Here is a 72,089-nt window from a genome sequence, read left to right as displayed (position 1 = left end):
TGAGCGACTGACTCCATAACCGGCCAATGAACAAACAGTGCACATTTCTGAGGACATTTTATTATCCAAATTAATTATATTCATTATCATTAGGAATAAAGTTGTGTGTTTTATGCAAGTCGTTTCAATCATGCGAAAAGACAGGCGCGACTCTCGTTTAGGTGTCACATTACGCCTCTGTATGTTGTTTTGCATTAAATAAAATAATTTAAAGCACAATAATGATTTTATAGATAAAATAAAATATTCACAAACCTGAATTTCACAGAGGAAATGCACCAATTCTGCAACGCTGAGAAGAGAAGCACTGTTCTGGAGGGACTGGAGAGAGTTCAAACAACCCGCGCTCACTCAACCGTTGAGTTGTCGTCGCGTCAGAGGGCGGGGAAGGAGGGACTGGAGAGAGTTCAAACAACCCGCGCTCACTCAACCGTTGAGTTGTCGTCGCGTCAGAGGGCGGGGAAGGAGGGACTGGAGAGAGTTCAAACAACCCGTGCTCACTCACCCGTTGAGTTGTCGTCGCGTCAGAGGGCGGGGAAGGAGGGACTGGAGAGAGTTCAAACAACCCGTGCTCACTCACCCGTTGAGTTGTCGTCGCGTCAGAGGGCGGGGAAGGAGGGACTGGAGAGAGTTCAAACAACCCCTGCTCACTCAACCGTTGAGTTGTCGTCGCGTCAGAGGGCGGGGAAGGAGGGACTGGAGAGAGTTCAAACAACCCGTGCTCACTCACCCGTTGAGTTGTCGTCGCGTCAGAGGGCGGGGAAGGAGGGACTGGAGAGAGTTCAAACAACCCGTGCTCACTCACCCGTTGAGTTGTCGTCGCGTCAGAGGGCGGGGAAGGAGGGACTGGAGAGAGTTCAAACAACCCCTGCTCACTCAACCGTTGGGTTGTCGTCGCGTCAGAGGGCGGGGAAGGGGTGCATTATTTTAATTGAGTGTTGAGTGTTAAATATATTAATAATATTGATTTGAATTAAGTAATATTTTTGTTTCTTGAAACAGATGTTTAATTCTCCATTCTCAAATATTTTGATAGAAATTTCACAAATATATTAAGTGTGTTATATAGACATAATTTATTTCAAATAAATTATTTTAGTGAAAATTGTTTTAATATAACTGTAAATTTTAGATAAAATTAACTGTTGGATTTTTAGTCAATTATTTTGGTATGTTTAACTCAATCAAGTAAACGATATTCAGAGATTTTATTAAGTTAATAAAGTTAAATATTACTGTAATATTTACTAAGCCACAGAATTATTTTTTAGGGTGTACAAAACAGAAGCCAAACCCCACTCCAGACCTTACATGGTTTCTCTTCAGAAGAACAGGGAACATATCTGCGGTGGTTTCCTCATTTCTGATGAGTTTGTCTTGACTGCTGCACATTGCTGGGATGGGTAAAAACTTGTTTAGAAATCACTTTTGAATGACACAACAACTGCAGTGCAACCATACAGTGTGCTGAATGACATACATTACTATCATGACTTTCTCTTTCAACAGATTAGAGATTATGACGGTTGTTGTTGGTGCTCATGACTTAAGGAAGATCAAGAGTTCTGATCGCTTCAACGTGAAGTCTTACATCCCGCATCCATACTTTGGAGACAATCGTAATGACATCATGCTTTTGAGGGTAACAAACTGTAATACTTTTAGTTGTTCAAATTGAATCTGATCAAGAAACAGTGGCACAAAACTAACACACACTGTGTTTGAATTTCTTTTGCAATCAGGGCTTTTGTACTAACCACACAAACAGCAGAATAAACAACTGCAGTCCAGTCTTAATAACGATGACTAAATCTTATTAATAATGGTTGTGTTTTTGAATTACAGCTACAGGAAAAAGTTAAAGCAAACAACAATGTTAAAAGGATCTCATTACCAATAAAAAAGGCGAAGACGTGGGAACAAATTCTCTCTGTAGTGTTGCCGGCTGGGGAATAATGAAGACTGGTGGCCCAAAGAGTGATCGTCTAATGGAAGCAAATGTGTATTTAATGAATAACACAGAATGTAGCTATAGATGGGGAGAGTTATACTCACTCTCAAATATGATGTGCACACAAGGCCGTGGTGGTGGATCCTGCATTGTACGTACAAAAAAAAAAAAGATTCACATACTTTGATTATGTTATGTCAATTAATGAATTTAAACTGACACGGTATATTTAATTTTTAGTGACGTGTTGATCTGTTTCTTCACAGTTTGATTCAGGAGGTCCTTTGGTTTATGGAAACACTGCAGTTGGTGTCACATCGTTTGGATATAAAGAGCATTGCAATTCACCTCAATATCCTAATGTGTATACTAAGATTTCACCATATCTCGATTGGATCGGCAACATAATTTGAAATGTGAAGTGAGTTAAGTTACTGAATGCTTCCGTAACTTCTTTCAATAAAGTATCACATGACAAGCATCAATCATTCCAAGTGTCTTCATTGTCACCACCATATAAAGTTACAATATTACATGGGGGGCACAAAAGACCTTTTACATTAGTTCACTTGGTGGCCATCTTGGTTACACCCCAAAATTCCAGTCATGCAAGTATGGCTCATATCTATTTGAATGGGGAAAGTCTGAAAACTTCAAAACTGTTGGTCAGGGAAAAAATCAGGCAAATATGGTATAATAAATTCAGCTTCTTAAGCTCAAAGACTACAAAATAATACAATAAATTATATATTATATATATATATATATATATATATAATTATATATTAATATATTCAATTATATTATAAGCCTATATATATATATATATATATATATATATATATGAAGCGTTCAGATGCAAAAAAAACTAAGTGCCATCTGAAATTTTTTTCTAGAATTATCATTTTTATGAAGCTTGTATATTTAAGTTCAGTAATTTCACTTAACCCCTTAAGCCCTGAAGGCTTTTTTAGAGTTGTTTTGTCTGAGTGACACACACAAAACTAAAGACTCATAACTCCAAAACTATAACAAGGAGAGTCAAAAGATAGGTATCATTTGATTTTTGAAAATATAAATTACATTACATTTGGACATTCTTCTGCCGAGAAACTGCTGATAAATACAAAAATATATATATAATTTTTATTATGATTTTGCATATCTCTCTTATTTGACATGCAATAACTCGGGAAGGAAATACGGTAGGGGAAAAATTATTTTTTGGAGAAGTTCCCCTAAATGTGAGCTGCATCTGGATCAAATTTTGTGGTGATCGCATAAAGAAAGTTACAGCATTTGGAACAAAGGTAGTCTTTTTGTTTAGTCCTCACACATTTGGAAGGCAATAAAAAAAAATTGTTTTCTGAGTGACATACACAAAACTAAAGACTCATAACTTCAAAAACACAAAAAATATATATAATTTTTATTATGATAATGCATATCTTTCTTACTTGACATGGAATAACTCAGGAAGGAAATAAGGTAGGAGGAAAATTTTGGGGAATTCCCTCTACATATGAGCTGCATCTGGATAAAATTGTGTGGTGATTGGATAAAGCAATCAAAAATTACAGCATTTGGAACAAAGGTAGTCTTTTTGTTGAGTGCTTGACGCCCTCTCATGGGCATTTTTTAAATTGTTTCACCATGAAGAATATCTTGTCATAAAAGCAACAGATTAAGTTAATTTTGGGCTCATTTTAATTGTAATAATATTGTGTAAAAAATAAAGTGCCATTTTCAACTATTTTTGAATGTTTCATGAGATGTATGATGTTTCTGATACATTGCAGTACATAGTACAAAAGACTATTTATCAGCAAATAACTCAGCAATACTTGAGTTTTTCAAATTGGCTACATTCACTGTAAAGATCAGACTCTAATCTTTCAAATGACACCATTTTTGTTTTGTTAATCAAGGCAATATTTTTGAAAAATATGATAATGAATATTTTCGCAGCTAGGTGGCGCCCGCGGGCGGTACACTCCGGTTTACAGAGACTAGTCAGCACTCGTTCTGAGTTGATTGAAGTGGTTGGATGCTTTAAAAAGCTGAGATTCTAAGCTTTATGATACATATTTTGTGTTATTCCACATTTGAAAACGAGCACGGATGGTTCCGGGAAAATTGGAAAACACTTTGCACCCCGGAAAGAGAGAAGTATGCATACTTGGTTTTCAACAGAGGCAAATGATGTACTGAGAGGTGTGCCAACATAATTAGAAATGTGAAGTGAGTTAAGTTACTGAATGCTTCCGTAACTTCTTTCAATAAAGTATCACATGACAAGCATCAATCATTCCAAGTGTCTTCACTGTCACAACCATATAAAGTTACAATATTACATGGGGGGCACAAAAGACCTTTTACATTAGTTCACTTGGTGGCCAACTTGGTTACACCCCAAAATTCCAGTCATGCAAGTATGGCTCATATCTATTTGAATGGGGAAAGTCTGAAAACATATATATATATAGGATTATAATATAATTGAATATATTAATATATAATTATATATATATATATATATTTAATATAATTTTAATATATATTTAATATATATTGTAGTCTTTGAGCTTAAGAAGCTTAATTTATTATACCATATTTGCCTAATTTTATCCCTGACCAACAGTTTTGAAGTTTTCAGACATTCCCCATTCAAATAGATATGAGCCATACTTGCATGACTGGAATTTTGGGGTGTAACCAAGATGGCCACCAAGTGAACTAATGTAAAAGGTCTTTTGTGCCCCCCATGTAATATTGTAACTTTATATGGTTGTGACAGTGAAGACACTTGGAATGATTGATGCTTGTCATGTGATACTTTATTGAAAGAAGTTACGGAAGCATATATATATATGAAGCGTTCAGATGCAAAAAAAACTGTAAGTGCCATCTGAAATTTTCTTCTAGAATGAACATTTTTATGAAGCTTGTATATTTAAGTTCAGTAATTTCACTTAACCCCTTAAGCCCTGAAGGCTTTTTTAGAGTTGTTTTGTCTGAGTGACACACACAAAACTAAAGACTCATAACTCCAAAACTATAACAAGGAGAGTCAAAAGATAGGTATCAACTCTCAGCCCAGAGCGTAGAATTTAGTAGGGACGCTAGGGACGTGTCCCTACCAATATCCAGTGACACTGATATGTCCCTAGCAATAATTTCGATCAAAACCTAAAATATATTTATATATAACCACTGTTGTCCGGTTGTGTCTTGTGGTTTTAATGTATTGGGCTTATTTTATTTAATCAGGAAACATCTTATTTAGATTAAAATCTCTTACAAGAGCGTTCTGTGAAAAATGCGCAATTCACGGTACACAAACGGTTATGAGTCCCGCCTGCTTAACACACATCGCTAAACTGATTGGCTTTGTTTTTTCTAACTTGTGAGAGGCTCTGGTTGTGAAGCGGCAATGCTCCTCCGAAGGAAACCTAGATGCGGTAAGCTAGGGAGAAATCAACAGTTCTGTGCACAAAAATGCGGGACAAATCAGTTTTTACTACTGTATTACAATCGCGGGATAAGTGGCGAACAATCGTTAGTTTGACAATCGCTAGAGAGAGAGAGAGAGAGAGAGAGAGAGAGAGAGATTGTGTATGCTTACGTGTGTGTGTAACACTACATTATAGGGACAAAATGTCACCACAAAGATGGATACTTGTCCTTGTGGGGATTTATTTATTTATTTCTGGAAAACAGCTGAAAATGTAAAAATGCAGAAAGTTTTCTGTGATAGGCAGGGTTAGTGTAGGGGGATATAATATACCGTTTGTACAGTATAAAATCATTATGTCTGTAAAAAGTCCACTCCCCATAAAACATAAAACACAACATTGCTTGGTCTTGTTGAAATGAGAGGAATGTTTGATGAAGTTGAAACCCTTGTCATCCCAGTCTCATCAACTGAGGCTGAAAGAAGTGTCAGTGCTTGACTGAAAACACGGCTCAGAACAATGGCACAAGTGACACTTAACAGTATTGCTGTGTGTCATGTCCAACAGGACAAACTGGACATTATTGATATGAAACAAATATGCCAACAGTTAATTTCTGTAAGTTCACTTTTTAAATGAAAATTATGTCATCATTCACTCTCCCTCAAGTTGTTTCAAACCTGTATGCATTTCTTTCTTCTGCTGAACACAAAAGAAGATATTTTGAAGAATGTCGGTAACCAGTATTGAGGGTTTTTTAGTCAATGGAATCCATCAACTGTCTGGTTACCGACATTCTTCAAAATATCTTCTTTTGTGTTCAGAAGAAGAAAGAAATGCATACAGGTTTAAAACAACTTGAGGGAGAGTAAATGATGACATAATTTTCATTTTTGGGTGAACTATCCCTTTAATGACAGTTAATAAACTTAAATATTACTGTAATATTTACTAAGCCACAGAATTATTTTTTAGAGGGCACTCCACAGAAGCCAAACCCCACTCCAGACCTTACATGGTTTCTCTTCAGAAGAACTCTCGACATATCTGTGGTGGATTCCTCATTTCTGATGAGTTTGTCTTGACTGCTGCACATTGCCGAAAGTAGTAAGACTGTAATTTTTTTCTAAGCTAAAATCATGCATTTTGTATTCAATTCACATTTATTTGTATTGCGCTTTTCACAACACATTATCGTTTCAAAGCAGCTTTACAGAAAAATACATGTTTGTTTCTACATTACTATTTAGAGTAATCTGTTATCAGAGGTGACTGTGAAAGTAATGTCCATATGACAAAAATATACAGTGCTAAAATAATACAAATTATGCAGTTAGCTGATATCTTGTATTAATTTAGGCAGATACAAGGATCTCATAAAAGCAATTATTACATTGTAAAAAATTATGACAAATTAGTCATGACATCATGTTTTTACATTGCTTTAACTCATCAAAATGAGTTAAGCAATTTAAAAAAAAAAAAAAAAATTCAGCATTTTTTTTTTACGTCAGTTTAATGTAATTTAAGTTGAAATTACATAAACATCCAAGTTGATTGTACTTAAAAAATTTAAGGCAGCAACGTTTTTTTTTTTTTTTTTTTACAGTTTACAAGTTGTGATCATAATGATTACTATATATAGAAAATTTGGGAGTGGTGCATGTTGATTCAGAGTTGGCATTATCTGAAGTCTTCGTAGGGGTTGGCGTAATCTCTTCACAGGTTTTGGGTCATCTGAAATCTTCATAAGAATATTCAAACTAAACTAAATTAAAAGTCAAATCAATCATGGTTTCATCATACCTTCACAATCTTCTCTGAAAGAATAAAGAAACCTAAAAACTGAAGTTAAAATCAATTAGCAGTTCACTTGGTGGCCATCATGGCAACACCCTCAATTTTCAGTCATGCAAGTACGGCTCATATCTACTTGAAGGGGGGAAAACTGAAATTAAAAAAAGAAAAGAAAAGAAAAGAAAATATTTTATAAGTAAAACATTTAGTTTAGTCTAAATTAAATTAAGTTGAATTAAAACAGTCTTGGAAAGGCCTCCAGGATTTGAGTAAAAATAAAAAAATAAAAAAATGTACCCAGCAAACTGGGTTGTTTATATAACGGAGCATAATCTGACAATCTGACAAGACGCTGACAATTACCTCCATCCTCCCCACCTCCACCAGGATGGTCCCTTCCCCTCCATCCCCCCCACCACCACCAGGATGGTCCCTTCCCATACCTCCCAGGGGTCGGTTGCGCCCCTGCCTTCATCTTCAGGCAGGAAATGCAGTTTCCGCTACCCTCGGATTGCGCGCTACGGACGGGGCCTATGCCAAAGAACTTTATAAATAATTGCTTGCTGGGCTGTTAATAAATATATGCTTCGTTATATCATTTTATCTCCCGAGTCTCTCTGCTAGAACTAAAAATAACATTACCTTCCAAAGGATCCCAATGCTAGGAATGTGGATATTTATTTTCAACAATGTGAATGTGTCAACGATCAAAGAACGCTCCGTTTACAATAGCTGTTTAAATTATTCTCAAATATTTAATGAACGATTTGTTTGACAGCAGTGGTTCTTGAGGCAAAGTCGTTCAAAATGAGCAGATATAACAAATGATATGAATATTATCATATGATCATAGATGGAAAAGACCATTTACAGCCAATACATTCAATTTACCATAGGAAATATATGTTTTTTAAAGCTTTTTAACAGTTATAACGCCACCTATGGTCCGATCTTTATAAAAGCACCTAGTTTTGAGTTTTCCTATAGGATTTATAGGCTTTTGAGAATATTTTGCCTGGCCCATTATTATTTATGACCCTGTTATAGCTCCCCAAAGGTTAAAATTAAACATTTTTTGATAATTATTGATCTAGAGTGTCCAGATTATTTCACTGCGTTGGTTTTATTGAGGTTGGGCAAAAAACCTAGACTAGTTAGCAAATGTAAGTTTTTAACAAAATTGTGAATATTTAATGAGAAAATTGATTGACAGCAATATTTTAATGAGGAAAAGTTGTTCAATATGAGGAGATCTATCAAATGATATAAATATTGTGAGGATATGTGAAACACCACGTGATTACAGAGGCGTAAAAGAGGCGTTTGCACCAGCTAGTGGTGATTTCTTTCAAAATTCTTACAGGCCTCTAGGGCCATGAGTCGAACATGCCCACCAAGTTTCGTTCTGATCGGCCAACATTAACCTCATCTAATAGGTGTTCAAACTTCATTGGCCGATGGCGGCCATGTTTTTCGAGATACGCGAATGTCCTCATAAACAACCATGGCACCTTGGATCAAGATACTGCATGACACTTTTGGTTTGTGGTTTTTGAATTTTTTTCTGTTTATAGCACTACCAAGCATCCGATCGCCACGATTATTTTCACTTGACCAAAGATTGAGCCCATACACATGTGCTTTCAATATCTCATTCCGTTCACGAGTTATCCGTTTTAGAGACCATTAAAGGTAGGGTATGGGATTTGCAAAACGGCCGGCAGATTTTGAAGATACACAACTCAAATGGTCCTACCTTCTTTCCTCCAACGCTGGCCCTGACTCCACCCATTCGAAGAACATGGACATGATGGGGGGAGGGGGGTATGGTACGACCGTTTGATTGACAAACTTACTGTCCAGTGATTCTAGATGGTCTTGGAAATGATTGGCTGGAGTTTTTCGAGTCCTGCCCGTTCCACAGATGATTAAATTGCTTAATTTTCATTTCAGTGCTTCTAACTCAGTGGCTGTAAGTGGGTTAGGAATAGGATTTCAAGTGATTTTGAAAAAATGGACAAAAAAGAGAATCACATACCCCACCTTTAATCGAAATTTTAACTTTTTGATATAATTATTGACAATCTGACTCCAGAGAATCTTGCTGCAGGATCTGGCCAAAAAAACCTAGGACTAGTTTACAAAAACTCCAAAATACCCAAAATTTTCGCCGTGCGGCAGTCGAATATGTAGCGCTCCCATCAGGCCGATCAGGGTGGGCCCTGGTGACGTTGTAGATGGTGTGAGTACTACCAGCCCTCAAAGTTTCAAGTCTCTATGACTTGGTTTGGTCTGCCCAATCAGTTTTAGGTGAGAATGCTCATCCTTGGAAATTTTAACAATTACAATAGGGTTTCAGTGCTATGTGCTTGAACCCCTAATAAAAAAGACATATAAAACAAAAAACTATAGGGTCTCAGCACTTGATGCTTGAGCTGCTGATTACAAAATCGTTATCAAGCCTGTAAACACTTACATCAGAGAGGGAAAAAAAACACTTTTTGCACTTTCAGGCCATTTATCACTGAAATGTGTTTTTTGTTGTCCCCCCTCCCCCTTTTAAAGTGTAATAGCTCTACTTATGGCCCGATCTCTGTAAAAGTTTGCATGCTTCTTTAGAATCATATGGCGCAAATGCTTCATCATGTTCATATATGGTTCCCATTAATGAACAATAAAGTCTTTCCACTTGCCCGTAGCAATGTGAGTTAATGTTGATGTTGAATCTAATGTTGATTCATTATATTTTACCATTATGTTATAATATATAGATACACGTCCCTTCCATTCTAAATTTTCCTGCGTTATTTCCTTTAATTTTGATAAATGTATCTATTAAAGTTGAACCCTAACCCTAAATGAATATTATTTGGAACAAGTTTGTCATCCATCCAACATAACCTGCAATTACTTCAACTCAACACCAGAGGTCAACATCCCCAGCTGTCTAAATAAGACTTCTAACATTTCTATTGTTCTCAGTAGAAGTCCTCATAGTTGGGTAAACTTCTATAGCAGTGAAATGGAGATGAGATAAAATATTTTTTTTGTATTCCCATTTGCTATAATAACAAAAGAAAAGAGCCATGATAGAATTGCCATGACTTTCCAGAAGAAGGGAAAAATATCAAGACAATTACAGTTGTCATAAGAGAGAATCACAATCTGTGAAAAGGATCCATTCTCTCTCTCTCTCTCTCTCTCTCTCTCTCTCTCTCTCTCTCTCTCTCTCTCTCTCTTTTGATATTCCATCTTAAAGGGATAGTTGACCTAAAAATTAAAATTAGCCCATTATTTACTCACCCTGAAGTCATCCTAGGTGTATATGACATTCTTCTTTCAGACGAATACAATCGGAATTATATTAAAAAATGTCCTGGCTCTTCCAAGCTTTATAATTGCAGTGAATGGCTGTATGTCTTTGGAAGTCCATCAAATAGCATCTATTCATGATTAAAGGGACATTGTGTAGGAATTTCTCCCATCTAGCGGTGAAATAGTATTTTGCATTCAAACAAATAGTGCTCTCCAGCGCCTCGCATTTTCAAATGCGTGTTGCATCTACGGTAGCCGTTATGTACCAAAAAGCTATGATACGATGTCTTATAATAGCACTTCATCGAGTTTTCCTTCGGGTGAACTGGTTTGTTATTTCAAACAAACTGCAACTTGACACAACGAACAAACGAATGTTACAGTTTTGAACAAACAAAACTTACAACCTTGTTTTTAGGGCCTTCTCTACTTTACTCAATAGCTGCTATTCATCAAAGAGCCTGTTTAACTTTTAACTATAAATGTTCTACTGTCTATATAATAAAGTTCACAACCAAGCAATGAAAAAAAGCTTGTAATTAACACTAGAAGTGCCATGGCGGTCATTTTGACCGTTTTGAATTTTATATCTGCAATAACTTTGTTGAAAAAATAAATAAAATCCAGCCGGTACCTGACTTTTCCTAAAAGTGTCTGTATTTTAATTTAAAATGTTTTTCATATAAATTACACATAAGGCAAAAAAACAAATGAACATTTACCTATATTTCGGCCAGCCCTGTTTGGTTCAAACAAACAGGGCTGGGCAACCGCATTCATCATTACGTTGTGCGTCAAGTTCAAGGGTTACTCTTTTAATGTAACGTCTGCCGGAAGCTAGTTATTTTAGTCGATAAAGTTTTAAATATGGATATTTTCCTTACACAAACTAATCGCTTCACTTCAGAAGGACTTTATTAACCCCCGGAGATGCATTGAGCACTTTGCGCTTTGATGGTTCCAAAGTCAAACAGCCATTCGCTGCCATTATAAAGCTTGGAAGAGCCAGGACATTTTTTAATATAACTCCAAATGTATTCGTCTGAAAGAAGAATGTCATATACAGATATTATACGACAGGCAGATAAAGAGTAACTAAAAAAAGACTAAAAAAACCCAATATTAATAAATAATATATAAGAATAATATTAATATTAATAATATAAATATAATAATATTAATGAAAATAAAATATTATTTAAAAGGTTATTTATAACATAATTAAGGCCCTATAACACTTTAAAAGCATGGTTCTTTATGGAAACATATAAAAAGGGTTATATTTAGCACCAAAAAGGGTTCTGCTATTGTTACAAGCCAAAGAACCCTAATTTGGTGTTTAGAACTGTTGATAAAACGATGCATTGAGCATACCCTAAATGACAAATTATCTTGCATACATTACGTACTTCTAGTGGAGAAACAAATGAGGGGTACTGTATACTGTATATATACACACACATAGATATATACATATATACAGCACCTGGGTTATTATGTTGGTTTTCCATCAATTTATACTGACATTTAAGGTTATGAATTGTAAAATATTCAAGTAACAAAATGTATGCTGACCTGCTTAGTACTTCTAGATCTCGGCCAAACCCTCTATGACCTGAAATGAGACCACAAGGATTAACAAGAAAAATATTTACTCATCCACAAACTGAAAAAAAAAGCTCATTGTCTCCACCCACCCTTATATTTATACAGTGTTTTATCATGAGAGCTCACTGATTGTCTTCTTCATCATGACCATCATCATCATCTCTGTGCTCCTGCTGGCCTCTCTGCTGCCACACCTGACCTTCACTGGTGAGACTAACTGAACTGAACTGCATATTGATTCATTACTAAGGGTACATTTACACCACAACAGCTAAAAACTGATATTTTTTCTTTTGCATTTTTTTGTGTACAGATGATAACATTGTCAAAACGATCCCCATTCACAGGGATCTACGAAAAAAGTGACTAAAAATGCTTTATTATTTAGACCAGGCCAGTAGTTGGCGATGTCACTTTGTAAAGAAACTATGCGCCTTTAGACTGAACATGTAATACGCATGCGCATGACACAAATTCACATTTTTGTAGTTTACACGGAGAAGATAACCATATCGTTTTCAAGAACTTGCACTTCGAAACCCAAGTTTGTGTTTTCAGGCCCTCAAAGCGGCATTGTCATGTAAATGAACGATAAAAAATGTGTTCAGTTTTTAGTTGAAAACAGTGTAGTGTAAACGGCCTCATAAAGATGTTTCTTGTGTGGTGACAGCTCTCACTCTCTCACTCTCTCTCTCTCTCACTCACTCACTCTCTCTCTCTCTCTCTCTCTCTCTCAGCTCATGTGAATGTGGGTATAGTGAACGGCACAGAAGCCGAACCCCACTCCAGGCCTTACATGGTTTCTATCCAGAAGAACAGGGAACATGAATGCGGTGGATTCCTCATTTCTGATCAGTTTGTCTTGACTGCTGCACATTGCCGAAAGAAGTAAGACTTTTGTCTGAACTGCAATAAAGATTGATTATTTATGGAGAAATGACAGTAGTATATAGTTTACATACTTTTGTTATCAAATCAGTATGCTCAATATAGTTTTATAAAAGAATGCATAAAACTGAGAGAAATAATACTACTTTCTTTCAAAAGAAATGAAATCCTGACAGCTGTGGTTGGCGCACATAACCTAAAAAATGAGAGTGAGGGTTCAGTCCGCATCGGAGTAAAGTCCTACATCAAGCATCCGGACATTAAGAATGACATTATGCTTTTGCAGGTAAATATATACACTTGTTCCAGTTGCAGAAAAAAAAAAAAAAAAAAAAAAAATCAAAACAATAAAATAAAATAACTAAAAATTCACTTTCAGGGCTCCTGCACTATAACCTCATATAAAAATGAGAAAATTATAAACTGTGGTTTAATCTAATGGAAGATAAATCTATTCGTTAATAATGAATGCTTTTAAATTACAGCTAGAGAAAAAAATCAAACCAAGCAAACGTGTAGATTGGATATCATTACCAAAGAAAGAATCCATCGACAAAAAAGATCCTGATTGTAGTGTTGCGGGCTGGGGACGTCTGGCAATGAAGTGTCCAAGGGAGTGATCGTCTAATGGAGGCCAAAGTGAAGATAATGGATAACGCAACATGTAAAAAAAAATGGAAATACTCAGAGTCACAGATGATGTGTGCATATGGCGACGGTGGATCCTGCAAAGTATGTAATCATTTTATGAAGTGAGTTTTAATTGTGATATGGCATTTTAGTGACGTGTTGATCTGTGTTTCTTAACAGGGGGATTCAGGAGGTCCTTTGGTTTGTGAAAAAGCTGCAGTTGGTGTCACATCTTTCGGTGACCCTAAACACTGTAATTCACCTAAGTATCCTAATGTGTATACTAAGATTTCACCGTATCTTCCATGGATCTATGAAAATATTAGAAATGTTAAGTGACTTCATTGAAAATAAAAAAGGAAGAAGTTTTCCTTTATTCTTCCAAAAAAAAAAAAAAAATCCAGATTTTTTTCCCAATTAAAGTATCACATTGCAAGCATCAATCAGTCAAAGTGTGTTTCTTGTCACAACCATATATAATTACAATATTACTGTCACGAATCAAGTCACAACCAGGTTTATTTAGCAAAAGCAAACAACATATGACAGTGTGCATGGCACAAACAATACAGGACAACCAACAGAAACCCAAAAGGAACTTAAATACACAAGATAACCCAGGCAGTGTCGGCCCAGATCCGGCCCACATCTGGTACACATGGATTCCACATGGTCCAGATGATGGCCGGATCTGGGCCGACACTATTTTGCTGTCTTGGAATGAACTCGATAATGAACAGCTGTGAGGATTAAATGAATATCTATGGTAACTGATAAGTGGCGGCAAACTAGAACAAAGGAAACAGGAAAGTAAAGAGAAACAAACTAAAACTTCATGAAAATCAAACTAAACAGAGAATAACCATGACAATTACATGGTGGGCGCTAAAGTCATTTCACATTAGCAAGTACACCTCATTTTGATTGAGCAAAGGCAGAAATGTCCAAAATTGGAATAACTATGGTATAATAAAGTGAGATTCTTTAACTCAAAATTATTTTTATTTTTTTCCAGATTTATCAAGCTAAAATAAAGTACACTTGAGTAGAACCTTCTGACGCATTCTATCCCAATCTTTCATCATTTAAGACAGGGCTCACCAATCTCGGTCGAGAGAGAGAGAGAGAGAGAGAGAGAGAGAGAGAGAGAGAGTGAATTTCCTGAATTTGTGCGGCTCATTCGGTAGCAACCTCTGACACAGATGTTATCGCCTTGCTACTGAGAAATACTATGTATTTTTCAGCAGTGAAACTTATTTTAATTGATAAAATATTGCGTGCAGAGCTGATAACTTTCTGTGCACTAGTCTGTGTGTACATGTGGCTGTGAAAGATCGTGAGAAAGATTTAGAATGTGCTATAGTGATAATAAAAGATAACTGTTAATAAGATAAAAATGTTAATAGTTTGACATTTTTATCCTGTGGTTTGTCATGTTTATTTGCTTGATCAGTGCAGGGCCGTAGGCCTATTTACCTAATATATTATGATATATTTGAATAATTAAACACTGTGCTGTCAAAGTTGATACTGTGGCTTTATATATGGTCAGACACTTGCATGTGTCATTATATAATTAACATTCTACCAAACCAAAATCAATAGATCAATCTAAAATAGAGTTTTGACCAGTGAATGTCAAAACGTGTTTGTCCGCCAATAGAACTTAGGATGAAACACACGCACATGCTATTTAAGGAAGTTCTCGACGACAAATGCTAGACTAAGACAGTCTTCTCCACTTCTCAAATACATAAAACATTAGCCTTTATAGAGAGAGTTTCTTGAGTAAAGAAAACACTGTGCTTATTCAAACATTCAGTCATTTATTTACCCGGTTTCACTTTATTTTAAGGTGTCACTGTTACAATGTAATTATATATTTAAGTACTGAGTAATATTAATTAACTACATGTACTTACTATAGGGTTAGGGTAGGATTAGGATTTGGTTGAGGGTTAGTTGCATGTAATTATGCATAATTTACTGCTATTACTATGATAAGTACATGTAACAAATGTAACAAGGACACTGTCAAATAAAGTGTTACCATTTACCCTTGCATTGCAGAAAAGCAAGATGATCTAAAACACTTCTTTTATGATAGAGGTAAGGTGGAGTTATGAGGTTTGTCCGAGAGTTTGAGGATCCAATGGAGATACGAGGTTTATTCACAAGCTATTTTTAATACGTTTTCCTGGTTAAATATTTGCAGAGCAGAACCAACAAACAGGGTGACCAATAGTAATGATGAATGGGGGAAAAAATGACAAAATATGAAGATACAAGGTTTCTGCCCGATGTCTAAAATTTTGTTAATTTAGATAGTAATTATCTTATAGTGTTTTACCATTAGAGTGAAATAATAATAATAATAATAAAAATTCTCCTCATTGTAATTGCATCCCGTGAGCATATATAGGCACTGAGTGTGGGTTTTGATTATTTTGCTGTGATAGGCTTGTGAATAACTGAAATAATTTGGCGAATTGACATGGAAATTTAATGCGGTGAAAGCTCGCCTGGAACTACTTTAGTGATGCCGTTTAAAATATAAATCAACAGTTTAGAATGGGTCGACCAGTCAGAATCAAGTATTTCAAAGAAGCCATAGTATGAGGTGAGTTTTATTCGTATGTGCTGATCATGGCCTAACTAATTGGAAGGATTGTCCTTGTATACCCTGCATCAAAACATATCACAATATAGATATTGGCCTTTTTGGAATGATATTGTGCTTTTAAGGGTAACAAACTGCACATCAGCTGTATTATGAGCTGGAAAATATCCAAGTACTAAAATGCATGCATACATGCTCAATTCTTATCATCTAAATCAAGTTGAATCTTCTTGCAATACCGGAAGAACAGTATCTTTTCATCACTGTGTTGCTCATACTGCAAGAAAAAAAAAAAAAAAATGACTTGCAACTTGCAAAAATGCAACTCAGTGACTCCACCCACTTTTACAGTATATTTATACAGTGTTTTGCCATGAGACCTCTATGTCATCATCATCATGACCATCATCATCATCTCTCTGCTCCTGCTGGCTTCTCTGCTGCCACACCTGACCTTCACTGGTGAGATTGATTATATTACAGTAAATTATGATGATTTTTAAGGATGTTTGATTCGTATATGTGCTGAATAAGTTGACTGACAGCTCTCTCTCTCTCAGCTCATGTGAATGTGGGTATAGTGAACGGCACAGAAGCCAAACCCCACTCCAGACCTTACATGGTTTCTCTTCAGACAAATGGGGAACATATCTGCGGTGGATTCCTCATTTCTGATGAGTTTGTCTTGACTGCTGCACATTGCTGGGATGGGTAAAAGCTTGTTTAGAAATCACTTTTGAATGACACAACAACTGCAGTGCAACCATACAGTGTGCTGAATGACATACATTACTATCATGACTTTCTCTTTCAACAGATTTGAGATTCTGACGGTTGTTGTTGGTGCTCATGACTTAAGGAAGATCAAGAGTTCAGATCGCTTCAACGTGAAGTCTTACATCCCGCATCCAAGCTTTAAAAACAATCGTAATGACATCATGCTTTTGAGGGTAACAAACTGTAATACTTTTAGTTGTTCAAATTGAATCTGATCAAGAAACAGTGGCACAAAACTGACACACACTGTGTTTGAATTTCTTTTGCAATCAGGGCTTTTGTACTAACCACACAAACAGCAGTATAAACAACTGCAGTCCAGTCTTAATAAAGATGACTAAATCTTTTATTAATAATGGTTGTGTTTTTGAATTACAGCTACAGGAAAAAGTTGAAGCAAACAACAATGTTAAAAGGATCTCATTACCAATGAAAGGCGAAGACTTGGGAACAAATTCTCTCTGTAGTGTTGCCGGCTGGGGAATAATGAAGATTGGTGGCCCAAAGAGTGATCGTCTAATGGAAGCAAATGTGTATTTAATGAATAACACAGAATGTAGCTATAGATGGGGAGAGTTATACTCACTCTCAAATATGATGTGCACAAAAGGCCGTGGTGGTGGATCCTGCATTGTACGTAAAAAAAAAAAAAAAGATTCACATACTTTGATTATGTTATGTCAATTAATGAGTTTAAACTGACACGGTATATTTAATTTTTAGTGACGTGTTGATCTGTTTCTTCACAGTTTGATTCAGGAGGTCCTTTGGTTCATGGAAACACTGCAGTTGGTGTCACATCGTTTGGATATGAGCAGTGCAATTCACCTCAATATCCTAATGTGTATACTAAGATTTCACCATATCTCGATTGGATCGGCAACATAATTTGAAATGTGAAGTGAGTTAAGTTACTGAATGCTTCCGTAACTTCTTTCAATAAAGTATCACATGACAAGCATCAATCATTCCAAGTGTCTTCATTGTCACAACCATATAAAGTTACAATATTACATGGGGGCACAAAAGACCTTTTACATTAGTTCACTTGGTGGCCATCTTGGTTACACCCTACAATTCCAGTCATGCAAGTATGGCTCATATCTATTTGAATGGGGAAAGTCTGAAAACTTCAAAACTGTTGGTCAGGGAAAAAATCAGGCAAATATGGTATAATAAATTAAGCTTCTTAAGCTCAAAGACTACAATATATATTAAATATATATTAAAATTATATTAAATATATATATATATATATATATATATATATATATATATATATATATATATATATATATATATATATATATAATTATATATTAATATATTCAATTATATTATAAGCCTATATATATATATATATATATATATATATGAAGAGTTCAGATAAAAAAACTGTAAGTGCCATCTGAAATTTTCTTCTAGAATGATCATTTTTATGAAGCTTGTATATTTAAGTTCAGTAATTTCACTTAACCCCTTAAGCCCTGAAGGCTTTTTTAGAGTTGTTTTGTCTGAGTGACACACACAAAACTAAAGACTCATAACTCCAAAACTATAACAAGGAGAGTCAAAAGATAGGTATCATTTGATTTTTGAAAATATAAATTACATTACATTTGGACATTCTTCTGCCGAGAAACTGCTGATAAATACAAAAAAATATATATAATTTTTATTATGATTTTGCATATCTCTCTTATTTGACATGCAATAACTCGGGAAGGAAATACGGTAGGGGGAAAATTCTTTTTTGGAGAAGTTCCCCTAAATGTGAGCTGCATCTGGATCAAATTTTGTGGTGATCGCATAAAGTACTCAAAAGTTACAGCATTTGGAACAAAGGTAGTCTTTTTGTTTAGTCCTCACACATTTGGAAGGCAATAAAAAAAAATTGTTTTCTGAGTGACTGTTACGTGCCAGTGTTTTCTTCCCTCCCCTTTTTGTCATTTGTTGCTGCCTTTGCTCCCCTCTGCTGTTGGTTTCTTCAGAGCCCGTCTACGGAGAGCCTACCCACTCCCTATTAAGTCCTATTGTACCGAGTTGGTTGTAGTTCCACCAGAGTTCCACTGGGGGCGATCGTCCATGAGTGCAGAATGAATGGGAGTCTATGGGGCTAGACGGCTAAATGTGTCTCTTTCACCCGATTGCCGTTGAGAAATGTCAGATTTGATTGTAGGTTTTGCAAGTTCAACATGGGTTATAGGTCGAAAGTTGAATGAACGAGAACTTATGTCCTTTCGATTTCTTACAGGTTGAGTTGTTGTTGCCCATAACACGCTAGCATTCTGCTAATGAACACTGATTGGTCAGTGAAGGACTGATTACGACCAGAGATACCGCTTGATGGCATCGTGGCATCCGAAGCGGGCCCAGAAACAAACAAAACAAAAACTCTTCTAGCACGTGTATTTACCTGTATCAGCTGTGTTGTCGATGCCTCGAGTGAAAAGAAAGTGCAGAGCGCGAACGCAACAGAGTGACTGAAGGATTGCCGTAAAGCAGCATCTCTGGTCGTACGATGTGTATGACGTCATTGACATTTTAAAAGACTTTTTAAAGCAAATAAGTGACTCTAAAAAATCGAACACCCAGCAATGTGTAATTTCTTTGCATCTCCTTTCGAATACAACATTCAAATTACTAGACAAAAAATTATATCCTGAGAAAAGTGGATTTTGATGTGTATAGCGCCATAGACCTCCATTCATTCTGCACTCGTCCTGTGAGCGCCCTCATATGGAATCAGAGTGGAACTGCAACCAGTTCAGAAGCCGGAAGTTTACTGAGAGTGAAACTTCTCCCCTTATTAGACATTCTCTGGTTTCTTCCTGTTTTCCCGCTCTCTGCTATCTTTAAGTTTTTAGGTGCTGCTATTGGTCGGAGACAACCAATCATTGGCTATGGTTCAGGATTTAAGCCATTCTGGAGGACGGAAGAGGAGGAGCTTGGAGCGTTTGTTGGCTTGTGCTACTATTGTTGTAGAGTACTGACTTTGTGGTGGTTCGCTTGCCTGTTTTCTTGTTGGATTGTGTTGTTTGCTCACTCAGAGGACTCCTTACCTGATCTACCATTGTACCAGTCCGGAGAGAAAAGAAAAGGGAAGTATGTCACGTGACCTACATCTTGCATTCACGTAGCATAACAATTGTTAGACACATTAGGGAAGGAGCGTGTGCAACTGTGTAATTTTGGTTTGGTTAGTTAGTAAAGTTTTAGTTATGGCGTGTTAAGCGCTGAAGAATTCTTTATTTTCTGTTTTTGTTTTAGTTAGTTTAGAGAGTGGGGATTATTAGTTAGAGTGTGTGTTTTGGTTTTGTTATTTTGTTTGTTTAGCACCGCTCAGTTTCTTTCTCTCTGTGACTTATTTCAATTATTACTTTTCAATTATTTTGCTTAAGTTGTATATAGCTGTAAATAAGTTTATTTTGTTTGTTTACATTTATTTCAATTTCTGTTTGTATGGAAAATAAAGCGAACCACCTGTTTGCAGTAGTTTGTTGTCAGTGAGTCATTCGCCCACAATACTTCCCGGAGATCAAAACTATAGGAAAGTGTTTAATTTGTTTTGGGTTTTTTTAATTATGAACGTCTTCCTCATACCTCTAAGCCATCAGGGGACGTAACAGTGACATACACAAAACTAAAGACTCATAACTTCAAAAACACAAAAAATATATATAATTTTTATTATGATAATGCATATCTTTCTTACTTGACATGGAATAACTCAGGAAGGAAATAAGGTAGGAGGAAAATTTTGGGGAATTCCCTCTACATATGAGCTGCATCTGGATAAAATTGTGTGGTGATTGGATAAAGCAATCAAAAATTACAGCATTTGGAACAAAGGTAGTCTTTTTGTTGAGTGCTTGACGCCCTCTCATGGGCATTTTTTTAAATTGTTTCACCATGAAGAATATCTTGTCATAAAAGCAACAGATTAAGTTCATTTTGGGCTCATTTTAATTGTAATAATATTGTGTAAAAAATAAAGTGCCATTTTCAACTATTTTTGAATGTTTCATGAGATGTATGATGTTTCTGACACATTGCAGTACATAGTACAAAAAAGTATTTTATAGACTACTTATCAGCACATAACTCAGCAATACTTAGGAGTTTTTCAAATTGGCTACATTCACTGTAAAGATCAGACTCTAAGCTTTCAAATGACACCATTTTTGTGTTAATCAAGGCAATATTTTTGAAAAATATGATAATGAATATTTTCGCAGCTAGGTGGCGCCCGCGGGCGGTACACTCCGGTTTAGAGAGACTAGTCAGCACTCGTTTTGAGTTGATTGAAGTGGTTGGATGCTTTAAAAAGCTGAGATTCTAAGCTTTATGATACATATTTTGTGTTATTCCACATTTGAAAACGAGCACGGATGGTTCCGGGAAAATTGGAAAACACTTTGCACCCCGGAAAGAGAGAAGTATGCATACTTGGTTTTCAACAGAGGCAAATGATGTACTGAGAGGTGTGCCAACTCTCAGCCCAAAACACCAGGGCCCGTATTCATAAAGAATCTTAATGCAAAGAGTAGCTCCTAGTGACAAAATTCTAAGAAAATTCTTAGAAATGTGGGCGTTTACTCTTAAAATTGAAGAAAAAATCCTAGTAAAGAAAAAAGTAATTCAGAAAGCATCTTAACCCTTAAAAGAGGTCTTAAGGTAAACATTGTTAGGAGCACGGATGAGGACTTTTAAGAGGCTTAAGAGTTTCTTTAGCAGAGGAGAAAATGACAGAAAGATGAAGAAGGAGAAGAAATGTGTTGCAGACAATGGATGACAGTGAGTTAATAAGAAGCTATATACAGTGAGGAAAATAAGTATTTGAACACCCTGCTATTTTGCAAGTTCTCCCACTTAGAAATCATGAAATTGTCATCGTAGGTGCATGTCCACTGTGAGAGACATAATCTAAAAAAAAAAATCCAGAAATCACAATGTATGATTTTTTAACTATTTATTTGTATGATACAGCTGCAAATAAGTATTTGAACACCTGAGAAAATCAATGTTAATATTTGGTACAGTAGCTGTTGTTTGCAATTACAGAGGTCAAACGTTTCCTGTAGTTTTTCACCAGGTTTGCACACACTGCAGGAGGGATTTTGGCCCACTCCTCCACACAGATCTTCTCTAGATCAGTCAGGTTTCTGGGCTGTCGCTGAGAAACACGGAGTTTGAGCTCCCTCCAAAGATTCTCTATTGGGTTTAGGTCTGGAGACTGGCTAGGCCACGGCAGAACCTTGATATGCTTCTTACAGAGCCACTCCTTGGTTATCCTGGCTGTGTGCTTCGGGTCATTGTCATGTTGGAAGACCCAGCCTCGACCCATCTTCAATGCTCTAACTGAGGGAAGGAGGTTGTTCCCCAAAATCTCGCAATACATGGCCCCGGTCATCCTCTCCTTAATACAGTGCAGTTGCCCTGTCCCATGTGCAGAAAAACACCCCCAAAGCATGATGCTACCACCCCCATGCTTCACAGTAGGGATGATGTTCTTGGGATGGTACTCATCATTCTTCTTCCTCCAAACACGTTTAGTGGAATTATGACCAAAAAGTTCTATTTTGGTCTCATCTGACCACACGACTTTCTCCCATGACTCCTCTGGATCATCCAAATGGTCATTGGCAAACTTAAGATGGGCCTTGACATGTGCTGGTTTAAGCAGGGGAACCTTCCGTGCCATGCATGATTTCAAACCATGACGTCTTAGTGTATTACCAACAGTAACCTTGGAAACGGTGGTCCCAGCTCTTTTCAGGTCATTGACCAGCTCCTCCCGTGTAGTTCTGGGCTGATTTCTCACCTTTCTTAGGATCATTGAGACCCCACGAGGTGAGATCTTGCATGGAGCCCCAGTCCGAGGGAGATTGACAGTCATGTTTAGCTTCTTCCATTTTCTAATGATTGCTCCAACAGTGGACCTTTTTTCACCAAGCTGCTTGGCAATTTCCCCGTAGCCCTTTCCAGCCTTGTGGAGGTGTACAATTTTGTCTCTAGTGTCTTTGGACAGCTCTTTGGTCTTGGCCATGTTAGTAGTTGGATTCTTATTGATTGTATGGGGTGGACAGGTGTCTTTATGCAGCTAACGACCTCAAACAGGTGCATCTAATTTAGGATAATAAATGGAGTGGAGGTGGACAATTTAAAGGCAGACTAACAGGTCTTTGAGGGTCAGAATTCTAGCTGATAGACAGGTGTTCAAATACTTATTTGCAGCTGTATCATACAAATAAATAGTTAAAAAATCATATATTGTGATTTCTGGATTTTTTTTTTTTAGATTATGTCTCTCACAGTGGACATGCACCTACGATGACAATTTCAGACCCCTCCATGATTTCCAAGTGGGAGAACTTGCAAAATAGCAGGGTGTTCAAATACTTATTTTCCTCACTGTATTAGATCGTGCAGGGATCATGTTTGTGACTGATCTTATTAGAGACACGCTAATATCTCCGACACAGCGCAGAAATGCCATAGCGCCAGAAATGAAAGTAATCACTACATTACGATATTTGGCAACTGGGAAAATTCCATGTTTGATACATTAAAACCAACATTCAAACCACCACTTAAATAGACATGCCAACAATCAGTGTAACTGGAAAGAGTTCATTTTTTTTATCATTCTAAGCAATCAAATACCTTATAGGAAATTAACAGCATGGTAAAAAAAAAAGGATTTATATACACATATATAATGTGTGTGTGTGTGTGTGTGTGTGTGAGAGAACGGTCAAATAGGAAAAATTACGCATGTAATTTCAAAGTGAAGGCTTAGAATAGACCCTATACTTAAAATCACTTTTTTTTTCCTTCTTGGACAACCAACCAATCACAGTCTTCAAAAGATTGTGTCATACATAGCAACGGGGTCAACCCCGCCTCCTCACTAAGATAAAAGTTTTTGTCTTTTCCTTACTCAGAGTTGCTCTCAGATCGGTCCCGAATCGCTTTTAAGCTAAGACTCCTACGTAAAAGTTTTTAAGCTAAATTAAGAGTTTTCTTAGAGGATTCTTAGAATCTTTATGAATACGGGCCCAGGGCCCGTATCCCTAAAGAATTTTTGTGCAAAAAGTGGCTCCTAGCGGCCAAATTCTAAGAAAATTCTCAGAGTCATGACGTTTTCTTAGAATTTCCCCTAAAAGTGACACGAAAATCCCAGTTAATATAAAAGCTATTCCTCAAGATTCCTAGCGCTTAAAAGGGCTCCTAAGGCGAGATCTGCTAAGAGCAGGGAAGAGGACTTTTAGTGGCTTAGGAGTTCCCCTAAACAGCTGCACAAAATGGCCAACAGAGGAGGCAGGAGAGATGTCCTGCAAACACTGGATGACAGGGAATTATTGAGACGCTACAGATTGGATCGTGCAGGAATCATGTTTGTGGTGGATCTCCTTAGAGCAACAAACCTTGCTCCTCAGTCCAGTTTGGCTTGCGATTCCTTTTTTTTCTCCATTTTCTGTGTTTGTAGGATATTTGTTAACAAGCCTTCATAAATAGACCAGCCAGCAATCACAGACATTGATAAAAGCTGAGCTGTGTTACCCTCGTTAAGACCACACTGAGTTGTAACGTTGCAATTTCTACTTCATTAAGGACTGCCCCTTGAGATAGGCCATCTTGTTTTCAATGGGGTCCATATGGGAGTGAAAGTACAAAATATGCCAGCTAGGATATTAATATGAGCAAATAAGACACAAATCATTATTTGAACAGGGTGTAATGAGCTTAAGTTTTCATATATTTTAGATTCTAATGTTAGGCTATAACCCCTACAGCTTACTATTCATTTTCCAGATATTTTCTTGAATGTGAAATATTATTTACAATTACAGTCTGCATAAGATTAGAGTGTATAATTATGTTTATTGATTTGAGGGTACATCCTTTGCTCATTATCACCAAAAGTTCATTTTCATCAAACTTGTAGGATCAACCAATCACGGCTTTTGAAATGATGACTCATACCTAGCAACGGGGTCAACCACACCTCCTCACTAAGATAGGATTTTCCATCCATTCCTTGCTCAGAGTTCACTGAAAATGTTCTGGAATCACTTCTAAGCTAAAACTCCTGGCAAGGAATTTTTAGGTTAAGTTAGGAGCTCTCTGAGAGGATTCTCAGAATCTTTAGGGATACAGGCCCTGGGGCGTAGAATTTAGTAGGGACGCTAGGGACGTGTCCCTACCAATATCCAGTGACACTGACAATGTCTGTTGTCAATGTCAATGACTATGTCCCTAACAATAATTTCGATCAAAACCTAAAATATATTTATATATAACCACTGTTGTCCGGTTGTGTCTTGTGGTTTTAATGTATTGGGCTTATTTTATTTAATCAGGAAACATCTTATTTAGATTAAAATCTCTTACAAGAGCGTTCTGTGAAAAATGCGCAATTCACGGTACACAAACGGTTATGAGTCCCGCCTGCTTAACACACATCGCTAAACTGATTGGCTTTGTTTTTTCTAACTTGTGAGAGGCTCTGGTTGTGAAGCGGCAATGCTCCTCCGAAGGAAACCTAGATGCGGTAAGCTAGGGAGAAATCAACAGTTCTGTGCACAAAAATGCGGGACAAATCAGTTTTTACTACTGTATTACAATCGCGGGATAAGTGGCGAACAATCGTTAGTTTGACAATCGCTAGAGAGAGAGAGAGAGAGAGAGAGAGAGAGATTGTGTATGCTTACGTGTGTGTGTAACACTACATTATAGGGACAAAATGTCACCACAAAGATGGATACTTGTCCTTGTGGGGATTTATTTATTTATTTCTGGAAAACAGCTGAAAATGTAAAAATGCAGAAAGTTTTCTGTGATAGGCAGGGTTAGTGTAGGGGGATATAATATACCGTTTGTACAGTATAAAATCATTATGTCTGTAAAAAGTCCACTCCCCATAAAACATAAAACACAACATTGCTTGGTCTTGTTGAAATGAGAGGAATGTTTGATGAAGTTGAAACCCTTGTCATCCCAGTCTCATCAACTGAGGCTGAAAGAAGTGTCAGTGCTCGACTGAAAACACGGCTCAGAACAATGGCACAAGTGACACTTAACAGTATTGCTGTGTGTCATGTCCAACAGGACAAACTGGACATTATTGATATGAAACAAATATGCCAACAGTTAATTTCTGTAAGTTCACTTTTTAAATGAAAATTATGTCATCATTCACTCTCCCTCAAGTTGTTTCAAACCTGTATGCATTTCTTTCTTCTGCTGAACACAAAAGAAGATATTTTGAAGAATGTCGGTAACCAGTATTGAGGGTTTTTTAGTCAATGGAATCCATCAACTGTCTGGTTACCGACATTCTTCAAAATATCTTCTTTTGTGTTCAGAAGAAGAAAGAAATGCATACAGGTTTAAAACAACTTGAGGGAGAGTAAATGATGACATAATTTTCATTTTTGGGTGAACTATCCCTTTAATGACAGTTAATAAACTTAAATATTACTGTAATATTTACTAAGCCACAGAATTATTTTTTAGAGGGCACTCCACAGAAGCCAAACCCCACTCCAGACCTTACATGGTTTCTCTTCAGAAGAACTCTCGACATATCTGTGGTGGATTCCTCATTTCTGATGAGTTTGTCTTGACTGCTGCACATTGCCGAAAGAAGTAAGACTGTAATTTTTTTCTAAGCTAAAATCATGCATTTTGTATTCAATTCACATTTATTTGTATTGCGCTTTTCACAACACATTATCATTTCAAAGCAGCTTTACAGAAAAATACATGTTTCTACATTACAATTTAGAGTAATCTGTTATCAGAGGTGACTGTGAAAGTAATGTCCATATGACAAAAATATACAGTGCTAAAATAATACAAATCATGCAGTTAGCTGATATCTTGTATTAATTTAGGCAGATACAAGGATCTCATAAAATCAATTATTACATTGTAAAAAATTATGACAAATTAGTCATGACATCATGTTTTTACATTGCTTTAACTCATCAAAATGAGTTAAGCAATTTTAATAAAATAAAAAAAGATTCAGCATTTTTTTTAACGTCAGTTTAATGTAATTTAAGTTGAAATTACATAAACATCCAAGTTGATTGTACTTAAAAATTTAAGGCAGCAACGTTTTTTTTTTTTTTTTTTTTACAGTTTACAAGTTGTGATCATAATGATTACTATATATAGAAAATGTGGGAGTGGTGCATGTTGATTCAGAGTTGGCATTATCTGAAGTCTTCGTAGGGGTTGGCGTAATCTCTTCACAGGTTTTGGGTCATCTGAAATCTTCATAAGAAGATTCAAACTAAACTAAATTAAAAGTAAAATCAATCATGGTTTCATCATACCTTCACAATCTTCTCTGAAAGAATAAAGAAACCTAAAAACTGAAGTTAAAATCATTTAGCAGTTCACTTGGTGGCCATCATGGCAACACCCTCAATTTTCAGTCATGCAAGTACGGCTCATATCTACTTGAAGGGGGGAAAACTGAAATTAAAAAAAGAAAAGAAAAGAAAAGAAAATATTTTATAAGTAAAACAATTAGTTTAGTCTAAATTAAAATTAAAACAGTCCTGGAAAGGCCTCCAGGATTTGAGTAAAAATAAAAAAATAAAAAAATTTACCCAGCAAACTGGGTTGTTTATATAACGGAGCATAATCTGACAATCTGACAAGACGCTGACAATTACCTCCATCCTCCCCACCACCCCCAGGATGGTCCCTTCCCATACCTCCCAGGGGTCGGTTGCGCCCCTGCCTTCATCTTCAGGCAGGAAATGCAGTTTCCGCTACCCTCGGATTGCGCGCTACGGACTATGCCAAAGAACTCTATGCGCTATGCCAAAGAACTTTATAAATAATTGCTTGCTGGGCTGTTAATAAATATATGCTTCGTTATATCATTTTATCTCCCGAGTCTCTCTGCTAGAACTAAAAATAACATTACCTTCCAAAGGATCCCAATGCTAGGAATGTGGATATTTATTTTCAACAATGTGAATGTGTCAACGATCAAAGAACGCTCCGTTTACAATAGCTGTTTAAATTATTCTCAAATATTTAATGAACGATTTGTTTGACAGCAGTGGTTCTTGAGGCAAAGTCGTTCAAAATGAGCAGATATAACAAATGATATGAATATTATCATATGATCATAGATGGAAAAGACCATTTACAGCCAATACATTCAATTTACCATAGGAAAATGGTTTTTAAAGCTTTTTAACAGTTATAACGCCACCTATGGTCCGATCTTTATAAAAGCACCTAGTTTTGAGTTTTCCTATAGGATTTATAGGCTTTTGAGAATATTTTGCCTGGCCCATTATTATTTATGACCCTGTTATAGCTCCCCAAAGGTTAAAGTTAAACATTTTTTGATAATTATTGATCTAGAGTGTCCAGATTATTTCACTGCGTTGGTTTTATTGAGGTTGGGCAAAAAACCTAGACTAGTTAGCAAATGTAAGTTTTTAACAAAATTGTGAATATTTAATGAGAAAATTGATTGACAGCAATATTTTAATGAGGAAAAGTTGTTCAGTATGAGGAGATCTATCAAATGATATAAATATTGTGGGGATATGTGAAACACCACGTGATTACAGAGGCGTAAAACTCGTTTGCACCAGCTAGTGGTGATTTCTTTCAAAATTCTTACAGGCCTCTAGGGCCATGAGTCGAACATGCCCACCAAGTTTCGTTCTGATCGGCCAACATTAACCTCATCTAATAGGTGCACAAACTTCATTGGCCGATGGCAGCCATGTTTTTCGAGATATGCAAATGTCCTCATAAACAACCATGGCACCTTGGACCAAGATACTGCATGACACTTTTGGTTTGTGGTTTTTGTATTTTTTTCTGTTTATAGCACCACCAAGCATCCGATCGCCACGATTATTTTCACTTGACCAAAGATTGAGCCCATACACATGTGCTTTCAATATCTCATTCCGTTCACGAGTTATCCGTTTTAGAGACCATTAAAGGTAGGATATGGGATTTGCAAAACGGCCGGCAGATTTTGAAGATACACAACTCAAATGGTCCTACCTTCTTTCCTCCAACGCTGGCCCTGACTCCACCCATTCGAAGAACATGGACATGATGGGGGGAGGGGGGTATGGTACGACCGTTTGATTGACAAACTTACTGTCCAATGATTCTAGATGGTCTTGGAAATGATTGGCTGGAGTTTTTCGAGTCCTGCCCGTTCCACAGATGATTAAATTGCTAAATTTTCATTTCAGTGCTTCTAACTCAGTGGCTGTAAGTGGGTTAGGAATAGGATTTCAAGTGATTTTGAAAAAATGGACAAAAAAGAGAATCACATAACCCACCTTTAATCGAAATTTTAACTTTTTGATATAATTATTGACAATCTGACTCCAGAGAATCTTGCTGCAGGATCGGGCCAAAAAAACCTAGGACTAGTTTACAAAAACTCCAAAATACCCAAAATTTTAGCCGTGCGGCAGTCAAATATGTAGCGCTCCCATCAGGCCGATCAGGGTGGGCCCTGGTGACGTTGTAGATGGTGTGAGTACTACCAGCCCTCAAAGTTTCAAGTCTCTATGACTTGGTTTGGTCTGCCCGATCAGTTTTAGGTGAGAATGCTCATCCTTGGAAATTTTAACAATTACAATAGGGTTTCAGTGCTATGTGCTTGAACCCCTAATAAAAAAGACATATAAAACAAAAAACTATAGGGTCTCAGCACTTGATGCTTGAGCTGCTAATTACAAAATCGTTATCAAGCCTGTAAACACTTACATCAGAGAGGGAAAAAAAACACTTTTTGCACTTTCAGGCCATTTATCACTGAAATGTGTTTTTTGTTGTCCCCCCTCCCCCTTTTAAAGTGTAATAGCTCTACTTATGGCCCGATCTCTGTAAAAGTTTGCATGCTTCTTTAGAATCATATGGCGCAAATGCTTCATCATGTTCATATATGGTTCCCATTAATGAACAATAAAGTCTTTCCACTTGCCCGTAGCAATGTGAGTTAATGTTGAATCTAATGTTGATTCATTATATTTTACCATTATGTTATAATATATAGATACACGTCCCTTCCCTTCTAAATTTTCCTGCGTTATTTCCTCTAATTTTGATAAATGTATCTATTAAAGTTGAACCCTAACCCTAAATGAATATTATTTGGAACAAGTTTGTCATCCATCCAACATAACCTGCAATTACTTCAACTCAACACCAGAGGTCAACATCCCCAGCTGTCTAAATAAGACTTCTAACATTTCTATTGTTCTCAGTAGAAGTCCTCATAGTTGGGTAAACTTCTATAGCAGTGAAATGGAGATGAGATAAAATAAAAAAAATTTGTATTCCCATTTGCTATAATAACAAAAGAAAAGAGCCATGATAGAATTGCCATGACTTTCCAGAAGAAGGGAAAAATATCAAGACAATAGGCTATGTGCACAAGCGTCGCGACGAACTTCCGCTATTGTCAGTTGTCGGCATATCAGTTTCCGGTTTACGGCCGCTTCATCGGCATCCGCTGTAAACAAACAAGATGAGTGCACACACATAGATATATACATATATACAGCACCTGGGGTATGTATGTTGGTTATGTTGGTTTTCCATCAATTTATACTGACATTTAAGGTTATGAATTGTAAAATATTCAAGTAACAAAATGTATGCTGACCTGCTTAGTACTTCTAGATCTCGGCCAAACCCTCTATGACCTGAAATGAGACCACAAGGATTAACAAGAAAAATACTTACTCATCCACAAACTGAAAAAAAAAGCTCATTGTCTCCACCCACCCTTATATTTATACAGTGTTTTATCATGAGAGCTCACTGATTGTCTTCTTCATCATGACCATCATCATCATCTCTGTGCTCCTGCTGGCCTCTCTGCTGCCACACCTGACCTTCACTGGTGAGACTAACTGAACTGAACTGCATATTGATTCATTACTAAGGGTACATTTACACCACAACAGCTAAAAACTGATATTTTTTCTTTTGCATTTTTTTGTGTACAGATGATAACATTGTCAAAACGATCCCCATTCACAGGGATCTACGAAAAAAGTGACTAAAAATGCTTTATTATTTAGACCAGGCCAGTAGTTGGCGATGTCACTTTGTAAAGAAACTATGCGCCTTTAGACTGAACATGTAATACGCATGCGCATGACACAAATTCACATTTTTGTAGTTTACACGGAGAAGATAACCATATCGTTTTCAAGAACTTGCACTTCGAAACCCAAGTTTGTGTTTTCAGGCCCTCAAAGCGGCATTGTCATGTAAATGAACGATAAAAAATGTGTTCAGTTTTTAGTTGAAAACAGTGTAGTGTAAACGGCCTCATAAAGATGTTTCTTGTGTGGTGACAGCTCTCACTCTCTCTCTCTCTCACTCACTCACTCTCTCTCTCTCTCTCTCTCTCTCAGCTCATGTGAATGTGGGTATAGTGAACGGCACAGAAGCCGAACCCCACTCCAGACCTTACATGGTTTCTCTTCAGAAGAACAGGGAACATGAATGTGGTGGATTCCTCATTTCTGATGAGTTTGTCTTGACTGCTGCACATTGCCGAAAGAAGTAAGACTTTTGTCTGAACTGCAATAAAGATTGATTATTTATGGAGAAATGACAGTAGTATATAGTTTACATACTTTTGTTATCAAATCAGTATGCTCAATATAGTTTTATAAAAGAATGCATAAAACTGAGAGAAATAATACTACTTTCTTTCAAAAGAAATGAAATCCTGACAGCTGTGGTTGGCGCACATAACCTAAAAAATGAGAGTGAGGGTTCAGTCCGCATCGGAGTAAAGTCCTACATCAAGCATCCGGACATTAAGAATGACATTATGCTTTTGCAGGTAAATATATACACTTGTTCCAGTTGCAGAAAAAAAAAAAAAATAATAAAAAATCAAAACAATAAAATAAAATAACTAAAAATTCACTTTCAGGGCTCCTGCACTATAACCTCATATAAAAATGAGAAAATTATAAACTGTGGTTTAATCTAATGGAAGATAAATCTATTCGTTAATAATGAATGCTTTTAAATTACAGCTAGAGAAAAAAATCAAACCAAGCAAACGTGTAGATTGGATATCATTACCAAAGAAAGAATCCATCGACAAAAAAGATCCTGATTGTAGTGTTGCGGGCTGGGGACGTCTGGCAATGAAGTGTCCAAGGGAGTGATCGTCTAATGGAGGCCAAAGTGAAGATAATGGATAACGCAACATGTAAAAAAAAATGGAAATACTCAGAGTCACAGATGATGTGTGCATATGGCGACGGTGGATCCTGCAAAGTATGTAATCATTTTATGAAGTGAGTTTTAATTGTGATATGGCATTTTAGTGACGTGTTGATCTGTGTTTCTTAACAGGGGGATTCAGGAGGTCCTTTGGTTTGTGAAAAAGCTGCAGTTGGTGTCACATCTTTCGGTGACCCTAAACACTGTAATTCACCTAAGTATCCTAATGTGTATACTAAGATTTCACCGTATCTTCCATGGATCTATGAAAATATTAGAAATGTTAAGTGACTTCATTGAAAATAAAAAAGGAAGAAGTTTTCCTTTATTCTTCCAAAAAAAAAAAAAATCCAGATTTTTTTCCCAATTAAAGTATCACATTGCAAGCATCAATCAGTCAAAGTGTGTTTCTTGTCACAACCATATATAATTACAATATTACTGTCACGAATCAAGTCACAACCAGGTTTATTTAGCAAAAGCAAACAACATATGACAGTGTGCATGGCACAAACAATACAGGACAACCAACAGAAACCCAAAAGGAACTTAAATACACAAGATAACCCAGGCAGTGTCGGCCCAGATCCGGCCCACATCTGGTACACATGGATTCCACATGGTCCAGATGATGGCCGGATCTGGGCCGACACTATTTTGCTGTCTTGGAATGAACTCGATAATGAACAGCTGTGAGGATTAAATGAATATCTATGGTAACTGATAAGTGGCGGCAAACTAGAACAAAGGAAACAGGAAAGTAAAGAGAAACAAACTAAAACTTCATGAAAATCAAACTAAACAGAGAATAACCATGACAATTACATGGTGGGCGCTAAAGTCATTTCACATTAGCAAGTACACCTCATTTTGATTGAGCAAAGGCAGAAATGTCCAAAATTGGAATAACTATGGTATAATAAAGTGAGATTCTTTAACTCAAAATTATTTTTATTTTTTTCCAGATTTATCAAGCTAAAATAAAGTACACTTGAGTAGAACCTTCTGACGCATTCTATCCCAATCTTTCATCATTTAAGACAGGGCTCACCAATCTCGGTCGAGAGAGAGAGAGAGAGAGAGAGAGAGAGAGAGAGAGAGAGAGAGAGAGAGAGAGTGAATTTCCTGAATTTGTGCGGCTCATTCGGTAGCAACCTCTGACACAGATGTTATCGCCTTGCTACTGAGAAATACTAGGGTGAATTGCCCTAATGTGGGACATTTTTTGCACTTCAGACTTCTGTGACATATTGCGATGTGTAACCAAAACATTAAATCCACACCCAATACCATTTTAAAAAACCCAGGATGTATCCTAATCAAATCAAAAGAGAAAATTCAGATAACCCATTCATAAGATAAATTATAGACATATTAGTGCTCTTATTGCAAGTCGTCTGAGAAAATCTGCAGCTTCCTAATGTGGGACAGAACGTTTCCCCAATGTGGGACACTGAAAAATCTATGATAAAAGACCAAAAATCACATTGATACATGTAGAATAGTAAAATCTTTTATTTTATATTCACTGGAGAGTAGATAGGGACATTCCATGCCCTGGCCAACAGTCTCAGCTGAGGGACCCCACCATCCTCAACAATACTCCTCTATAGCTCTTTTCATCCTGTCCTGCCTCCACTGATTAAGTTTCTTTCTCTTATCCTTTCCCTGTTTCTGCCTCTCTTTCTGTGACAATCTGTCCCTGTCTTTCTCACCTTTGCCATTGTGATCTAAAATACATTTCATTGAATTAATCAGATGCATAAAATAAAGTGGAATTGCTTTAGTGGTTTTCTACTGCATTTTTAAATTCAGAGCTATTTTTCATTTTAAGTCAACTATACCTTTTACACATACATGGCACATACATGACACACACACACACACACACAGAGAGAGAGAGAGAGAGACACACATATGTAGGCATGCACACGCACACATACACACAAAAAAAGAGCCTTCAAACCGCCCTTCAAGAATAAAAAATTCACATTACTGTAAAAATCTGCATTAACAGTATTGTAATATTGCATTACAAGACTAAAACCATGTAAATAACCATGTTTGTCCCACAAACCATGACCCACCATACATTTTTGACTCATTGAAGTACTGTCCCACATTAGGCTGATCATGCTGTCCCAGATTTGGAAACCACATTTCCTAATGTGGGACACTAAGAAATTTGTTAAAAATATAAAATATATAGTTTATACACACAAAGTTAGACTATTTTTTGATGGACAAACATTTCATAAGCATATTAGGCTAAAAAGTACCAGGATTGCATTGTTTAAAATGTATTTAACTCCTTAATATCAAACTTGTTAAATCTCTATGTCAATGGCCTTCGGATGGTCTTCACACAAGGTGCCTCCTGTTTGATGATTGCTCCACCCTCAAATTTGATTGGACATTTGATAGGTCATGTGATTTTGATCACATGACACCACAGCTTTGTCTAACCCATAGTTTCACTGTCATTCATGTATTTATGGGGGACCTACAAACACTAGACCTTAGGTGTCCCACATTAGGCAGTGTCCCACATTAGGGCAATTCACCCTATGTATTTTTCAGCAGTGAAACTTATTTTAATTGATAAAATATTGCGTGCAGAGCTGATAACTTTCTGTGCACTAGTCTGTGTGTACATGTGGCTGTGAAAGATCGTGAGAAAGATTTAGAATGTGCTATAGTGATAATAAAAGATAACTGTTAATAAGATAAAAATGTTAATAGTTTGACATTTTTATCCTGTGGTTTGTCATGTTTATTTGCTTGATCAGTGCAGGGCCGTAGGCCTATTTACCTAATATATTATGATATATTTGAATAATTAAACACTGTGCTGTCAAAGTTGATACTGTGGCTTTATATATGGTCAGACACTTGCATGTGTCATTATATAATTAACATTCTACCAAACCAAAATCAATAGATCAATCTAAAATAGAGTTTTGACCAGTGAATGTCAAAACGTGTTTGTCCGCCAATAGAACTTAGGATGAAACACACGCACATGCTATTTAAGGAAGTTCTCGACGACAAATGCTAGACTAAGGCAGTCTTCTCCACTTCTCAAATACATAAAACATTAGCCTTTATAGAGAGAGTTTCTTGAGTAAAGAAAACACTGTGCTTATTCAAACATTCAGTCATTTATTTACCCGGTTTCACTTTATTTTAAGGTGTCACTGTTACAATGTAATTATATATTTAAGTACTGAGTAATATTAATTAACTACATGTACTTACTATAGGGTTAGGGTAGGATTAGGATTTGGTTGAGGGTTAGTTGCATGTAATTATGCATAATTTACTGCTATTACTATGATAAGTACATGTAACAAATGTAACAAGGACACTGTCAAATAAAGTGTTACCATTTACCCTTGCATTGCAGAAAAGATGATCTAAAACACTTCTTTTATGATAGAGGTAAGGTGGAGTTATGAGGTTTGTCCGAGAGTTTGAGGATCCAATGGAGATACGAGGTTTATTCACAAGCTATTTTTAATACGTTTTCCTGGTTAAATATTTGCAGAGCAGAACCAACAAACAGGGTGACCAATAGTAATGATGAATGGGGGAAAAAATGACAAAATATGAAGATACAAGGTTTCTGCCCGATGTCTAAAATTTTGTTAATTTAGATAGTAATTATCTTATAGTGTTTTACCATTAGAGTGAAATAATAATAATAATAATAAAAATTCTCCTCATTGTAATTGCATCCCGTGAGCATATATAGGCACTGAGTGCGGTTTTTGATTCTTTTGCTGTGATAGGCTTGTGAATAACTGAAATAATTTGGCGAATTGACATGGAAATTTAATGCGGTGAAAGCTCGCCTGGAACTACTTTAGTGATGCCGTTTAAAATATAAATCAACAGTTTAGAATGGGTCGACCAGTCAGAATCAAGTATTTCAAAGAAGCCATAGTATGAGGTGAGTTTTATTCGTATGTGCTGATCATGGCCTAACTAATTGGAAGGATTGTCCTTGTATACCCTGCATCAAAACATATAACAATATAGATATTGGCCTTTTTGGAATGATATTGTGCTTTTAAGGGTAACAAACTGCACATCAGCTGTATTATGAGCTGGAAAATATCCAAGTACTAAAATGCATGCATACATGCTCAATTCTTATCATCTAAATCAAGTTGAATCTTCTTGCAATACCGGAAGAACAGTATCTTTTCATCACTGTGTTGCTCATACTGCAAGAAAAAAAAAAAAAAAATGACTTAGGTGCAACTCAGTGACTCCACCCACTTTTACAGTATATTTATACAGTGTTTTGCCATGAGACCTCTATGTCATCATCATCATGACCATCATCATCATCTCTCTGCTCCTGCTGGCTTCTCTGCTGCCACACCTGACCTTCACTGGTGAGATTGATTATATTACAGTAAATTATGATGATTTTTAAGGATGTTTGATTCGTATATGTGCTGAATAAGTTGACTGACAGCTCTCTCTCTCTCAGCTCATGTGAATGTGGGTATAGTGAACGGCACAGAAGCCAAACCCCACTCCAGACCTTACATGGTTTCTCTTCAGACAAATGGGGAACATATCTGCGGTGGATTCCTCATTTCTGATGAGTTTGTCTTGACTGCTGCACATTGCTGGGATGGGTAAAAGCTTGTTTAGAAATCACTTTTGAATGACACAACAACTGCAGTGCAACCATACAGTGTGCTGAATGACATACATTACTATCATGACTTTCTCTTTCAACAGATTTGAGATTCTGACGGTTGTTGTTGGTGCTCATGACTTAAGGAAGATCAAGAGTTCAGATCGCTTCAACGTGAAGTCTTACATCCCGCATCCAAGCTTTAAAAACAATCGTAATGACATCATGCTTTTGAGGGTAACAAACTGTAATACTTTTAGTTGTTCAAATTGAATCTGATCAAGAAACAGTGGCACAAAACTGACACACACTGTGTTTGAATTTCTTTTGCAATCAGGGCTTTTGTACTAACCACACAAACAGCAGTATAAACAACTGCAGTCCAGTCTTAATAAAGATGACTAAATCTTTTATTAATAATGGTTGTGTTTTTGAATTACAGCTACAGGAAAAAGTTGAAGCAAACAACAATGTTAAAAGGATCTCATTACCAATGAAAGGCGAAGACTTGGGAACAAATTCTCTCTGTAGTGTTGCCGGCTGGGGAATAATGAAGATTGGTGGCCCAAAGAGTGATCGTCTAATGGAAGCAAATGTGTATTTAATGAATAACACAGAATGTAGCTATAGATGGGGGGAGTTATACTCACTCTCAAATATGATGTGCACAAAAGGCCGTGGTGGTGGATCCTGCATTGTACGTACCAAAAAAAAAAAAGATTCACATACTTTGATTATGTTATGTCAATTAATGAGTTTAAACTGACACGGTATATTTAATTTTTAGTGACGTGTTGATCTGTTTCTTCACAGTTTGATTCAGGAGGTCCTTTGGTTCATGGAAACACTGCAGTTGGTGTCACATCGTTTGGATATGAGCAGTGCAATTCACCTCAATATCCTAATGTGTATACTAAGATTTCACCATATCTCGATTGGATCGGCAACATAATTTGAAATGTGAAGTGAGTTAAGTTATTGAATGCTTCCGTAACTTCTTTCAATAAAGTATCACATGACAAGCATCAATCATTCCAAGTGTCTTCATTGTCACAACCATATAAAGTTACAATATTACATGGGGGCACAAAAGACCTTTTACATTAGTTCACTTGGTGGCCATCTTGGTTACACCCTACAATTCCAGTCATGCAAGTATGGCTCATATCTATTTGAATGGGGAAAGTCTGAAAACTTCAAAACTGTTGGTCAGGGAAAAAATCAGGCAAATATGGTATAATAAATTAAGCTTCTTAAGCTCAAAGACTACAATATATATTAAATATATATTAAAATTATATTAAATATATATTAAAATTATATTAAATATATATATATATATACATATATATATATATATATATATATATATATAATTATATATTAATATATTCAATTATATTATAAGCCTATATATATATATATATATATATATATATATATATATATATATGAAGAGTTCAGATAAAAAAACTGTAAGTGCCATCTGAAATTTTCTTCTAGAATGATCATTTTTATGAAGCTTGTATATTTAAGTTCAGTAATTTCACTTAACCCCTTAAGCCCTGAAGGCTTTTTTAGAGTTGTTTTGTCTGAGTGACACACACAAAACTAAAGACTCATAACTCCAAAACTATAACAAGGAGAGTCAAAAGATAGGTATCATTTGATTTTTGAAAATATAAATTACATTACATTTGGACATTCTTCTGCCGAGAAACTGCTGATAAATACAAAAAAATATATATAATTTTTATTTTGATTTTGCATATCTCTCTTATTTGACATGCAATAACTCGGGAAGGAAATACGGTAGGGGGAAAATTCTTTTTTGGAGAAGTTCCCCTAAATGTGAGCTGCATCTGGATCAAATTTTGTGGTGATCGCATAAAGTACTCAAAAGTTACAGCATTTGGAACAAAGGTAGTCTTTTTGTTTAGTCCTCACACATTTGGAAGGCAATAAAAAAAAATTGTTTTCTGAGTGACTGTTACGTGCCAGTGTTTTCTTCCCTCCCCTTTTTGTCATTTGTTGCTGCCTTTGCTCCCCTCTGCTGTTGGTTTCTTCAGAGCCCGTCTACGGAGAGCCTACCCACTCCCTATTAAGTCCTATTGTACCGAGTTTTGGTTGTAGTTCCACCAGAGTTCCACTGGGGGCGATCGTCCATGAGTGCAGAATGAATGGGAGTCTATGGGGCTAGACGGCTAAATGTGTCTCTTTCACCCGATTGCCGTTGAGAAATGTCAGATTTGATTGTAGGTTTTGCAAGTTCAACATGGGTTATAGGTCGAAAGTTGAATGAACGAGAACTTATGTCCTTTCGATTTCTTACAGGTTGAGTTGTTGTTGCCCATAACACGCTAGCATTCTGCTAATGAACACTGATTGGTCAGTGAAGGACTGATTACGACCAGAGATACCGCTTGATGGCATCGTGGCATCCGAAGCGGGCCCAGAAACAAACAAAACAAAAACTCTTCTAGCACGTGTATTTACCTGTATCAGCTGTGTTGTCGATGCCTCGAGTGAAAAGAAAGTGCAGAGCGCGAACGCAACAGAGTGACTGAAGGATTGCCGTAAAGCAGCATCTCTGGTCGTACGATGTGTATGACGTCATTGACATTTTAAAAGACTTTTTAAAGCAAATAAGTGACTCTAAAAAATCGAACACCCAGCAATGTGTAATTTCTTTGCATCTCCTTTCGAATACAACATTCAAATTACTAGACAAAAAATTATATCCTGAGAAAAGTGGATTTTGATGTGTATAGCGCCATAGACCTCCATTCATTCTGCACTCGTCCTGTGAGCGCCCTCATATGGAATCAGAGTGGAACTGCAACCAGTTCAGAAGCCGGAAGTTTACTGAGAGTGAAACTTCTCCCCTTATTAGACATTCTCTGGTTTCTTCCTGTTTTCCCGCTCTCTGCTATCTTTAAGTTTTTAGGTGCTGCTATTGGTCGGAGACAACCAATCATTGGCTATGGTTCAGGATTTAAGCCATTCTGGAGGACGGAAGAGGAGGAGCTTGGAGCGTTTGTTGGCTTGTGCTACTATTGTTGTAGAGTACTGACTTTGTGGTGGTTCGCTTGCCTGTTTTCTTGTTGGATTGTGTTGTTTGCTCACTCAGAGGACTCCTTACCTGATCTACCATTGTACCAGTCCGGAGAGAAAAGAAAAGGGAAGTATGTCACGTGACCTACATCTTGCATTCACGTAGCATAACAATTGTTAGACACATTAGGGAAGGAGCGTGTGCAACTGTGTAATTTTGGTTTGGTTAGTTAGTAAAGTTTTAGTTATGGCGTGTTAAGCGCTGAAGAATTCTTTATTTTCTGTTTTTGTTTTAGTTAGTTTAGAGAGTGGGGATTATTAGTTAGAGTGTGTGTTTTGGTTTTGTTATTTTGTTTGTTTAGCACCGCTCAGTTTCTTTCTCTCTGTGACTTATTTCAATTATTACTTTTCAATTATTTTGCTTAAGTTGTATATAGCTGTAAATAAGTTTATTTTGTTTGTTTACATTTATTTCAATTTCTGTTTGTATGGAAAATAAAGCGAACCACCTGTTTGCAGTAGTTTGTTGTCAGTGAGTCATTCGCCCACAATACTTCCCGGAGATCAAAACTATAGGAAAGTGTTTAATTTGTTTTGTTTTTTTTTAATTATGAACGTCTTCCTCATACCTCTAAGCCATCAGGGGACGTAACAGTGACATACACAAAACTAAAGACTCATAACTTCAAAAACACAAAAAATATATATAATTTTTATTATGATAATGCATATCTTTCTTACTTGACATGGAATAACTCAGGAAGGAAATAAGGTAGGAGGAAAATTTTGGGGAATTCCCTCTACATATGAGCTGCATCTGGATAAAATTGTGTGGTGATTGGATAAAGCAATCAAAAATTACAGCATTTGGAACAAAGGTAGTCTTTTTGTTGAGTGCTTGACGCCCTCTCATGGGCATTTTTTTAAATTGTTTCACCATGAAGAATATCTTGTCATAAAAGCAACAGATTAAGTTCATTTTGGGCTCATTTTAATTGTAATAATATTGTGTAAAAAATAAAGTGCCATTTTCAACTATTTTTGAATGTTTCATGAGATGTATGATGTTTCTGACACATTGCAGTACATAGTACAAAAAAGTATTTTATAGACTACTTATCAGCACATAACTCAGCAATACTTAGGAGTTTTTCAAATTGGCTACATTCACTGTAAAGATCAGACTCTAAGCTTTCAAATGACACCATTTTTGTGTTAATCAAGGCAATATTTTTGAAAAATATGATAATGAATATTTTCGCAGCTAGGTGGCGCCCGCGGGCGGTACACTCCGGTTTAGAGAGACTAGTCAGCACTCGTTTTGAGTTGATTGAAGTGGTTGGATGCTTTAAAAAGCTGAGATTCTAAGCTTTATGATACATATTTTGTGTTATTCCACATTTGAAAACGAGCACGGATGGTTCCGGGAAAATTGGAAAACACTTTGCACCCCGGAAAGAGAGAAGTATGCATACTTGGTTTTCAACAGAGGCAAATGATGTACTGAGAGGTGTGCCAACTCTCAGCCCAAAACACCAGGGCCCGTATTCATAAAGAATCTTAATGCAAAGAGTAGCTCCTAGTGACAAAATTCTAAGAAAATTCTTAGAAATGTGGGCGTTTACTCTTAAAATTGAAGAAAAAATCCTAGTAAAGAAAAAAGTAATTCAGAAAGCATCTTAACCCTTAAAAGAGGTCTTAAGGTAAACATTGTTAGGAGCACGGATGAGGACTTTTAAGAGGCTTAAGAGTTTCTTTAGCAGAGGAGAAAATGACAGAAAGATGAAGAAGGAGAAGAAATGTGTTGCAGACAATGGATGACAGTGAGTTAATAAGAAGCTATATACAGTGAGGAAAATAAGTATTTGAACACCCTGCTATTTTGCAAGTTCTCCCACTTAGAAATCATGGAGGGGTCTGAAATTGTCATCGTAGGTGCATGTCCACTGTGAGAGACATAATCTAAAAAAAAAAATCCAGAAATCACAATGTATGATTTTTTAACTATTTATTTGTATGATACAGCTGCAAATAAGTATTTGAACACCTGAGAAAATCAATGTTAATATTTGGTACAGTAGCTGTTGTTTGCAATTACAGAGGTCAAACGTTTCCTGTAGTTTTTCACCAGGTTTGCACACACTGCAGGAGGGATTTTGGCCCACTCCTCCACACAGATCTTCTCTAGATCAGTCAGGTTTCTGGGCTGTCGCTGAGAAACACGGAGTTTGAGCTCCCTCCAAAGATTCTCTATTGGGTTTAGGTCTGGAGACTGGCTAGGCCACGGCAGAACCTTGATATGCTTCTTACAGAGCCACTCCTTGGTTATCCTGGCTGTGTGCTTCGGGTCATTGTCATGTTGGAAGACCCAGCCTCGACCCATCTTCAATGCTCTAACTGAGGGAAGGAGGTTGTTCCCCAAAATCTCGCAATACATGGCCCCGGTCATCCTCTCCTTAATACAGTGCAGTTGCCCTGTCCCATGTGCAGAAAAACACCCCCAAAGCATGATGCTACCACCCCCATGCTTCACAGTAGGGATGATGTTCTTGGGATGGTACTCATCATTCTTCTTCCTCCAAACACGTTTAGTGGAATTATGACCAAAAAGTTCTATTTTGGTCTCATCTGACCACACGACTTTCTCCCATGACTCCTCTGGATCATCCAAATGGTCATTGGCAAACTTAAGATGGGCCTTGACATGTGCTGGTTTAAGCAGGGGAACCTTCCGTGCCATGCATGATTTCAAACCATGACGTCTTAGTGTATTACCAACAGTAACCTTGGAAACGGTGGTCCCAGCTCTTTTCAGGTCATTGACCAGCTCCTCCCGTGTAGTTCTGGGCTGATTTCTCACCTTTCTTAGGATCATTGAGACCCCACGAGGTGAGATCTTGCATGGAGCCCCAGTCCGAGGGAGATTGACAGTCATGTTTAGCTTCTTCCATTTTCTAATGATTGCTCCAACAGTGGACCTTTTTTCACCAAGCTGCTTGGCAATTTCCCCGTAGCCCTTTCCAGCCTTGTGGAGGTGTACAATTTTGTCTCTAGTGTCTTTGGACAGCTCTTTGGTCTTGGCCATGTTAGTAGTTGGATTCTTATTGATTGTATGGGGTGGACAGGTGTCTTTATGCAGCTAACGACCTCAAACAGGTGCATCTAATTTAGGATAATAAATGGAGTGGAGGTGGACAATTTAAAGGCAGACTAACAGGTCTTTGAGGGTCAGAATTCTAGCTGATAGACAGGTGTTCAAATACTTATTTGCAGCTGTATCATACAAATAAATAGTTAAAAAATCATATATTGTGATTTCTGGATTTTTTTTTTTTAGATTATGTCTCTCACAGTGGACATGCACCTACGATGACAATTTCAGACCCCTCCATGATTTCCAAGTGGGAGAACTTGCAAAATAGCAGGGTGTTCAAATACTTATTTTCCTCACTGTATTAGATCGTGCAGGGATCATGTTTGTGACTGATCTTATTAGAGACACGCTAATATCTCCGACACAGCGCAGAAATGCCATAGCGCCAGAAATGAAAGTAATCACTACATTACGATATTTGGCAACTGGGAAAATTCCATGTTTGATACATTAAAACCAACATTCAAACCACCACTTAAATAGACATGCCAACAATCAGTGTAACTGGAAAGAGTTCATTTTTTTTTATCATTCTAAGCAATCAAATACCTTATAGGAAATTAACAGCATGGTAAAAAAAAAAAGGATTTATATACACATATATAATGTGTGTGTGTGTGTGAGAGAGAACGGTCAAATAGGAAAAATTACGCATGTAATTTCAAAGTGAAGGCTTAGAATAGACCCTATACTTAAAATCACTTTTTTTTTCCTTCTTGGACAACCAACCAATCACAGTCTTCAAAAGATTGTGTCATACATAGCAACGGGGTCAGCCCCGCCTCCTCACTAAGATAAAAGTTTTTGTCTTTTCCTTACTCAGAGTTGCTCTCAGATCGGTCCCGAATCGCTTTTAAGCTAAGACTCCTACGTAAAAGTTTTTAAGCTAAATTAAGAGTTTTCTTAGAGGATTCTTAGAATCTTTATGAATACGGGCCCAGGGCCCGTATCCCTAAAGAATTTTTGTGCAAAAAGTGGCTCCTAGCGGCCAAATTCTAAGAAAATTCTCAGAGTCATGACGTTTTCTTAGAATTTCCCCTAAAAGTGACACGAAAATCCCAGTTAATATAAAAGCTATTCCTCAAGATTCCTAGCGCTTAAAAGGGCTCCTAAGGCGAGATCTGCTAAGAGCAGGGAAGAGGACTTTTAGTGGCTTAGGAGTTCCCCTAAACAGCTGCACAAAATGGCCAACAGAGGAGGCAGGAGAGATGTCCTGCAAACACTGGATGACAGGGAATTATTGAGACGCTACAGATTGGATCGTGCAGGAATCATGTTTGTGGTGGATCTCCTTAGAGCAACAAACCTTGCTCCTCAGTCCAGTTCGGCTTGCGATTCCTTTTTTTTCTCCATTTTCTGTGTTTGTAGGATATTTGTTAACAAGCCTTCATAAATAGACCAGCCAGCAATCACAGACATTGATAAAAGCTGAGCTGTGTTACCCTCGTTAAGACCACACTGAGTTGTAACGTTGCAATTTCTACTTCATTAAAGACTGCCCCTTGAGATAGGCCATCTTGTTTTCAATGGGGTCCATATGGGAGTGAAAGTACAAAATATGCCAGCTAGGATATTAATATGAGCAAATAAGACACAAATCATTATTTGAACAGGGTGTAATGAGCTTAAGTTTTCATATATTTTAGATTCTAATGTTAGGCTATAACCCCTACAGCTTACTATTCATTTTCCAGATATTTTCTTGAATGTGAAATATTATTTACAATTACAGTCTGCATAAGATTAGAGTGTATAATTATGTTTATTGATTTGAGGGTACATCCTTTGCTCATTATCACCAAAAGTTCATTTTCATCAAACTTGTAGGATCAACCAATCACGGCTTTTGAAATGATGACTCATACCTAGCAACGGGGTCAACCACACCTCCTCACTAAGATAGGATTTTCCATCCATTCCTTGCTCAGAGTTCACTGAAAATGTTCTGGAATCACTTCTAAGCTAAAACTCCTGGCAAGGAATTTTTAGGTTAAGTTAGGAGCTCTCTGAGAGGATTCTCAGAATCTTTAGGGATACAGGCCCTGGGGCGTAGAATTTAGTAGGGACGCTAGGGACGTGTCCCTACCAATATCCAGTGACACTGACAATGTCTATTGTCAATGTCAATGACTATGTCCCTAACAATAATTTCGATCAAAACCTAAAATATATTTATATATAACCACTGTTGTCCGGTTGTGTCTTGTGGTTTTAATGTATTGGGCTTATTTTATTTAATCAGGAAACATCTTATTTAGATTAAAATCTCTTACAAGAGCGTTCTGTGAAAAATGCGCAATTCACGGTACACAAACGGTTATGAGTCCCGCCTGCTTAACACACATCGCTAAACTGATTGGCTTTGTTTTTTCTAACTTGTGAGAGGCTCTGGTTGTGAAGCGGCAATGCTCCTCCGAAGGAAACCTAGATGCGGTAAGCTAGGGAGAAATCAACAGTTCTGTGCACAAAAATGCGGGACAAATCAGTTTTTACTACTGTATTACAATCGCGGGATAAGTGGCGAACAATCGTTAGTTTGACAATCGCTAGAGAGAGAGAGAGAGAGAGAGAGAGAGAGATTGTGTATGCTTACGTGTGTGTGTAACACTACATTATAGGGACAAAATGTCACCACAAAGATGGATACTTGTCCTTGTGGGGATTTATTTATTTATTTCTGGAAAACAGCTGAAAATGTAAAAATGCAGAAAGTTTTCTGTGATAGGCAGGGTTAGTGTAGGGGGATATAATATACCGTTTGTACAGTATAAAATCATTATGTCTGTAAAAAGTCCACTCCCCATAAAACATAAAACACAACATTGCTTGGTCTTGTTGAAATGAGAGGAATGTTTGATGAAGTTGAAACCCTTGTCATCCCAGTCTCATCAACTGAGGCTGAAAGAAGTGTCAGTGCTTGACTGAAAACACGGCTCAGAACAATGGCACAAGTGACACTTAACAGTATTGCTGTGTGTCATGTCCAACAGGACAAACTGGACATTATTGATATGAAACAAATATGCCAACAGTTAATTTCTGTAAGTTCACTTTTTAAATGAAAATTATGTCATCATTCACTCTCCCTCAAGTTGTTTCAAACCTGTATGCATTTCTTTCTTCTGCTGAACACAAAAGAAGATATTTTGAAGAATGTCGGTAACCAGTATTGAGGGTTTTTTAGTCAATGGAATCCATCAACTGTCTGGTTACCGACATTCTTCAAAATATCTTCTTTTGTGTTCAGAAGAAGAAAGAAATGCATACAGGTTTAAAACAACTTGAGGGAGAGTAAATGATGACATAATTTTCATTTTTGGGTGAACTATCCCTTTAATGACAGTTAATAAACTTAAATATTACTGTAATATTTACTAAGCCACAGAATTATTTTTTAGAGGGCACTCCACAGAAGCCAAACCCCACTCCAGACCTTACATGGTTTCTCTTCAGAAGAACTCTCGACATATCTGTGGTGGATTCCTCATTTCTGATGAGTTTGTCTTGACTGCTGCACATTGCCGAAAGAAGTAAGACTGTAATTTTTTTCTAAGCTAAAATCATGCATTTTGTATTCAATTCACATTTATTTGTATTGCGCTTTTCACAACACATTATCGTTTCAAAGCAGCTTTACAGAAAAATACATGTTTGTTTCTACATTACTATTTAGAGTAATCTGTTATCAGAGGTGACTGTGAAAGTAATGTCCATATGACAAAAATATACAGTGCTAAAATAATACAAATCATGCAGTTAGCTGATATCTTGTATTAATTTAGGCAGATACAAGGATCTCATAAAAGCAATTATTACATTGTAAAAAATTATGACAAATTAGTCATGACATCATGTTTTTACATTGCTTTAACTCATCAAAATGAGTTAAGCAATTAAAAAAAAAAAAAAAAAATTCAGCATTTTTTTTTTACGTCAGTTTAATGTAATTTAAGTTGAAATTACATAAACATCCAAGTTGATTGTACTTAAAAAATTTAAGGCAGCAACGTTTTTTTTTTTTTTTTTTACAGTTTACAAGTTGTGATCATAATGATTACTATATATAGAAAATTTGGGAGTGATGCATGTTGATTCAGAGTTGGCATTATCTGAAGTCTTCGTAGGGGTTGGCGTAATCTCTTCACAGGTTTTGGGTCATCTGAAATCTTCATAAGAATATTCAAACTAAACTAAATTAAAAGTAAAATCAATCATGGTTTCATCATACCTTCACAATCTTCTCTGAAAGAATAAAGAAACCTAAAAACTGAAGTTAAAATCAATTAGCAGTTCACTTGGTGGCCATCATGGCAACACCCTCAATTTTCAGTCATGCAAGTACGGCTCATATCTACTTGAAGGGGGGAAAACTGAAATTAAAAAAAGAAAAGAAAAGAAAAGAAAATATTTTATAAGTAAAACATTTAGTTTAGTCTAAATTAAATTAAGTTGAATTAAAACAGTCCTGGAAAGGCCTCCAGGATTTGAGTAAAAATAAATAAATAAAAAAATGTACCCAGCAAACTGGGTTGTTTATATAACGGAGCATAATCTGACAATCTGACAAGATGCTGACAATTACCTCCATCCTCCCCACCTCCACCAGGATGGTCCCTTCCCCTCCATCCTCCCCACCACCACCAGGATGGTCCCTCCCATACCTCCCAGGGGTCGGTTGCGCCCCTGCCTTCATCTTCAGGCAGGAAATGCAGTTTCCACTACCCTCGGATTGCGCGCTACGGACGGGGCCTATGCCAAAGAACTTTATAAATAATTGCTTGCTGGGCTGTTAATAAATATATGCTTCGTTATATCATTTTATCTCCCGAGTCTCTCTGCTAGAACTAAAAATAACATTACCTTCCAAAGGATCCCAATGCTAGGAATGTGGATATTTATTTTCAACAATGTGAATGTGTCAACGATCAAAGAACGCTCCGTTTACAACAGCTGTTTAAATTATTCTCAAATATTTAATGAACGATTTGTTTGACAGCAGTGGTTCTTGAGGCAAAGTCGTTCAAAATGAGCAGATATAACAAATTATATGAATATTATCATATGATCATAGATGGAAAAGACCATTTACAGCCAATACATTCAATTTACCATAGGAAATATATGGTTTTTAAAGCTTTTTAACAGTTATAACGCCACCTATGGTCCGATCTTTATAAAAGCACCTAGTTTTGAGTTTTCCTATAGGATTTATAGGCTTTTGAGAATATTTTGCCTGGCCCATTATTATTTATGACCCTGTTATAGCTCCCCAAAGGTTAAAGTTAAACATCTTTTGATAATTATTGATCTAGAGTGTCCAGATTATTTCACTGCGTTGGTTTTATTGAGGTTGGGCAAAAAACCTAGACTAGTTAGCAAATGTAAGTTTTTAACAAAATTGTGAATATTTAATGAGAAAATTGATTGACAGCAATATTTGAATGAGGAAAAGTTGTTCAGTATGAGGAGATCTATCAAATTATATAAATATTGGGGGGATATGTGAAACACCACGTGATTACAGAGGCGTAAAACTCGTTTGCACCAGCTAGTGGTGATTTCTTTCAAAATTCTTACAGGCCTCTAGGGCCATGAGTCGAACATGCCCACCAAGTTTCGTTCTGATCGGCCAACATTAACCTCATCTAATAGGTGCTCAAACTTCATTGGCCGATGGCAGCCATGTTTTTCGAGATATGCAAATGTCCTCATAAACAACCATGGCACCTTGGACCAAGATACTGCATGACACTTTTGGTTTGTGGTTTTTGTATTTTTTTCTGTTTATAGCACCACCAAGCATCCGATCGCCACGATTATTTTCACTTGACCAAAGATTGAGCCCATACACATGTGCTTTCAATATCTCATTCCGTTCACGAGTTATCCGTTTTAGAGACCATTAAAGGTAGGATATGGGATTTGCAAAACGGCCGGCAGATTTTGAAGATACACAACTCAAATGGTCCTACCTTCTTTCCTCCAACGCTGGCCCTGACTCCACCCATTCGAAGAACATGGACATGATGGGGGGAGGGGGGTATGGTACGACCGTTTGATTGACAAACTTACTGTCCAATGATTCTAGATGGTCTTGGAAATGATTGGCTGGAGTTTTTCGAGTCCTGCCCGTTCCACAGATGATTAAATTGCTTAATTTTCATTTCAGTGCTTCTAACTCAGTGGCTGTAAGTGGGTTAGGAACAGGATTTCAAGTGATTTTGAAAAAATGGACAAAAAAGAGAATCACATAACCCACCTTTAATCGAAATTTTAACTTTTTGATATAATTATTGACAATCTGACTCCAGAGAATCTTGCTGCAGGATCGGGCCAAAAAAACCTAGGACTAGTTTACAAAAACTCCAAAATACCGTGCGGCAGTCGAATATGTAGCGCTCCCATCAGGCCGATCAGGGTGGGCCCTGGTGACGTTGTAGATGGTGTGAGTACTACCAGCCCTCAAAGTTTCAAGTCTCTATGACTTGGTTTGGTCTGCCCGATCAGTTTTAGGTGAGAATGCTCATCCTTGGAAATTTTAACAATTACAATAGGGTTTCAGTGCTATGTGCTTGAACCCCTAATAAAAAAGACATATAAAACAAAAAACTATAGGGTCTCAGCACTTGATGCTTGAGCTGCTAATTACAAAATCGTTATCAAGCCTGTGTAAACACTTACATCAGAGAGGGAAAAAAAACCCACTTTTTGCACTTTCAGGCCATTTATCACTGAAATGTTTTTTTTGTTGTCCCCCCTCCCCCTTTTAAAGTGTAATAGCTCTACTTATGGCCCGATCTCTGTAAAAGTTTGCATGCTTCTTTAGAATCATATGGCGCAAATGCTTCATCATGTTCATATATGGTTCCCATTACTGAACAATAAAGTCTTTCCACTTGCCCGTAGCAATGTGAGTTAATGTTGATGTTGAATCTAATGTTGATTCATTATATTTTACCATTATGTTATAATATATAGATACACGTCCCTTCCCTTCTAAATTTTCCTGCGTTATTTCCTCTAATTTTGATAAATGTATCTATTAAAGTTGAACCCTAACCCTAAATGAATATTATTTGGAACAAGTTTGTCATCCATCCAACATAACCTGCAATTACTTCAACTCAACACCAGAGGTCAACATCCCCAGCTGTCTAAATAAGACTTCTAACATTTCTATTGTTCTCAGTAGAAGTCCTCATAGTTGGGTAAACTTCTATAGCAGTGAAATGGAGATGAGATAAAATATTTTTTTTGTATTCCCATTTGCTATAATAACAAAAGAAAAGAGCCATGATAGAATTGCCATGACTTTCCAGAAGAAGGGAAAAATATCAAGACAATTACAGTTGTCATAAGAGAGAATCACAATCTGTGAAAAGGATCCATTCTCTCTCTCTCTCTCTCTCTCTCTCTCTCTCTCTCTCTCTCTCTCTCTCTCTCTCTCTCTCTCTTTTTGATATTCCATCTTAAAGGGATAGTTGACCTAAAAATTAAAATTAGCCCATTATTTACTCACCCTGAAGTCATCCTAGGTGTATATGACATTCTTCTTTCAGACGAATACAATCGGAATTATATTAAAAAATGTCCTGGCTCTTCCAAGCTTTATAATTGCAGTGAATGGCTGTATGTCTTTGGAAGTCCATCAAATAGCATCTATTCATGATTAAAGGGACATTGTGTAGGAATTTCTCCCATCTAGCGGTGAAATAGTATTTTACATTCAAACAAATAGTGCTCTCCAGCGCCTCGCATTTTCAAATGTGTGTTGCATCTACGGTAGCCGTTATGTACCAAAAAGCTATGACAGGATGTCTTATAATAGCACTTCATCGAGTTTTCCTTCGGGTGAACTGGTTTGTTATTTCAAACAAACTGCAACTTGACACAACGAACAAACGAATGTTACAGTTTTGAACAAACAAAACTTACAACCTTGTTTTTAGGGCCTTCTCTACTTTACTCAATAGCTGCTATTCATCAAAGAGCCTGTTTAACTTTTAACTATAAATGTTCTACTGTCTATATAATAAAGTTCACAACCAAGCAATGAAAAAAAGCTTGTAATTAACACTAGAAGTGCCATGGCGGTCATTTTGACCATTTTGAATTTTATATCTGCAATAACTTTGTTGAAAAAATAAATAAAATCCAGCCGGTACCTGACTTTTCCTAAAAGTGTCTGTATTTTAATTTAAAATGTTTTTCATATAAATTACACATAAGGCAAAAAAACAAATGAACATTTACCTATATTTCGGCCAGCCCTGTTTGGTTCAAACAAACAGGGCTGGGCAACCGCATTCATCATTACGTTGTGCGTCAAGTTCAAGGGTTACTCTTTTAATGTAACGTCTGCCGGAAGCTAGTTATTTTAGTCGATAAAGTTTTAAATATGGATATTTTCCTTACACAAACTAATCGCTTCACTTCAGAAGGACTTTATTAACCCCCGGAGATGCATTGAGCACTTTGCGCTTTGATGGTTCCAAAGTCAAACAGCCATTCGCTGCCATTATAAAGCTTGGAAGAGCCAGGACATTTTTTAATATAACTCCAAATGTATTCGTCTGAAAGAAGAATGTCATATACCAACGCATTCTCATCCTTGGACGTCACATACTGACCCTTGTGACATTTCGTCTACATCGAACGCACATGGCACCCTTTAGCGTCAATATGACACGCACAGGATATGGGTAGGTTTAGTTCTGGGGTAGGTTTAGGGTTAGACCGCTAGGAGGCGCCTTCTGGCTCATATCTATCTGAGTCTCATATTGACGATAAAGGGTGCCATGTGCGTTTGATGCAGACGAAATGTCAACAGCGTCAGTACTATGACGCCTTGGGATGAGAACGGCCTGCATATACAGATATTATACGACAGGCAGATAAAGAGTAACTAAAAAAAGACAAAAAAAAACCAATATTAATAAATAATATATAAGAATAATATTAATATTAATAATATAAATATAATAATATTAATGAAAATAAAATATTATTTCAAAGGTTATTTATAACATAATTAAGGCCCTATAACACTTTAAAAGCATGGTTCTTTATGGAAACATATAAAAAGGGTTATATTTAGCACCAAAAAGGGTTCTGCTATTGTTACAAGCCAAAGAACCCTAATTTGGTGTTTAGAACTGTTGATAAAAAGATGCATTGAGCATACCCTAAATGACAAATTATCTTGCATACATTACGTACTTCTAGTGGAGAAACAAATGAGGGGTACTGTATACTGTATATATACACACACATAGATATATACATATATACAGCACCTGGGTTATTATGTTGGTTTTCCATCAATTTATACTGACATTTAAGGTTATGAATTGTAAAATATTCAAGTAACAAAATGTATGCTGACCTGCTTAGTACTTCTAGATCTCGGCCAAACCCTCTATGACCTGAAATGAGACCACAAGGATTAACAAGAAAAATACTTACTCATCCACAAACTGAAAAAAAAAGCTCATTGTCTCCACCAACCCTTATATTGATACAGTGTTTTATCATGAGAGCTCACTGATTATTTTCTTCATCATGACCATCATCATCATCTCTGTGCTCCTGCTGGCCTCTCTGCTGCCACACCTGACCTTCACTGGTGAGACTAACTGAACTGAACTGCATATTGATTCATTACTAAGGGTACATTTACACCACAACAGCTAAAAACTGATATTTTTTCTTTTGCATTTTTTTGTGTACAGATGATAACATTGTCAAAACGATCCCCATTCACAGGGATCTACGAAAAAAGTGACTAAAAATGCTTTATTATTTAGACCAGGCCAGTAGTTGGCGATGTCACTTTGTAAAGAAACTATGCGCCTTTAGACTGAACATGTAATACGCATGCGCATGACACAAATTCACATTTTTGTAGTTTACACGGAGAAGATAACCATATCGTTTTCAAGAACTTGCACTTCGAAACCCAAGTTTGTGTTTTCAGGCCCTCAAAGCGGCATTGTCATGTAAATGAACGATAAAAAATGTGTTCAGTTTTTAGTTAAAAAAACAGTGTAGTGTAAACGGCCTCATAAAGATGTTTCTTGTGTGGTGACAGCTCTCACTCTCACTCTCACTCTCTCACTCTCTCTCTCTCTCACTCACTCACTCTCTCTCTCTCTCTCTCTCTCTCAGCTCATGTGAATGTGGGTATAGTGAACGGCACAGAAGCCGAACCCCACTCCAGACCTTACATGGTTTCTCTTCAGAAGAACAGGGAACATGAATGTGGTGGATTCCTCATTTCTGATCAGTTTGTCTTGACTGCTGCACATTGCCGAAAGAAGTAAGACTTTTGTCTGAACTGCAATAAAGATTGATTATTTATGGAGAAATGACAGTAGTATATAGTTTACATACTTTTGTTATCAAATCAGTATGCTCAATATAGTTTTATAAAATAATGCATAAAACTGAGAGAAATAATACTACTTTCTTTCAAAAGAAATGAAATCCTGACAGCTGTGGTTGGCGCACATAACCTAAAAAATGAGAGTGAGGGTTCAGTCCGCATCGGAGTAAAGTCCTACATCAAGCATCCGGACATTAAGAATGACATTATGCTTTTGCAGGTAAATATATACACTTGTTCCAGTTGCAGAAAAAAAATAATAATAATAAAAAATCAAAACAATAAAATAAAATAACTAAAAATTCACTTTCAGGGCTCCTGCACTATAACCTCATATAAAAATGAGAAAATTATAAACTGTGGTTTAATCTAATGGAAGATAAATCTATTCGTTAATAATGAATGCTTTTAAATTACAGTTAGAGAAAAAAATCAAACCAAGCAAACGTGTAGATTGGATATCATTACCAAAGAAAGAATCCATCGTCAAAAAAGATCCTGATTGTAGTGTTGCGGGCTGGGGACGTCTGGCAATGAACTGTCCAGGGAGTGATCGTCTAATGGAGGCCAAAGTGAAGATAGTGGATAACGCAACATGTAAAAAAAAATGGAAATACTCAGAGTCACAGATGATGTGTGCATATGGCGACGGTGGATCCTGCAAAGTATGTAATCATTTTATGAAGTGAGTTTTAATTGTGATATGGCATTTTAGTGACGTGTTGATCTGTGTTTCTTAACAGGGGGATTCAGGAGGTCCTTTGGTTTGTGAAAAAGCTGCAGTTGGTGTCACATCTTTCGGTGACCCTAAACACTGTAATTCACCTAAGTATCCTAATGTGTATACTAAGATTTCACCGTATCTTCCATGGATCTATGAAAATATTAGAAATGTTAAGTGACTTCATTGAAAATAAAAAAGGAAGAAGTTTTCCTTTATTCTTCCAAAAAAAAAAAAAAAATCCAGATTTTTTTCCCAATTAAAGTATCACATTGCAAGCATCAATCAGTCAAAGTGTGTTTCTTGTCACAACCATATATAATTACAATATTACTGTCACGAATCAAGTCACAACCAGGTTTATTTAGCAAAAGCAAACAACATATGACAGTGTGCATGGCACAAACAATACAGGACAACCAACAGAAACCCAAAAGGAACTTAAATACACAAGATAACCCAGGCAGTGTCGGCCCAGATCCGGCCCACATCTGGTACACATGGATTCCACATGGTCCAGATGATGGCCGGATCTGGGCCGACACTATTTTGCTGTCTTGGAATGAACTCGATAATGAACAGCTGTGAGGATTAAATGAATATCTATGGTAACTGATAAGTGGCGGCAAACTAGAACAAAGGAAACAGGAAAGTAAAGAGAAACAAACTAATACTTCATGAAAATCAAACTAAACAGAGAATAACCATGACAATTACATGGTGGGCGCTAAAGTCATTTCACATTAGCAAGTACACCTCATTTTGATTGAGCAAAGGCAGAAATGTCCAAAATTGGAATAACTATGGTATAATAAAGTGAGATTCTTTAACTCAAAATTATTTTTATTTTTTTCCAGATTTATCAAGCTAAAATAAAGTACACTTGAGTAGAACCTTCTGACGCATTCTATCCCAATCTTTCATCATTTAAGACAGGGCTCACCAATCTCGGTCGAGAGAGAGAGAGAGAGAGAGAGAGAGAGAGAGAGAGAGAGAGAGAGTGAATTTCCTGAATTTGTGCGGCTCATTCGGTAGCAACCTCTGACACAGATGTTATCGCCTTGCTACTGAGAAATACTATGTATTTTTCAGCAGTGAAACTTATTTTAATTGATAAAATATTGCGTGCAGAGCTGATAACTTTCTGTGCACTAGTCTGTGTGTACATGTGGCTGTGAAAGATCGTGAGAAAGATTTAGAATGTGCTATAGTGATAATAAAAGATAACTGTTAATAAGATAAAAATGTTAATAGTTTGACATTTTTATCCTGTGGTTTGTCATGTTTATTTGCTTGATCAGTGCAGGGCCGTAGGCCTATTTACCTAATATATTATGATATATTTGAATAATTAAACACTGTGCTGTCAAAGTTGATACTGTGGCTTTATATATGGTCAGACACTTGCATGTGTCATTATATAATTAACATTCTACCAAACCAAAATCAATAGATCAATCTAAAATAGAGTTTTGACCAGTGAATGTCAAAACGTGTTTGTCCGCCAATAGAACTTAGGATGAAACACACGCACATGCTATTTAAGGAAGTTCTCGACGACAAATGCTAGACTAAGGCAGTCTTCTCCACTTCTCAAATACATAAAACATTAGCCTTTATAGAGAGAGTTTCTTGAGTAAAGAAAACACTGTGCTTATTCAAACATTCAGTCATTTATTTACCCGGTTTCACTTTATTTTAAGGTGTCACTGCTACAATGTAATTATATATTTAAGTACTGAGTAATATTAATTAACCACATGTACTTACTATAGGGTTAGGGTAGGATTAGAATTTGGTTGAGGGTTAGTTGCATGTAATTATGCATAATTTACTGCTATTACTATGGTAAGTACATGTAACAAATGTAACAAGGACACTGTAAAATAAAGTGTTACCATTTACCCTTGCATTGCAGAAAAGCAAGATGATCCAAAACACTTCTTTTACGATAGAGGTAAGGTGGAGTTATGAGGTTTGTCCGAGAGTTTGAGGATTCAATGGAGATACGAGGTTTATTCACAAGCTATTTTTAATACGTTTTCCTGGTTAGATATTTGCAGAGCAGAACCAACAAACAGGGTGACCAATAGTAATGATGAATGGGGGAAAAAATGACAAAATATGAAGATACAAGGTTTCTGCCCGATGTCTAAAATTTTGTTAATTTAGATAGTAATTATCTTATAGTGTTTTACCATTAGAGTGAAATAATAATAATAATAATAATAAAAATTATCCTCATTGTAATTGCATCCCATGAGCATATATAGGCACTGAGTGCGGTTTTTGATTCTTTTGCTGTGATAGGCTTGTGAATAACTGAAATAATTTGGCGAATTGACATGGAAATTTAATGCGGTGAAAGCTCGCCTGGAACTACTTTAGTGATGCCGTTTAAAATATAAATCAACAGTTTAGAATGGGTCGACCAGTCAGAATCAAGTATTTCAAAGAAGCCATAGTATGAGGTGAGTTTTATTCGTATGTGCTGATCATGGCCTAACTAATTGGAAGGATTGTCCTTGTATACCCTGCATCAAAACATATCACAATATAGATATTGGCCTTTTTGGAATGATATTGTGCTTTTAAGGGTAACAAACTGCACATCAGCTGTATTATGGGCTGTAAAATATCCAAGTACTAAAATGCATGCATACATGCTCAATTCTTATCATCTAAATCAAGTTGAATCTTCTTGCAATACCGGAAGAACAGTATCTTTTCATCACTGTGTTGCTCATACTGCAAGAAGAAAAGAAAAAATGACTTAGGTGCAACTCAGTGACTCCACCCACTTTTACAGTATATTTATACAGTGTTTTTGCCATGAGAACTGTATGTCATCATCATCATGACCATCATCATCATCTCTCTGCTCCTGCTGGCTTCTCTGCTGCCACACCTGACCTTCACTGGTGAGATTGATTATATTACAGTAAATTATGATGATTTTTAAGGATGTTTGATTCGTATGTGCTGAATAAGTTGACTGACAGCACTCTCTTTCTCAGCTCATGTGAATGTGGGTATAGTGAACGGCACAGAAGCCAAACCCCACTCCAGACCCTACATGGTTTCTCTTCAGAAGAACAGGGAACATATCTGCGGTGGATTCCTCATTTCTGATGAGTTTGTCTTGACTGCTGCACATTGCTGGAATGGGTAAAAGCTTGTTTAGAAATCACTTTTGAATGACACAACAACTGCAGTGCAACCATACAGTGTGCTGAATGACATACATTACTATCATGACTTTCTCTTTCAACAGATTAGAGATTCTGGCGGTTGTTGTTGGTGCTCATGACTTAAGGAAGATCAAGAGTTCAGATCGCTTCGATGTGGAGTCTTACATCCCGCATCCAGACTTTGGAAACAATAGTAATGACATCATGCTTAGTTTTGAGGGTAACAAACTGTAATACTTTTAGTTGTTCAAATAGAATCTGATCAGGAAACAGTGGCACAAAACTGACACACACTGTGTTTGAATTTCTTTTGCAATCAGGGCTTTTGTTCTAACCACACAAACAACAGTATAAACAACTGCAGTAAAGATGACTAAATCTTATTAATAATGGTTGTGTTTTTGAATTACAGCTACAGGAAAAAGTTGAAGCAAACAACAATGTTAAAAGGATCTCATTACCAATGAAAGGCGAAGACTTGGGAACAAATTCTCTCTGTAGTGTTGCCGGCTGGGGATTAATGAAGACTGGTGGCCCAAAGAGTGATCGTCTAATGGAAGCAAATGTGTATTTAATGAATAACACAGAATGTAGCTATAGATGGGGAGAGTTATACTCACTCTCAAATATGATGTGCACAAAAGGCCGTGGTGGTGGATCCTGCCTTGTACGTAAAAAAAAAAAAAGATTCACATACTTTGATTATGTTATGTCAATTAATGAGTTTAAACTGACACAGTATATTTAATTTTTAGTGACGTGTTGATCTGTTTCTTTACAGTTTGATTCAGGAGGTCCTTTGGTTTATGGAAACACTGCAGTTGGTGTCACATCGTTTGGATATAAAGAGCAGTGCAATTCACCTCAATATCCTAATGTGTATACTAAGATTTCACCATATCTCGATTGGATCGGCAAAATAATTAGAAATGTGAAGTGAGTTAAGTTACTGAATGCTTCCGTAACTTCTTTCAATAAAGTATCACATGACAAGCATCAATCATTCCAAGTGTCTTCATTGTCACAACCATATAAAGTTACAATATTACATGGGGGGCACAAAAGACCTTTTACATTAGTTCACTTGGTGGCCATCTTGGTTACACCCTAAAATTCCAGTCATGCAAGTATGGCTCATATCTATTTGAATGGGGAAAGTCTGAAAACTTCAAAACTGTTGGTCAGGGATAAAATCAGGCAAATATGGTATAATAAATTCAGCTTCTTAAGCTCAAAGTCTACAATATATATTAAATATATATTAAAATTATATTAAATATATATATAATTTTATATTAATATATTAAATTATATTATAAGCCTATATATATATATATATATATATATATATATATATATATATATATATATATATATATATATATATATATATATATATGAAGAGTTCAGATGCAAAAAAAAGCCTGTAAGTGCCATCTGACATTTTCTTCTAGAATGATCATTTTTATAAAGCTTGTATATTTAAGTTCAGTAATTTCACTTAAATGGCAATGAAAATTACCTATTAATTGCCATTTAAGTGAAATTACTGAACTTAAATAAACAAGCTTGATAAAAAATTATCATTCTAGAAGAACATTTCAGATGGCACTTACAGGCTTTTTTTTGCATCTGAACTCTTCATATATATATATATAAAACAAATGGTCAAAATAAAAAAAATAATTAAAAGGAGTGGCCATCTCCTGCCCCCTTAGATTGTCTTTTTGAGAGCTGCTACTTCTTTGAAATCTTTCAGTCAAACTCTTCTGAGATTGTGAAGAGGAACAATTGTAGCATACCTCAATCAGCATTTGTACCCGATCTTTCCACTAAAAGTATGAAACAGGGTTGCACTAATATACACTGATCAGCCACAACATTAAAACAATGAGAGGTGAAGTGAATAACATTGATTTTATCATTACAAGGGGTGGGATATAAGACAGAAACTGAGCAGTCAGTAAGCATTTAAAAAAAAAAAAAAAAAAAAAAAAAATATTATGTGAGGTTAATCTAGGGCTGCACAATTAACCTAAATTAAACCGAAATTGCTCTTTACAAAATGGCAAATTTTTTAATTAAATAAGTAGCCTATATGCACAGCACTAAGATCAGAGTGGATCGATCGGTTCGCAGTAAATGCTGCTCCATCTCTGAAAGCGCTAAGATGTTTTTGCACGTGTTGCTTTTTCAAATGTACGTTTTATAAGTGACTCAAAATCATTCCAAACTTGGCAAGTTAAAAGAATATTGGCTATGACTCGATGACAAATGCTACGCTCCTCTTCGCTCCTCAAACACATAAAACAGTTTAGTCACAAGCTCTTTTTAATACTTTTCATTATTTAAATATTTTTTCACAGTGACGTCACACGGTCAGACGCCCCTCGCACGATTGTTAATTGACAGCAGCGTTTCAACCATAGACTGTAAAAAATATGGACAAAGCGTCTGTGACGTCACCCATAGACTTTCTGAAGAACGGGTTTGAAGCCGTTTATGGGGGGTATGGGCGGCGCCATCTTGGAAAATCCTAACCCCGCCCACCTTCTGACGCAGCGCGCGTCACTCAGCTCGCTCTGCTACTTCGGTTATCTCTATGTATATTTTAGGCAACGAAATATGTTATAAAACACCATACTAACTCTTTTCGTTTTCATTTAAAGAAATCTTAAACATTATAGCCACACAAATGTGGTTCAGGCAACGCGTATTGATATTCACTGCACATAACATTTGCCTATTTATAAAAAACAAAACAAAATATAAAACACAAACCTGCCTCTTTTCGTTTTAAATATAATATAAAAATATTAAACATTTTAATATGGTCCAGGCAATATGTGCATTTGTACTAAACAACAGATGTTGCAGTAAAAAAAAAAAAAAATGCAGATCATATTCGTTGTATTAAAATTTAAAATGACAAAACTCAACCCAGTCTCTTTTTGTTAAATTTCAGTTTTATCAATATTAGCTATTATAAAAGTATAAGTAAAAGGTACAAGAAGCTATACAAATAAAGCAAACAATTCAGTCAAACATACAAAGTCAGCGCTCGATATAGTCTAACCATACAACGGTAAAGTTAAATAGCTTAAAGTTATGAAACTTCCCCTCAGCCAAAACGATTGGCCAGGGAACAAATTATACATTTACAAGACCAAAAATCGCCCGTTAAATATACACAAGACGAATTATATCTCATATTTAACCACTACAGAGACGCCAGAGTCAGCGGCAAACCTCAGAACGACTAGCCAAGGAAAGGCTGTTCCAGGCGGGGTACATGAGCGCCGAGCGCCCGGTCATCGCTGGATCTCACAACTGGATACAATTTTCATAAATCATAAAACAAAACAGATTTGAGCTTTAAACAACTACATTCTCACCTGAAAAACTCTTAAAACTACATTTCATGATACAGAAACAGTAGTATTATACGTCAACTGTATTAAAAAATGGCGCTTCTTATGTTGTCATTCTCCGTGGCGCTGCCTTGTCAGCTGTCAATCAAGCTGTCAATCAAAGTTAACCACGCCCTTATTGTCATACATTTTATATCTAAATACGATCTAAACTAACGAGTTAGAAAAAAATTCACAGCCCTCATGGTTGTCAGGCACTCGGAACCTATCGAAAAATACAATAAAAGTCCATGGGACCAACCTGTAAAAACATGAATTTATGCTGTGAAAACGGACATTTTAACATGGGGGCTATGGACATTTGCTCCCTTTTGGGACCTCGCCCTAGCGGATTTTCGATGTATTGCAGTTTTTCGCACTTCCGGGTAGGCTTCATTTTTCAGATCAGAATGATGCCGCTTGGTTTCAACACAGACCTGCCCTGAGCGAGCTGTCATCATAGTCCGCCATGGTTGATACGCTGGAGCAGAATCATAGACAGTAAAAGCAGAATGGCGTCTAAGCGATTGTGGTGTTCTGTTCTTGGGTGTAATAACGAACACAGCAGTCATTTTGATGTTCCTAAATCCGAACCGCTGAAGACGCAGTGGCTGAGTTTTGTTTTCGAAGGGAATATTACCCACGATCAACATCAATGCTTTCATGTTTCAAATTGATACGGTTGCACAAATGTTTCCTTAGAGACTCCTGCTGCCATTCTTTCTCCAAAATATACCCTCAACTGTTGTCAAGGCAACACTCCACGTGTGTTGTGTAAAACGCCCCACAGAACAGAGGGGCGGGGTGAGCAAAGCTCATTATCATTTAAAGACACATGCACTTAAATGGCGTGCTGAAAACAGAGCTGTTTTTGACCAGGTAAAATGAGTGTTTTCTTACAATACTAATGAGAATTTTTAATTAAAATATATTACAAACTTTCCATTTAGACCCTAAAGAATCATATTAACTTTAAAGGGGTCATATAATGCCATTTTTGTACAAGCTAATATGTTTCTTTAGGGTCTAAATTAAAAGTTTGTAATATACTTTAATTAAAAATTCTCATTAGTATTGTAAGAAAACACTCATTTTACCTGGTCAAAAACAGCTCTGTTTTCAGCACGCCGTTTGAATGCATGGGTCTTTAAATGATAATGAGCTTTGCTCACCCCGCCCCTCTGTTCTGTGGGGCGTTCTGAAACAATGCACGTGGACCGTTGTTTCTGGGGATACGTCTTTGCAACCATACCAATTTGAACCTGATTCGGACTCTGAACAAGATGACGGCCCCGAAGAAGTTCGACCATTACGGCTCGGACAGGACGTTTCTGAATGGTTGGTTAACGTAATGTCATTTTGATCTATTTTTGTATGTACTGGCACGGTAGAATAGTGAGATACAAACGCTATGTGTTTAGCTTTACTTATGTATAGGTTAGTTCGTTGACAGATTGATGCTGAAAAACTTTTTTTGTAAATGTTAGGCTTCTCAATGATGCGTATTGCGTAACGTTATCTCTGTGTTGACTGTTTCTAGCAGTAGTTGAAAGATACCTAATAGTTTGTGTAGCACACTGTTACGTGTCTTTTTGCACGTAATTAGTAATTAGCCACATTCATCATGAAGTGCAAGCGATTTGCAAAGATTAATATACAGGTTAATAAAACGTTATACTTAGTACAAGTAAACCAGGTGTAACTAGTGTTACCACGTTAACTATAACACCTGTGTACACAGTTTTTATAACACATTAACCATAACGCGTTGTTCATTATTATACAGTATAGGATTATGAGTTGTTTTGAGAACGTCGTTACATAGAAAACATGCCGTAATGTACCCTACGATGCAGTAATGAGTGTAAACATTAGCCACATTCATCATAAAGTGCAAGCGATTTGCAAAGATTAATATACAGGTTAATAAAACGTTATACTTACTTCTTCTGGAATTGCAGCAGGCACACGAATAGTTGGTACAGATTCGTTTTTCAGTAGCAGCCTCTTAGCAAACCCAGCTTTATACTGACACTCGTTTAAAAAGCAGTCTGGTGAGAAATGATTAGCGCAAACATAATGGCATTTAGATTGATCGTTGGGAATATTTCCTTCAAAAACGAAACTTCAACTGCGTCTTCAGCGGGTCGGATTTCGGAACAGTAAAATGACTGCTGTGTTCCTTATTACATCTAAGAACAGAACACCACAATCGCTTAGACGCCATTCTGCTCCAGCATATCAACAATGGCGGACTACTATGACGACAGCTGTCACAGCTCGCTCAGGGCGGGTCTTGTGTTGAAACACGGCTGTCAATCACAATCGCGGGAGGGGCGTTGGATATTGTGACGTCACAATATCGAACGGCTTGATTTCAGAGAGGGTCAAACATATAAGGAGATTAAAACAAAACCACTGGATGGATTTTTATCATGATAGGATGGTTGTGTACAGGCACTGCCAACAGACATTTCAGTGCAATCAACTTGTAAAAGTGCATGTACCATTATATGACCCCTTTAATAGGTAAATTTGTATATTTTGCATGTACACAAACAACACTGTAACGACTGAGACAAATCAGACACAAGTATTTGTTATAGTTAAAATAATATTTTAAATTCCCTCTTGGATCTGTGGTCCCATCCTCCCAACAAGGGCAAGAAGGTCTTAGTTGAGATGGTCCTCACTGCAGAACACGAAATCCAGGGGGAGGAGTTTGATCCAGATCCAACTCCTCCCACCTTACATATACCTAAACCTACCCATCTCCACCCCCTGATCCCTAAACCCACCCCTAAACCTACCCATCTCCACCCCTTAGATCTGGATCCAACTCCGCCCCCTGGATCTTGTGTACTGCAGTGAGGTGCTACTGTCTTAGTTACCATGACCACAATCAGATAAGTTGGTTTTATGGCTGTTAAAAAAATGTGGTCACATGATCAAGAGACAATGGGGAAGACAGAAACAGACTTTAAAACAGACTTTGCTGCATTAATCTGATCTATAAATGAACATGCATCCCAGGAAATTGTGTGAATGATTTACTGTCTTGTGTAGTGTTTTTAATTCTATTATTTTCTTGATACTGTGTATTTTATGATAGAACCAATGGTCAATGTAACCTCACCTATCCCATGTTTGGTCTCAATAAATTGGTACTTTTAAGATCAAAATGATTGTGTACATGATATGTTCTTAGTTTCTTCATCAGAAACCAATCCAGCTGCACATGCAAATGAGCACGCTTAAAACAAAGATTCATAAATCAACCACAGAGAAATTTTCCCACTTGGAAATTCCACCCTTCTCATTGGTCAAGCAAACCCGGAGAGGTGGAGCCTTTCTCAGGCTTTACTAGAGACAAATTCACAAATTCTTCAAAGGATGCAGCCTATGCGTCCTTCGAAGGACACACCATGTAGCCTTTGTAGGATTTCCTAATTGCGCAACCAGGTGTTTCTGATCACGCTCCTGGCGCCAAGCAACGGTGCGAAAGGACAGCTGCCATCCTGATAATTCATTTGATATAATTGAGTAAACAGCTATGGAGCCAGAATTGGCTATAGTCATTTTTATGTTTTATATTTTACTGGAGGACATGGTGAAGATGTTTCAGCCCCGGCGCTGCCAAGTCATGTATTTTCGGTTTAGCCCTGTTTGAATACAAAACCCAATTGAATATAAAAAAGTCCAGTATTTCTCCCGCTCGTCATCGGCAGCTGTCACAGTTTCCAGGCGACAAGAACAATCCTCCATAGGCTAGACCGGTCCGAGCGCTTCAGATGCGCCCTTTGATATGGGACGCAGCTGTAGTTAGCAACAATTTGTTAATATTGTGACAGTAGACCTACATTTTGTCATTTTAATTTTCGGAACTGCATATTTCGTTAAGTATTCACGTACAAATGTGAAGTAACCTACTGAAGTACTTTTTTCCCTCACATATGATTTTACATTAAACTACACAAAAGTATATAATGTAACAACCTTGAAAATATTCAGAAGTAAAATGCAGTAGTAGCATAATATAAATGCAAAACTATCATAAAAACCCTGACAAGGAGTTTTTTTTCCCCCTGCAGAATACATACCTCTAGTTTTACTCTTGATACTTTAAAGGGATAGTTCACTTTGAAATTAAATTTTGGTATGTTTTAGCTTACCTCAAGGGCATCCAAGATGTAGGTGTCTTTTTTTCCGCAGTAGATTCAATTTTGATATTTTTAGGTCAAACCGCTTGGCTTGGACGTCGCTGTGTACAAAAGGTAAAAACGATATAAATACTGTTCGTTTTCTCACACAAACCGCTCGTTTCGTGTCTCAGGCCATCAATGTGTACTTACGATGGGGAATTGTTTAATTTGGACGATGGGGAATTGTTTTAATTTGGACTCTGTGCATGCTCTTTGAGGTGGTGACCATAGACCTGCATTATATGACTGACAGACAAGAACGGTTTGACCTAAAAATATCAAAATTGAATCTACTGTGGAAAAAAAGACACCTACATCTTGGATGCCCTTGAGGTAAGCTAAAACATACCAAAATTTAATTTCAAAGTGAACTATCCCTTTAAGTACATTAGAGTATGCAAGATAATTTTGCTTAACTAAGGTTTTAGTAGTTTTTCCTCAATGCAGTATTAGTAGTTATTAAAAGTACTTCTTTCAGAAATATACTCTTTTTGAAAAAAAGAAAAGAAAAAAAAAACCTCAGTGACATGGCAGCCATCGATTGAGTCAGCCCTGCAAACCTGTTGGTAGTGTTGTGGCAAAAATTTCTTGAACATCATCATCACTGCGTAAGAGACACTCTGAATCCAATTGTCTTTTAAAAAGTATTTATGCTTGCAAGAATAGGCCCAGTTGCCCACACAGAAGTGACCCAAAGTGCACTGTGAAGCAAGTGCGACAATCAGAGAAGGACAGAGCCGCCTTTATATCATTTCTCAAGGTTTCTGCTTACAGACTCTCTTATCTAAAGAAGGGAAGGTTTCTTAGCTAGTGATCTAATTCTGCTGAGTTTATGCTTACAAACTCCTCTGGTCCTAAATCGGACTACCTCTGACCCTAGGGGTCAGAGGTTCCCTGTCAAGCTGTCTCCTCTGATGTCTCAATTACTTCACCCAGTGTAAAAACACACATCAGTCAGATAAAGTTCCCTGCAGACCATAGACAGTTCAGCAAAAATGTCATTTCAATGTCTTATTGCAATTAAACGAAAATCAATACTGTAAATCAATGAAAATCAAAATTTTCCATTACAGTAGACAACTCAAAACTCCACTCAAACACTCTGGAGAACATCCCAGATGATGTCCCACCAGCAGGAGGCCTTACCAGGGTCTCTATTGTGGAGCCGAGCCCATCCCGGTCCAGCAGCACCACCAGGGTCTCCCTGCTCAGCTGAATAAAAGTCTACGTAATTTTTTTCTTATTTTATGTACTGTAAATGTAAATGTTTATGTTGATTTTGATTTGTTTAACGTATGTTGTTAATAGTTGGAAAAAGTACTTTAATGTAGCCCGTGGAACAAATGATTTTCATTTACCAATTTTATTTGAAAAAATTTTTTTTGTTTCATGTAGAAATTATTACTGTCATTACAAAATTAAACAATGTCCAGAACTATTCATTCTCTTTTATTTACACATTTAAAGTTGCATAAAAACAATGTACAGATTTTTTCTTTCCTTTTAAAGTCGACATGAAATTAAAATTGACCCTATTTACTTTGGTAGCGCATATTACTAGTCTTGTGGTGAACAATCAATCCGTGCAAGTTAATACACAGAAAAAAATTGTTTGCCGTGGTAATCTTTAATCAAAATCGGAAAAGTTACTTCCGGTCTGGAATGGCGTTCCTTCTCTGATGACGTCAGTTTGACGGCTAAGGTTGAAAACGCTTAACCACTCCCCTCAAACCGTTAGTCTGCTATGAGCAAGAGATGGAGAGGAGGTGCGCTAAAGTAAAATCCCACCCTCTATTCAATATTCCGTTTCACTTGGAAATACGTCACAACACTGGAGAAAAGTCGTTTGCAACTTCCGGTTCACGGGGACTTTAAAAAATAAAAGTGAAAAAAAGTTAAACAAGAATATGTAGAAAATATATATATTTTTCAATCATTCTCTCAAGAAGAGAAAACAGCCTGTCCATCCTCTCCCTGCTCTCCTGTGCTCTCCTCGCCTCTGCCTCCCTCTGTAGTTGCCCTTTGTCTCACCACCTTCTTGCTGGTGCTGGTGGTGCTGGTGCTGGTGCTCTTAGTGCTGCTGCCCCTGGCTCCTCCTCATCTGACAAATGAAGCCACGCAATGATGACGAAGGAGTTAAGATGAAGTTTATAAGAAACTTCAACTTTGGTTTCGCTAGCTATTTGAGTAAATGAAAACTCAAGTTGTACTGAGTAGATTGCATTTAAATTTGAATTTGCTGTCCACCACCGAACTCTAGTCTCGGCCGCCTTTAAAAATAAATAAAAAATGCTGTCGTCACCGGCGCGCAATGACTTATGGGGTAGGATAGGATAGGCCGCTTAGGATCCTTTTGGCCGTTTCTCAATATGCGTTCTTGTCTGTACTTGTGTTCTTGTGGAATTGTGAAACGTCATCAGTCGCTGCCCAAGTACTGTCCCAATACACAAGTTTGCATTTTGGCAAGAACGGTTAAAAATCCCGGTCCACGTGTTCTTGACACGCCCATTTTACCAAGGATGCATAGGTTGGTAACTTGTGTGAACTTGACGGCAGAAATATCCCAGCATTCATTTCGGCATTCGAGGAAAGAGAGGCAGGTCAATACAGCAAGTCGTTTTTCTACAATTTCGTACGCTATTTCATCACTAAATTCAATTTTGAGAACATTTGATGCAAGAAATCAACTGTGTAGATTTCAAATATTGCCATTTTTACGAAAATGTATGGCGAATTGAAAATGTGCTCAAACGTTTTCGGAAGTGAGAATCTCCATAAGCGTAGCTTTATTGTTATGAATATACATTACATTGTAGTGTACAGTTGTAGAGTAATCCCTTGAGCTGAGGGTAGGCTTGGGCGATAAAGCCTGGCTGTCAATAATGTCAATAATTCTCGTCATGTTTGGGTAGGGTACTGCAGACGGCGTCTGTGCGGGGGTATTATTGCGCAATACCAGCAAGAACACATTGTCTCAAACTGTCAGCAGCGTTCTGTGTGCTCGTCACCTTGTGATATCATACTTCCAAGAACAACTAGCAAGTGCGTTCTCCCCAAGATCACAAGTCCGTTCTTTGCATTCTTGGTTTTGAGAAACACCCTTTGTATATCCTTCCTCTCACGGGGAAACGAAGGGTGCATTTGGCGTTGCTTTTGAATCAGGGTAGCCTTCGCCGCATCGCGATGACGCAACCGGCCTTTAAATGCGATCTTCCGGTGCTGCGTTCCAGTCCACTTTTAGACACGTACTTGCGAACTTCCCTAAGCACTTCCCCTTGGGGGAATCCCCGCCGCCATTTTGAAGTGCATTCCACTTCGTGAAGTGGATGAGGGAAGTTTATATGGACAGACCCTTGTTCCCTCGATTTTGACAGAGGGAGCGAGTCTACTTCATATGTACACTTCAGGCACCTATATGTCCCACAATGCAGTACGATTGTGACGTCACCACAACTCTCGTCTAATCACCACCACAACAAAAAACTCTATGATATATTAATTATATATATTTTTTAATTTAAAACAACCCACACACACCTATATACATTTGGATGCTGCATTAAACAAATTCTTAAAGGGAAAAAAATGTAAATAATAAATCAGCTCTTCAGCTGATTCCAAGTGATCAAGGTCTTAGGATGTTCCAGTTCAGCCCATTGCAGTTTCCGCCAGTAGTGGGCACTCGTGCATCGTAAGCAATGACATACATCCGAGTGAACGAGACGGAGGGAAGTTAGCAAGTGAAGGGCATGATAATTTTGGACTGGAACGCAGCCCAAGGGTGCAGCCTTTGAATTGGGACGTCCTTCGTCGCGCCGCTGTGACGCAATCAGCCTTCAAATACGGCCTTCGGAGGATGCAGCCTTCACATTGGGACACAGCTTATAGAGTGTGTGAAGCTTGTTTACATGTGATCATTGCGCCCTCTAGCTGTGTAGACTGCAAAAACCTATGTACATGGTTTAGTTTCAGTAAGATCAAACTGAACAGAAACGTCTTTCTTTTCATCTCATGCTTTGAGAGAAAAAAAAACTCTTCATTGAATGGCTAGATTTACATGCTTCTTCTTTACATTCAAGACTCAGTGCTCTGTCAGTGTAACGGTGGCCAGCTAGTTGTGCAGGTAAACCTCACTCCCCTGATGTCAATACTATATATATATATGTATATTGTAACTATTCAACTTCACAGATGATGTGTGTATAAGGCGATGGAGGAAGCTGTGATGTATAAAAAAAATTATAATTGAGTAATCAAATCTTAATGTGCTAGCAAAGTTTAAAAATATGACAACACAAGACTTATGTGTTGATCTGTGTTTCTTGACAGGGAGATTCAGGAGGTCCGTTGGTTTGTGGAGACACTGCAGTTGGTGTCACATCCTTCAGAGACCCCAATCTCTGTATCTCACCTAAACTACCTGAAGTTTATATTAAGATTTCAGCATATCTTCCATGTATAAAGAGCATTCTTGGATATGTTAATTTAATTAATTGCCGGTAAAATGGGGTGATTTTGCTTTTTTAAAGGGGACCTATTATGCCCCTTTTCACAAGATGTAAAATAAGTCTCTGATGTCCCCAGAGTGTGTATGTGAAGTTTTAGCTCAAAATACCCAACAGATAATTTTTTACAGCATGTTTAAATTGTCACTTTTTGGTGCTCAGAAAAACGTGCTGTTTTAGTGTGTGCCCTTTAAATGCAAATAAGCTGCTGCTGCATGGCACAGGGGGCGGAGTTTCACAAGCTCACGCTCAGTCTCTCAGGACAATTTCATTTCACGGAATGATGATAATATCAGAAACTCTCAGTAAAGGTGTTCATTTCACCCCGGAGTCGGACAGTAATGCCTACAGAGTCAGAGTGCTGTATGGAGATGTAACAGGTATAGCTTAATTTAATTACGGTTATTATAACGTATTTGTAATCTGCTTGAATGTATCCACTATTAATAGCCTACAAGTCTGCTGTTTCGGACCAGGTCCGAATGATGATCAAAAATATACTGATGAGTTTAATAAAGTTTATTGCACATCACACAAAAGATGAAACGTCAGTTTTACTCCAGAAAATCACCATAAGAGCTGAGTGAACACAGTATAAGAAGTGCGTAAGTACATAAACGAATTTCGGTAGAGTTGAGGGAGCATTTTCTTTGAAAACAAAATAATTCCACCTCGTCTTCAGCGGCTGCCTCAGATTTCGGGAGTAAATAGAGAGAAATATGTGGATTAATAAATCCAGCCACACAACACCTACAACGCTTGGAGACATTCTCTTCAGTGCAGTAATGGCGGAACTCGCTGTGAAATCAATCAGGGCGGGTCTATGTTAAAACGGCAGTGTCTGTCAACACTCGTGGGCGGGGCCTGTGGCTTTAGTGGCGTCACTAAAGCCGCATTCTGAAAACAGGTCGTTGGGAGACACTGCTGATGATTTATGGGGATTAATAAAAAAGGAGTGAGTGGATTTTTAGCACTATTGGGTGGTTGTGTACACACACTGCCAACACACATTTATGTCCAAACAGCATGCAAAAGTGAATTTTGCATAATAGGTCCCCTAAGTTAATTTGCCCTCAAAACTTCTTACAATAAACATAATATACATTCAGGGCTGAATTTATTTATTTAGCACTTTTTATTTATTTGCTAAAAATGGAAGAGTACAGAAACATAACACCTCTTACACCTCAACATTACACATCAAAGTAGAACAGATCTGTGGGAAGACATCACTAAATAAAAACTCTTGTTTGCAAACTAGCACTAACCTATCCCATGACACTCCTCTATGAGACTAATACTGTCAACAGTTGCATCTTTTCTTTAGTTTAGTGCAAAATGCTATTACCCATCACAAAGGGGTTGTCTATTTGAATCTTTTCTGGAGCCTCCTTGCACCAGCTACAAAACAAGAGCTGTTGGTCAGAATCAAAAGTTAACCACAGAAAATCTTTTTTTCCACACGGGGTTATATCTATAAATTTTCATTTTTGTTTCTCCCTTACTTTGATTTGGTAAAATTGCTTCCATCGATTCTTCCTTGCGGGATCGTTTGGGGTTTTCGTGGATCACTTAAAAAAATAGCGCTTCATTTTCTCGTCAACTAGCAGCTGCGCAGAAATTATTTTATAAATGTATAAATTACTAAACTTCTACAGTAGTACAAATAGGTTCTTTACTCATAAAACAAGGCATTGGAAAGTTTGTAAGTACATCAGGAGTTTATTTAAATAACACTTGCCTGATGGCTAATGCTACCGCTAACCCGGTCGTCGAGGTCACTTCAGTGATTTGGGAAAAGCACGTAAAAGTCCTGGCAGAAAGCGATGCATAAGGATGTAGTGTATGACGAATTATTATTTTTTCCGAAGCGTTGACAACTTAGTGTTAACTAATTATTGGTATAAACTGGTACTACCAACACAATATTAGTGCATTCCTGGAACTGGGCATCGTTACACTACATCCTTTTGCATCGCTTTCTGCCAGGACATTTACGTGCTTTTTTTTTACTCAGTAAAGTGACATCGACGACCAGGTTAGCAGTAGCATGAGCCGCCAGGCAAGTGTTATTTAAATAAACTCATGATGTACTTACAAACTTTCCAATGCCTCGTTTTATGAGTACAGAACCTATTTGTACTACTGTAGAAGTTTGGTACCATTCTGGGCATTATTAGTGGGGTAATTTACGAGATACAAATTTGGAGCCATTAGCGCCTGCACTAAGCCATCCGGCTGATATATCTAAATAATCTTTAAAAAAAAAAAAACTTTAAAAATGTTCAACCAAGGGAAAAAACCAAGGGCTTCTGGGGGGGAGTTTGGCTCGAGGTCAAGGTTTAAAGGACCCTAGGTTGATTTTACTCCGAACCATCCCTTTAAGCGGCTGTTATGAACATGCAAAACTGTATCGCTCGCGTACTACAGGGGTAAATTTATTCATCGCACAGACCAATTTTTCCGTAGCATATGTCGCACTGGACAGCCCTGACATTGCAAT

The 72,089-nt window shown here is 37.0% G+C and overlaps 3 protein-coding genes across 3 annotated transcripts; all 3 read left to right on the top strand.

Moving 5' to 3' along the window:
• The first annotated feature begins 16,645 nt into the window (after positions 1–16,645).
• Positions 16,646–18,002, top strand: LOC311084934 (complement factor D-like). Its single transcript, XM_084117257.1, has 5 exons — positions 16,646–16,726; positions 16,825–16,975; positions 17,082–17,214; positions 17,420–17,674; positions 17,791–18,002. Exons 1-5 carry the CDS (start codon positions 16,663–16,665, stop codon positions 17,932–17,934), a joined length of 747 nt encoding a protein of 248 aa, XP_083973383.1. The 5' UTR covers positions 16,646–16,662; the 3' UTR covers positions 17,935–18,002.
• Positions 18,003–36,507: 18,505 nt separating this feature from the next.
• On the top strand, positions 36,508–37,990 carry LOC311084935 (complement factor D-like). The gene is made up of 5 exons (XM_084117258.1): positions 36,508–36,714; positions 36,813–36,963; positions 37,070–37,202; positions 37,408–37,662; positions 37,779–37,990. Exons 1-5 carry the CDS (start codon positions 36,651–36,653, stop codon positions 37,920–37,922), a joined length of 747 nt encoding a protein of 248 aa, XP_083973384.1. The 5' UTR covers positions 36,508–36,650; the 3' UTR covers positions 37,923–37,990.
• A 19,145-nt stretch (positions 37,991–57,135) lies between these two features.
• Positions 57,136–58,379, top strand: LOC311085533 (granzyme K-like; the record flags this gene model as incomplete). Its single annotated transcript, XM_084118030.1, has 5 exons — positions 57,136–57,199; positions 57,296–57,446; positions 57,553–57,689; positions 57,882–58,136; positions 58,251–58,379. 4 exons carry the CDS (start codon positions 57,136–57,138, stop codon positions 57,896–57,898), a joined length of 369 nt encoding a protein of 122 aa, XP_083974156.1. The 3' UTR covers positions 57,899–58,136; positions 58,251–58,379.
• Positions 58,380–72,089: the final 13,710 nt, after the last annotated feature.

This window comes from Abramis brama (assembly GCF_963993115.1).
Source record: "Abramis brama genome assembly, chromosome: 6".
Taxonomy (NCBI): Eukaryota; Metazoa; Chordata; class Actinopteri; order Cypriniformes; family Leuciscidae; genus Abramis; species Abramis brama.
This window is presented reverse-complemented; position numbering and strand designations above follow the sequence as displayed.

What these genes read in the sequence shown, in the direction of transcription:
- LOC311084934 (XM_084117257.1), top strand. Translation starts at nt 16,663, where the DNA reads ATGACCATCATCATCATCTCTCTGCTCCTGCTGGCTTCTCTGCTGCCA. An exon ending in GCCACACCTGACCTTCACTG is followed by an intron (nt 16,727 to 16,824) that starts GTGAGATTGATT and finishes TCTCTCTCTCAG; the next exon opens with CTCATGTGAATGTGGGTATA. An exon ending in GCTGCACATTGCTGGGATGG is followed by an intron (nt 16,976 to 17,081) that starts GTAAAAGCTTGT and finishes CTCTTTCAACAG; the next exon opens with ATTTGAGATTCTGACGGTTG.
- LOC311084935 (XM_084117258.1), top strand. Translation starts at nt 36,651, where the DNA reads ATGACCATCATCATCATCTCTCTGCTCCTGCTGGCTTCTCTGCTGCCA. An exon ending in ATGACATCATGCTTTTGAGG is followed by an intron (nt 37,203 to 37,407) that starts GTAACAAACTGT and finishes TTTGAATTACAG; the next exon opens with CTACAGGAAAAAGTTGAAGC. An exon ending in GTGGTGGTGGATCCTGCATT is followed by an intron (nt 37,663 to 37,778) that starts GTACGTACCAAA and finishes GTTTCTTCACAG; the next exon opens with TTTGATTCAGGAGGTCCTTT.